This window comes from Lepidochelys kempii, chromosome 6 (genome assembly GCF_965140265.1).
Source record: "Lepidochelys kempii isolate rLepKem1 chromosome 6, rLepKem1.hap2, whole genome shotgun sequence".
NCBI lineage: Eukaryota > Metazoa > Chordata > Testudines > Cheloniidae > Lepidochelys > Lepidochelys kempii.
In genome coordinates, this window is record NC_133261.1 from 17,036,657 (window position 1) to 17,108,745 (window position 72,089).

The 72,089-nt window shown below is 45.7% G+C and overlaps 1 protein-coding gene across 2 annotated transcripts; it reads right to left on the reverse strand.

The window, feature by feature from the left end:
• Positions 1-13,933: 13,933 nt before the first annotated feature.
• LOC140912487 (acyl-CoA (8-3)-desaturase-like) lies at positions 13,934-44,785 on the reverse strand. Of its 2 annotated transcripts, none has more exons than XM_073346950.1 (12): positions 44,406-44,785; positions 34,315-34,425; positions 33,577-33,774; positions 32,116-32,217; positions 31,761-31,889; positions 26,574-26,634; positions 25,312-25,385; positions 24,648-24,745; positions 23,998-24,094; positions 23,266-23,345; positions 22,905-23,030; positions 13,934-19,529 (listed from the first exon to the last, which is right to left on the reverse strand). In XM_073346950.1, exons 1-12 carry the CDS (start codon positions 44,631-44,633, stop codon positions 19,478-19,480), a joined length of 1,356 nt encoding a protein of 451 aa, XP_073203051.1. In that variant the 5' UTR covers positions 44,634-44,785; the 3' UTR covers positions 13,934-19,477. The 2 variants fall into 2 exon arrangements, with proteins under 2 accessions (XP_073203051.1, XP_073203050.1); XM_073346949.1 differs by lacking the exon at positions 13,934-19,529 and adding an exon at positions 21,217-21,397.
• Positions 44,786-72,089: the final 27,304 nt, after the last annotated feature.

A 72,089-nucleotide genomic window follows, 5' to 3' on the forward strand; every position in this document is an offset into this window, starting at 1 on the left:
TTTCTGCACAGAGATCACTGTGGAAATGGGGGAAATCTATGCTCCCGCAGAGGGAGTCTGTACTTGCCAGGCTGTGCCATACCTAGAGGGAATCTGTGATACTGTGGATATCCAGTGGCTGATGGGTTCGTCCTACCTGCTACCACTATATGGGGAATCACTGCGATGGGGGGGGGAGGAAGTAGGGGAGCTCAGTGAGGGTCAATATTGCACCAAGGTAAAAGCATGGCTGATCAGTATTCCTGTCCATTGGCATTGTGGCTCTATGATGCAGTATGATGTATAATGTGTACTAGGAGCTCTGGCTGCCACTGAGTGAATGAAAAATCTGGTTTTGCATTTTTTTGGGAACAAACTTGACTCCCAGATCCCACCCTACATCCATCTCTTAAGTACACTCACATTTTTGCAGGGCTCAAAGCTGGGTTGACCAGGTGCCAGCTACCCAGTCAGCAGCATGTTCCTGGACTTTCTCACCAGAGTTTTATTAATATGGAAAGCTACAAAGGCATCCTGTAAATGCACAAAGGAATAGGGTGAGAAAACAACACACCAAGGATTGGGAAACACAAACAACATGAAACAGTAAGAAGCAATACAGTTCGGGAAGGCCCCCTCCCTCCTCCTTCTCTGTCTATTCAAGATATTGCTGGGATAAAATTTAATACAACACTGCATGCACTCTATTTTAAGCTTAATTACATTAAAATAAACTGTGGTTGATTGGTATATGTCTGCACATGTCTATAGCAAACTACAAACTGCGCTTTGCTTTGTGATTGTCATTTGGATTGTAAACTGGACTGTCTCTTCAGTTTTGCCCCTTAGCCTCTATTTTGAGCCAAAACACACTGGAGGTTTTGGAGAAATTCCTGCACCTAGCAAAGGGCTAAAAATAGCAATCCAAAATCATTAACCTGATGCTCTTCCAATCAAACAGAAGCACCACAGAACAATGATCTGGCTGCAGACCAGAGGAACCAGTTCCCCCTGGTGAGTGACTCATCTGGCAGAGGGGACTGAAATTTATAAAAGCGATGATCTCTCAGTGGTCATTTTAGAAGAGACTATAAAGAGATGGTAAGAGTGGATAGGAGAAGAGATCTTTTTATTTTCTAAATGAGTACAAGTAGAGATTCAATCTATTGAAACAGCATCCACAAAACATAACATAAACAAAACATGACAGCATCAGCAAAAAGATATGTCTGAATCTAATAAGGTTGTTCAGAAATTACTGGCGTTCTAGCAATAAGAGCTACAAAGAGTGGGAAGGAAAAGTCATTCTACTCAGTAGTTTGTGCAATATTAGATAGGTTCAAAAACATCCTACTGCACATCTTGGGCTATAAAAAACCTTTTAATTCAAATATGCATCAAATAACAGCTTTGTCTCTTTGTGGTTTAAAAAAATTACCTGAATTTGAATATTCAGATTAGGAAGGTAAGGAATGGAAGTTTCCCATCCCTTTAAAATCATTTCTTTCTGCTACTTCATAAACATCCAAAATTAGGATTTGTGTAACCTTAGCCGTGACAGAAAATATGATTCTTACTACAGCTGGTTGGGAATTTTCTGATTGTTGCTGTTCTTGGAAAATTTCAATTAATTGAAGCTGAAATGTTTCACGGGAATGTACCAGTTTTGATGGGAAAAGTTTTTTGGGTTCAGGATGGAATGTCTGAGAGAGACTCACCCCAGAATAGCCAGGTGGTTAAGGCACTGATTTGTGAGACCAAAGTGCAGAAGAAGATCTTGAACTGGGGTTTCCCACAGCCCAAGTGCAGGCCTTAACCACCAGGCTGTTCTCTCTCACATACAAACACACACACATATTTTTACTTTTGAAAGGTCTCAGATGCATTTCGGAAGGCAGAAAAATAGTTTCCCACCCACCTCTATTCTTAATCCCTAAAAACTGTGACCCACATCTTCAAGCTGTGCCACATCTGAAGACATTCATATTATGTGCAGTGGCAGCCAAAAAGGCTAACAGAATGTTAGGAACCATTAGGAAAGGGATAGATAATAAGACAAAATATCATGCCTCTCTATAAATCCATGGTACGCCCACACCTGGAATACTGGGTGCAGTTCTGGTCATCCCATCTCAAAAAAGAGATATTAGAGTTGGAAAAAGTACAGAGAAGGGCAACATAAATGATGACGGGTTTGGAACAGCTTCCACATGAGGAGAGATTGAAAGGCTGGGACTGTTCAGCTTGGAAAAGAGGCGACTAAGGGGGGAGACAAGAGAGGGCTATAAAACCACGACGGGTGTGGAGAAAGTGAATAAGGACGTGTTATTTATCCCTTCACATAACACAAGAACCAGGGGTCACCCAATGAAATTAATAGGTGGCAGGTTTAAAAGAAACAAAAGGAAGTGCTTCTTGACACAACACACAATCAACCTGTGCAGCTAGTTGCCAGGGGCTGTTGTGAAGGCCAAAAGTATAACTGGGTTAAAAAAAAAATTAGATAAATTCATGGAGGATAGGTTCCTCAATGGCTATTAGTCAAGGTGGTCAGGGACACAATCCCATGCCCTGGGTGTCCCTAGCCTCTGATTGCCAGAAGCTGGGAGTGGATGACAAGGAATGGATTACTCAATAATTGCCCTGTTCTGTTCATTCCCTTTGAAGCACCTGGCATTGGCCACTGTTGGAAGACAAGATACTGGGCTATATGGACCACTGGTCTGACCCAGTGTGGCTGTTCTTATGTTCTTAGGTCTTCTCAGGGCAGCTTGGGCTGGGATGGGATGGAGGACAAGGGAGCTGTAAGTCCCTGTATTCCCCTGCACACCTGCACTGTTAAGGGCCAGGCCAGTCCCAGACATAATTTAGACATCCCTTAGGTTGCTCTACATTATGGCTGGCTGCAATAGCCTCAACGAGGCATTCCACGGTGTGCTGAGAAGCAACCCTGTATTCACAAACTACCCACTTTGTAATAATCTTTGTACAAAATATGCTTTGTGAGGTATCATTTTAAAAGTGCTGGTCAATAATATCACGGTGAAATGTATGTAGCAATATTATATGTAAAGTTATGAAATCCCCCTTATGATGTTATTAGCATATGTTCAAAATCACACAGCCCTGCCTGGGAAAAAGTTGTTCAACAGGTCTGTCCTAAACAAAGGAATACGTGTGTACCTCAGTTTACATATATGTAGTACACAGAGTCCTCATGACAGCAAAGTGTGTGTGTGTGCGTGGGGGGGCATAAAGGCAGGAGACCAGGAAAATCTGCATTTCAGAAAACATTGAAGAGGTGAGAAGAAAGAGCATGGAGCCACCTTCACCACCAATTCTTTCTTCACTGTTTGAATAAACGTTGCTTTGAGGGATAATTATCAGAAGAATCCACTTCAAAGGGTGACTGGACTATAAAAGCGATGGGCAAAAATACCCCAAGGCATCTTTCTTTCCATCTCTCTCTCTTTCACAACAAGGGAACCAGCCCTTTGACTTTGGGGGAGAGGGGAGAATCCCGACCAGAGAATTTGGTCAGTCATGTTGCTGGGAACATGTGGTAAGGACTTAACAAGCTAGATTTGGTTCAAAGTAAAGTTTTAGCTATTAGAAAGTGTTTTATCTTTATTTGTCTTGTAACCATTGCTGACTTTAATACCTTTTACTTGTACTCACTTAAAATCCTATCTTCTACTGTTAATAAACTTGTTTTATCTTTTAATCTAAACCAATCCAGTGTTGTCTTTAAACCAAACTGTTTGGTAACTCCGGTTAAAGTAGTAAACTCTTGAATATTGACCCACTTACATGGGCAAGGGACCTCTGTTCTCCAAACTACCCAGGAGAGGGCTGGACAGTGCAGAACACAGTTTTGGGAAAATCCAGGACTGGGAGTGTGTTATTGTCACCCTGCAAGTAGTAATCAAGGCTGGTGGGAGCCAGGGTGTGGCTGGTGTTTGCTGACAGGCTGCTGGAGACGGAGCTGCTGGACCCGGACTGCTGCTATACCCAGACACTTCAGTGTGACCTGCACATGGATGGCTATTTGTGAGCCGCCCAGGTTGGGAGCTACAACAGCAAAGCATTGTGAGGCACCCAAGATTGCAGGGCAGGCAATGACACAACCCCACACTGGTCTGGATTGTACCTTGGCATGTGACACACCGTCAGGGGTCATTGAAGTCCAGTCAGTCCAGCCCTGTCCTATTCCACTTGATTCACTTGCAAATAGCCTTTTAAGGTCTGGGGAAGGGGTGGGGAAGGCATACAGTTGACCATAACATCTCTGTAGTATTTCCCTTGAATTCATTGGACACAAGAAATCCCAGCTGGCTTTTTAAGCCAGTTTTCCAGCCCCTTTGATTGGTTGGTCACACCTTGACAAATCTCCTGGGCCTCACCATGGTATCTTGTCCCACATAGTAGCTGACAAGCAACATGACCCTACTTCTCAGTTCTTACCATGTCATCTTGCCCTGCACAGTGGTACCTTCTGCTATACGCCGCCCCCATCCTGGCTCTTACTGGGGCATCCTGCCCTGCATAGAGACTGATAAGCCGTGCGCCCTCCGGGTGCCACCAATAGAACTGGCTCATGTCATAGACCTTCCTGTCAATCACCAGCCACTGCTCCTGCTGCGGGTGCCCCCAGCCCCGGGTGGAGCCTGATCTCCTCCCAAGTGAAGAGCTGCAGGGGCCTGCCTCCTCCACTATATCCCTCATTTGCACTTTAGGAGGACTTGACTCTGAAGCTATCTCCATCTGCCTCAGCACTGAGCAACTTCACTCTTCTCCCTGCTTCCGTCACGCTCCTGAGCTGGTACTGAGCTAGCTGCCTTCTCTGCATTATCCGTATTGAAAGTGACCCTACCCAGTCTTGCCCACCCAAGAGCCAATTGGCTACTGCACTCCTCTCAGTTCCACCTCTCCCAGGGGCCTGCAAACCCACTGGTTCTGCCAAACTTTTCCTGTTCCACTCCTATTAGAACTCCCTTTGCCATTTACCTCTCTCCCCCGGTAGTTTCATCAGGGAACTACATGATCCACTGAGACCACTTAACTCCAAAAGGGATGATGCAACTGGATAAACATGGATTCTGGCTCAGGTTCCAGGACCAGAACATTCTTGGCAGCATGATCCCAGCTGTCAAGTGCCATTCCAGAACAAATTAGATTAAGAAAAATCCTGACTGCTCTTGCTTTGTCAATAAAGCCTTCCACTGGGATGAAAAACAGAACAGCAACAAATTCTACAACCTTAAGTTTTGGCTGTCCCGCACTACGTGTAAAAACAGAGGTGAACAAATTATTAAGCAATAAATCTGTAAGCACCTAGAGGACAATGGGGCTATAAATAATAACTAACATGGATTTGTCAAAAGAAATCATGCCAAACCAGCCTAATTTCCTTTCTTTGACAGGGTTACTGGCCTAGCGGATGGGGGGAAAGTGTAGATATGTTGTAGCTTGATTCTAGTAAGGTTTTTGACACAGTCCCATATGACATTCCCATAAACAAACTAGGGAAATGAGGCATAGAGGGAGTTATCAAAAGATGGGTGCCCTACTGGTTGAAAGACTGTATTCCAGAAGAGTTAACAATGGTTTGCTGTCAAAGTGGGGGGACACCTGTAATGAGGTCCCCCAGGGGTCTGTCCTGGGTCTGGGTACGATTCAGTATTTTCCTTGGTGACATGGATCATGGGGTGGAGAGTCTGCTTACAAAATGTACAGAGGACACCAAGCTGGGAGGGGTTGCTAGCACTGTGGAGGATAGGATAAGAATTCAAAATGACTTTGACCAGCCGTCCCCACAAGGGAACAACCTGACTTCTTCAATTCCTCTCCCACACACACTTCTGGCAGTCATTGGTTCACACCCTCTCGGGAGCCCTTTGGATGCTGAATACACCAGGTGCTGCCCATGACATGCCTCTTCCCTTACATATGCTTTGCTCCCCCAAGACCACTAGTCTCACCATCAGTGAGTTACTTTGGGGGAGCAGGTCCCACGGCCCCAGTCCATTTTCAAACTTGGCACTTTAACAGGAAGAGGTTTTTAATTATTATTTTTAAATGGCTCCCACCTCTAGCCACAAGGGAGATGGTTTATTTATATTCCCTTTGTTTTTAAACTCCATTGGTCCTTCCCTAATCTCTACAGCTACCCATTGTCTCACTCACTGTTAGAATGGCAAACAATGCTCTCCATAACAAAGAGAAGAAATCAATATCCCAGATCACACCACAGGTCCTAAAGCAAGGAAGGATTACAGAAGGAAAGTGTTATTAGAGCACAGCGAAATACTATTATCAGGGCTTGTCTACACTACACATGCATTGCTGGATTAGCTATCCTGGCTGAGCCCCCTAGTGGAGACACAGCATAAGCCAGCAGGAGTTTTTCTGCAGGCGTAGCTAAACCACCCCCCTGGAAGACATTAGCTTTGCCGAGTTGCACCCGTACTGGGGGTATTGCCAGCATAGCTACATTTGCAAACAGTGTGCTTTCCCCCCCACCCCCACATTCCCAGCTGACATAGCTATGCCAGTGAAACTTTGCAGTCTAGGCAGCAGGTGTATCTACTCTAGCAATGTAGCATAGACATTTAGGCTGGGTCTACACTAGTGAGCTTACAGCGGCACAGCTTGCAGCTGTGCTGCTGTAAGATTCCTTGTGTAGCCGCTCTATGCTAATGAGAGAGAGCTCGCCTGTCGACATAATAAAACCACCTCAAGGAGGGGCAGAACCTATGTCGGCGGGAGAGGCTCTCCTGCTGACATAGCGCTGTGCACACTGGTGCTTATGCCGGTGAAACTTATATCGCTCAGGAGGGGTGTTTTTCTTCACACCCCTGAGTGACATAAGCTTTGCCGGCATAAGCGGTAGTATAGCCATGGCCTCACACAGCAACAGAAGGAGTTCTTCCATCGCTGTAGTAAATCCACCCTCAGTTCCTTCTCTGCCATGAAGTTCTATAGCAGAGCAGAGCAGAGGGGAAGGAGGGAGGGTAGTGGAGCACCCATAAGGACACACTTTTCGAAGAACCGCAGATACTGCACAGGGCAAGTAACCTCTTTTTCTTCGAGTAGTGACACTATGGATGCTTCACTCTGGGTGACTACCGAGCAGTTTCCACTGAGGAGGAGGGAGCTTTGGAGTCGAGTCCAAAACTGAAGATAACACAGCAGAGCCAAACGTAGCACTGGAAGCTGAGATCTGGGTTACTGCATAATGTTCAGAAAAAGATACATATAGAGGTCCAAGTCCTGGACCTATACATTTCAGTAACGGGAACATTTTTCAGAAAGGCTATTCAAGTAGAAAGATCTCGTTGAGTGCATTTGTACACCTGAAGGAAGTTGGAGACCCTGAGATTGATAGCAACAATTAATGCAGCCCTATATCTGCCTAGAGTCTCTGCTTGGAGATGGCCGACCCTTTAGATCTGTCCACAATAGAGAAAGAATTTGAAAGACTTTCTAAAAGATTTAGTCCTCTCAAGTTAAAAGGCCAAAGCCCTCCTAACACCATGCCTCAGTGGGTCACAGCTGAGGATGCCAAATTCAGGATAAACTGCTGAGAAATAGGGCAAACACACCCAACTGGTTGTGTTTAGATTTAGTTTAGACTCATTAGATTATATGAAGCCAGTAACAAAAGTAAACTTCTGTCTCACCACATTGGTTAACAAGAAGTCAAAAATGCACTGTCCTTAGGCATTCCAGCCCTTCCTTCACCGCCCAGACACTGGACTCTATGATGAGTGATTACTGAAAACCAATTTCATCAAACAAATGGTCCTTCTGATCTCAAGAGATCAGCCACGTAGCCAGAACGCAGAGACTGCGGGGGAAGGGTTTGCCTGGCTTCTTGAGAGAGAAGATGAGGGATGGTCTGGAAAGTGATCAGAGGGCAAACAGCCAGCTAAATGAGGTAAGGGAACTATGTCTGTCTTGGCCACATCGGGACTAGTAGGATAGCCCTGGCCTTGCCTTTCCTTATCTTGATCAGAACCAGGAGTGGCAGAAGTGCCCTGAAAGTGCGGGAGAGGGGCCACAAGTGCCCCCCTAGGGTTCCCAACTTTGCTTGGATGTATTCCTGAAGGTTTCATCACATGACATAATCTTTAATTAAGGATTAATCTTTAATTCCTGGAGACGCCAAGGCAATCCAGGAGGGTTGGCCATCCTACCTCCCAAGGTCCTGCTCCTGCCCCGCTCCTTCTCCCCAAGCACCAGCCCTCGTGTTGCCCATCCCCCTCTGAGCCTCCACCCCCACACCGCTTCTTCCCCTGCAGCCCCACTACTGTGTCACCTCTACCCCTCAAGATCCCACCCCCAATTCGCTCTTCTCTGCCCCCTCCTCCCCATTGCTCACCCTTATGGCCAGTAAAAAGGGGGGCATGGTCTTCTGGCCCCCCTATTCTGGTGCCCCGGATCAGAACTTTGGATATTAAATGCTTTCAATCTCTTAGGAAACTCGCAATTATATAAACAATGTTTTTGTTATAGATCTAGTGTGGAAGCCTCTCTCTGCCACTTGCAAAGATTACGTTTCCATTGAGATGAATAGTCTTTTTATTTGGCTTTAATCTTGCTGTTTATATAATGTTGTTATATAAATCAACGGATCACCCTTCTTGGAATACTGTGTTCCATTCTGGCACCGTATCTCAAAAACGATATAACAGAAATAGGAGTTCAGAAACAGGGGATGAGAATATTTGGAAGAGTGGAGAGATTTCCATATGAGGGGACATGAAAAGATTGGATCCATTTAGTTGAGAGAGGAGTTCAGTAAGAGAAAACATAATAGAGATATGCAAAATAATGTATAGCATACGGACAGTAAAGGGGATGCTCCTGTTTATCCTTTTCAATAATACAAGAACAATAGGACTGTCCCAGCTTGCCTGAGCCTTACAAAGTGTCTTACAAAATGGGCTCACCTAGCTTTCAATAGTCCAGCTGATGTCTAACTTGCACAAAATAAATCTAAAAGGGGTCTCCATAACCTAAAACATAAAGTGTGGTCAGTAGTAGCCCCTGACTTGACCTGATTTCTTGGGTTGTGGTAGAGGGAAGATCCATCCTCCCTCCCCTGGCTTCTATATCTGTAATCACCTCAGAGAACAAGCACTGGTGAATATTTTCTTTTCTATTTTGTGCTATTTCTGATTTATCCAGGCTGGTTCTGATCTAATACTAATGCAAGAAATAGCATGGACTATTCAGAAACAATCATAGAGGGATGGGGCTGGATAGAGATTGACTGGAAGGCTGTTCTAACCATAAGGGGCAGAGTTAAAGAAGGCACAGAGTTAGGAGTAAGGGAAAGTTAGGTGTAGGCATGAGCACTGGGGGCTGAGGGAGACTTCTTGCCTGCCACCCCTAAATTTTTACTCTCCTGTTGATTGAATCCCTCCATATGGCTGTACAGCTCAAGAATTCTCAAACTGGTCTCCCTAAGTATTCTTAGGTAGTTGAGTCTAGGACCCCAACCTTCCCTTCCTTCTCCAGGAGAGTGGCTGCAGGAGGTAGGAGCAATGACTTACCAGCAGGAGGAGGGGCCATTTTTTCAAACTTGCTGTCCCAGCAATTGCCTTATTACTGACATTTACATGGGATTCACTATCGAGTTAATCTCTGTCTTTGCATTATGCAGCTGGTGATGCAATGTCTCGTGGGCCAGGAAGAGAAGAAACTAAAAAGGGGATGGGAAGATTAAAGCCAGGGACATGGCAGGAAGTTACATTTGGTCAAAATGGAAAATAAAAGGGGTGGGCTCAAAATAAGAAGGGGAAAGGATCAAATGGAAAAGGTTTCAAACTAAAAATGGAGCAAATAGGTTAAAAAAAATCCCTCATGTTTAATCCCTGTCCCTAATCGTCTATCCTTTCTCTATGTAGCCCTTCTGCCAGGTGGCGTTGGCAGCAACAGGGCTGGGTTCAGTATCTACTTAGCAATACAATACAGAACCGGCTCAAGCCACCACCCCATAACCTGGGAAAACTAACCACCACCTCTGGGCACCTCTAAGAAGCAATGCTTCCCCTCTCGCAAGCACTGCGGCCCTGTATAGCAAAGAAAACTTTTAATAAAAAAGGGAAAATAACCTGACTTGGGAAAACACCACAACCATGATTCAAAAGCATATGACCATGTGTAAAACACCTACCCCAGAGTACGTTGGGCAGTGTCCTTTGCCTCAGTTTCTCACCTTGTGGTGTGAAAGTCTGACAAACAAATGTTCCTTTAACATGCCACTCCCTGCTCCTCCACTGCAACCCCACTCACACTTGCTGTCCTTGGTCAGCCAAGACCCAGAATTCAGAAGTGCATTCATGTGTGTTCACATCCCATTGAGGAGCAGAAGGAGTGGGGAAGGGGAGCAAGGCATCAAGCAATGCCTCAGATGCTGCTGCCACGCCGTTTACTCTGCGTCGCTGCCTGTTGCCATGCAATCATTCACTCTGCCGCCGGCCACTGTGCCATTGTTCACTCTGCTGCCAGTGGCTGCTTGTGCCGTCACTTTTTCTGCTGCCACCAGCCTCTCTACTGCAACCTCTGCAATGTCTTGAGGTCCCACCACTTAATATAGCTCTCAGGGATTTCAGCAGTTATTGGGGGAATCTCACTGCTCGTGCAGGCTGAGTTGGCGCTTTCACTGAAAATGCTGTCACAAAGCAGATCCAAGGCTTAGTATTTAGACCTTGTTTTCAGCAATTTCAGTTCTAGGGATCACTGAATGGGGCAGAACTGTGAAGCCCTTATTTCCCTGAGGGACAAATTCCGACTACACTTCCACATCTGTATAAATTCTCTGTTTCACCCAAATCGTGCTTTCAGCCCTGAGGCTTTGGAGGATATTTCTTGTAGTTCCTGTTGCAAAATGATTTTATGGCTAAAGAACAGATTTATTTCATTGCTAAACTTATTCACCATAAGGCTGGTTACACCACTGTAACCTCTCACTGCCCAGTGAAGTTGAGCTTTTGCCAACAACTCCACCAACTTGTACTGCGCCAGCCATGCAGGTTTTCATTATTGGTGGCTGGGTAACAGTTTCTGTTTTGTCTGGCATTTATTTCACTGCCTTGAGTTTGAGGTTATATCAGAAGTGAAAGAATTAATTTTAAAGTACCATGCATACCTTAATCTGCAATTTAGCCATTTAGGTGAGCTGTCAAGTCTTGAATGGTGGCTTGGTCTGAATTAAAAACAAGAGTAAAAGCTTCTAGTTGTCCATGGAGGGGTGATTTAATAAAGGATCACTGATGCAGAACTGTGCAAAACAACCCTTGTTATGTACTTTAAAGTCACTGGAAGCTGTTAAAATTTCAGTGTGGGAGGCATGGCTAGCTAGTTTGGTATTGTTTATTTGGAGTTTAAATGTCTGCAACTAGTGTGATCCAAGAACCACCCAGCTGGGACTAGTAATGCCATGAAAGGAAATGCAAGTCTCTGCCTGGAAGGAGGTGGGGGCAGGGGGGAGAGAGAGAGAGAGAGAGAGAGAGAGAGAATTTGAATGAATAAACCAGAATGTTTTTCATATTGTTGGCCAGCAGATACTTCATGTATATGGAAGTAAATCTGAAACAGACAAGCCTGGGCCTGTGGCAAGTATGTGACGGTGCACCCCATAAGCTTTATGGAAATATGCTTATGAATGTATATATGACACAACTGGAATATTTTTATGCTACATATGCCACGTAACATATCTCTGTAAAGGTTATGATCTACTGAATCTATTCATCTTATTTGTATGCATGTATCATTTTTGTACCCGAAGTTATGAATATTGGCTGTGTACTTGCTTGAATTTTAAGTAGCCTTAGTAAAGCATTTGGTCAGCTTCTTGAGAAAGGAATGTGCAAATTAAGTGCCCAATCAAGAAACACTTAATGAACAATGGATCTTGGAAGGCTCCAATCCACATAAGAAGTCTTCCTGCAGACATTCAAGATAGCATGTGGGCAATGGCTGCTGCCTGTAAAAACCTGAGTCGTGCATGGACATGTGACTTGCCCAGGTGACTCCCAAGCTCCATCTTGGAGCTGGACTTTGCATAGGAGAGAGGAGGGGGTCTCCACCCACAAGAGAAAGTCTATTTAAGCCTGAGGGAGACCCCTCCATTTTGTCTTCAGCTGGCTTAAGAGACAGCCTCTCCACCCCAAAGGATACCTGAAAGAAACTGGAACAAAGGACAGTAAACACAGGGGGTGTAAGTGATTGCTGGACCCAGACTAGAAGGAGACTAGTCTGTAAAAGGAAGCTTACTGGAATACCTCTGAGGGTAAGGTTTTATCTGTTTTCAGTTTTCTTACTGTATTAGGCATAGACTTGTGTGTTTTATTTTATTTTGTAATTTACTTTGTTCTGCCTGCTATTACTTGGAACCACTTAAATCCTACTTTCTGTATTTAATAAAATCACTTTTTACTTATTATTTAACCCACAGTATGTATTAATACCGGGGGGGGGGGGGGGGGGGACAGCTGTGCATATCTCTCTATCAGTGTTATAGAGGGTGAATAATTTATGAGTTTACCCTGTATAAGCTTTATACAGGGTAAAACAGATTTATTTGGGATTTGGACCCCACTGGGAGTTGGGCATCTGCTTTTTTCAGTTAAGCTTGCAGGTTGTGGGACTGGGTTCAGACCTGGATCTGTGTTTCTGGCCATCAAGCATGTCTGGCACAACAAGGTAGGGCTCTGGAGTCCCAAGCTGACAGGGAAAGCAGGGGCAGTAGTAGTCTTGGCACATCAGTTGGCAGCCCCAAGGGAGTTTCTGTGATCGAATCCGTCACAGTGTATATGGGGCAAAGGAATGTTTTAAAGACACTGTCGCTTTAAGTGTAATTATTTTCTGTCTCTGGGAAAGGGAAGATTGTTAAAAGGCTGATTGTACAATTATGCAGGCCAAAGAGGGCTGCACAAAACTTGGCAGCTGTGTAGGTGCTCAAAAATGTCTGGCAAAGCTAATTTTGTGGGATTGTCTGGACAGAAACTAGAAGGCTGGGTAGGTGGAAGTGGCAGGGGGAAGCTGGGGGTGAGCTACGAGAAGTTGGGTTTGTGAGGTTGGAGGTTTGGAAAAGCTGAGGGTGTACTTAGATTTGTGGGGGGAGAATTTGAGGGAGATGCGTGTGTGTGTAAGGGAACACTGGGTGACTGGAGGGGGGATATTGAGGAAGCTGGAGGGGGTCTGGGGTGGCTGGGTCCCCTGGACCTCCCTTCACTTGCTGCGGCTTGCTTGGTTCTCCCCACTGCTCTACCCCTGCACAGATCCAGCAGAGGGAGCAGTGAGACAGATGCTGTAGGACTGCAGGCACCACAGTGGCCTCTGGTGGCTCTGAGCTGTATATGCAGGCTATTCAACCTGAATGTGGGACAATCAGATAGGTCTATGCAAATTAAGAGGCTGGGTTGGAGTGACAGTGCTAGGCATAAGAAGACTAACTAAGCAATTTCTTAAGGCCCCCACACAGCTCAAGAGGGCCCCACATTGTGGAGATACTGCAATTAGGACCACTGATCCCCCATTATTCCTGCTTAGGGTTCCCAATGGACTAGTACCAGCTCTGGTGGCTTGCATGTATCAGTGCAAGGTTCATACGAGGTGCATGAAATTGAGTAGATCTGCTCTTCTGCTAGATTTCAGTTTCTGCTAGAGTTAATAGGGGTGCAATATAAAAGCCTGATTGTAGTAGGCCAGAAATATTAACGCTTGTTTGATGTTGTAGCTTAACAGACTAGGGTAGCCCTTTAAAGTAGGGATAGGTGATAGCTTATAATATTTTGCTATTTTTTTTCCATTATAAATTCTGAAATAAAAAGCTACAAGCCCATTTTCCCCACGTCATGGCATCCTTAACTAGTTCAGTTGTTTTCAGTATATAATTACCCTGCAATCATTATAGATTCAAAACAGTATCAAACTAACACACAGCAAAGAATGGTTATTTATTGCTACTACAAGTTACATACACTACGAATTACAATTTTATGCAATATATTGTATGCTTGTCCTCCACAAACACGTCAATTTAGATCCATCATATGTCTTTGGTGGTGGTGGTGGTGGTATATTTCCTTGTATATTGCAATACAATATTAAAAGTGTGTGTGGGAGAGGGGGTAAGAATTCTCATTTTCTGCCTGAAGAGAAGGTTATTCACTCTGTGCAGTAACTGAAGTTCTTTGAGATGTGTGTCCCTGTGGGTGCTTCGCTTCAGGCGTTGTGTCCCAGGACCCAGATTGGAGATTTTTGGTAGCCGTGCCTGGTCAGGGTGTGAATGCACAACAGCCGTCTCGTAGTGCCACTGGCACGTCATCTAGTGCTTGTGCATCCTGACCCCCTCAGTTCCTTCTCTACTGTAGAGTCCTTAAAGCAAACTCCAAAGTAGAGGGGAGGAGGGTGGGTAATGGAGCACCCACAAGGACACACATCTCAAAGAACCTCAGTTACTGCACAGGGTAAGTAATTGTCTCTTCTTCAAGTGCTGTCCCTATGGGTGCTCCACTTCAGGTGAATGTAGAGCAGTGCCCTCACAAGGATGGAAGGGACTTCGGATTGAGGTTCATCGCTGAGGCTAGTACCATGAGGCCTCGTCTTGTGTCTGAGCTTGAACCGAGATTAACACATAGTGGTTTGTGAATGTGTGTTTGGAGGCCCAGGTGGCCGCCCTGCATACGTCTAGAATGGAAATGTTGTGTAGGAATGCTATGGAGGTAAATAAAGCTCTTGTTGACTGGGTTCTGATGCCTGGCAGGGCTTCAGGGTTGTATAGTGAATAGCACATGTGGATACAGCTAGATATTCATTTAGGTAATCTTTGCATGGATATGGTAGAGCCCTTAGACCATTCTGTTGTTGACACAAAGGGCGGGGTGATTTTCAGAAGGGTTTTGTTCTGTCCAGGTGAAAAGCTAAGACACAGCGCGCATCCAACATGTGCAGGGTCGCCTCATACGTGTTAGTGTGTGGGTCTGGATGAAACGCACATACATGGATTGGTTGGTTTAGGTGGAATGAATACGGAAATTTTGGCAAAATTTAGGGTGTGTTCTAAGTATTACTTTATCCTTGAAGAATATGGCGTATGGGGAGTGAGACATGAGAACCTCTATCTTGCTGACTGTCCATGCTGATGTAATAGCAACCAGAAATGCCACTTTCATAGATAAATGAAGTAATAGGTATGTGGCTAAAGGTTTGAATGGGGCTCTGGTTAGCCTTTGGAGCACAAGGTTTAAGTCCCATGCTGGTGTGAGTTCTTAGATGTCTGGGTACATGTTCTGTATGTCTGTTACAAATAGTTTAGAAATGAGAAAATATTGAGGTCCCGTCTACCTCTTGATGGAAAGCTGTGATGGCAATCTCATAGCAAGTCCTGAGATCTTTAGGGATAATAAGTATTCCAGTATTAGTGGAAGCGGTGCCTGTCTTGCAGATATTTGTTTGGTCTGGCACCATAAGAAGAATCTTTTCCATTTTTGGAGGTAAGTAGTATGTGTGCTATGTTTCCTGCGGTTTATTAACACTTGTTTTACTTGTTCTGAGCAGGTTAGTTCATTGCATTGGAGCCATGCCTTCAGCTGAAGTCTCTCTGGGTCCGGATGGAGGACTTGAGTGTCATTCTGAGAGACAAGATTCTGTAGACGAGGGAGAGTGAATGGTGTGCAGATCACTATGCGTGACAGGTAAGGGAACCAAGTCTGTCTAGGTCATGTCGATACTAGGAGGATTATTTTGGCCCTCTTGGTTCATATTTTGTGTATTACCCTGGAGATCAGAGGTATCAGTGGGTATGCATATAGGAGGGGAGCATTCCATTTGATGAGAAAGGCATCTCCTAGGACTCATGCTCCCAGTCCTGCTTGTGAGCAAAACTTTGGGCACTTTGTGTTTACTAATGTCGGGAACAGATCTATGTGTGGGGATCCCACACATGAAATGTGTTGTAATATTTCGTTGTTCATTTCCCATTTGTGTTCTTGGGGAAACAAACAGTCTGTTTAATGTGTCCACCATTATGTTCAGGTGACCTGGGAAGTATGCTGCGGTAATAGTGGTGGTTTTTTTTATGAACTAGTTCCATAGTTTTAAGGCCTTGGTGCATAAGGAGTGGAATCGTGCTCCACCATGTCAGTTTATATATAACATACATGCAATGTTGTCCATCAGGACGCTTGTCGTTTTTCCATGTATAATAGGGAGAAAATGTAGGCAGGTGTTGCGGACCATGTGTGATTCAAGCAGATTGATGTGTAAGTGTGTTTCTGTGGGGGACCATTTACCTTGGATTGTATGTTGGTTCAGGTGAGCTCCTCATCAGATCAGTGAAGCAGCTGTTGTGATTTGTAGGGGTGGTGGGTCTTATTGAAACGGGATGCCTGAGCAAAGGTTTATTGGGTTTGTCCACCATCGTAGTGACCTCTGGGGTCGGTGTGAGTCTTTTGTTTAGAATGTGCTTCTGTGGGATGTATACCAAGCTCAGCTGTCCTTGGAGGCAGCACATGTGTAGTCTGGTGTGTGTTACAATGAAAGTGGTGGCTGCCATACATCCCAAGAGTTGTAGGCAGGTGCATGTAGATACCCACAGGCTGTCTGAGACCACTGATATGAGGGAGGTCATTGCTGTGAATCGAAGCATTGGCAATGATGCTTTGGCCTCCACTGAGTCCAGGTGCGCTCCTATGAAGTCAATTGTTGTACTGGAGTTAGAGTAGATGGATGGTAATGTGAAAATATGCATTTTGTAGATCCAGAGCTGAGAACCAGTCCCCCTTGTCCAGCGTAGGGATGACAGTGTACAGGGTGACCATTTTGAATCTGTGGGTACAGATACCTTTGTTGTGTTTCCTGAGATCAAGAACGGGTCTCCATCCTCCATTTTTCTTTTGGGTCAAGTAGTAATGGGAGCAGAGCCCCTTCCCACTGTGTCCTGGAATGTGTTCCACAGCACCTAGCTGTACAAGATGGATTACCTCTTGCTGAAAAAGATGCTCGTGAGAAGGGTCCCTGAAGAGGGATGAGTAGGTGGGATGGAGACGAAAGAGATGGTGTAATCAGATCGTACTCTCTCTAGTACCCAGTGATCTGTGGTGACGGATGCCCACGCTCGATAAAATGGCCGTAGTCAGAGGCCAAACCTCTGGATAGGTTGTGTAATATGTGCTGACTGCCGTGGGAGGTCGATCAGACCCTGGATCAAATCTTCAAAATTGCATCTTGGCCGGTGGTGCGTATGATGCAGTTGACTGGGACTGAGGTGGTCAGCATCTCTGGGGACGATGTCTTTGGCGTGAATTCTCGAAAGGTCTCCGTTGCCTGTGAACCAATGTGTCCCTCTTTCGGTTATAAGGTTGGTATCTCCTGGGTCTATTGGGGGTATGTCTATGCCCACGGTTCGGAGCGTTGTTCGAGAGTCCTTCACTGAGTGTAGGACTTCGACAGTCTTTGTGGAAAATAATTTTTCTCTGTCAAAGGGAAGGTCTTTAATCTGGAGGTACTTGGGGATTCCGGAAGATTGTAACCAGGATGCCAGTCTCACGACTATAGCTGTAGCCGTCGTGTGAGCGGCCACGACCATGACATCAAGGGATGCTTGTACTGCAGTCCTCGGAGATAGGCATAGCGTCCTTACATGAAGTGCAGTGTTTAAAACCAGGGGAGCCTGGCATTTTCATTGTCCAATTTTGTCATAGTACAAGGAGATAGAAACTGAGAGGAGAGCTTTCAGAGTGTAAAAAAAAACCAAACCAAAAAAAAACCACGCAGGAAAGTCTAAGTGGTTAACTGGAAACCTAAGATTAACTATGAACTAACTGCTGGGAATTAAACTTAGCAATAACTATTTCTAAATATTTTCTAGGTAAATTTCTGACACTGCTGTTGGAGCTCTCTCTGCAGCCGAGGACAGTTGAGAAGGAACTGAGTGGGTTGGGACACAAGATGGCTACTGCGCACATGTGCCCTGACCAGGCACTGCTACTAAAAATCTCCAATCAGTGGTGCTGGGGCGCACCGACACCTGTTGGAGCACCAATAGGGACAGCACTCGAAGAACTGTATTTATGAGGACCCCTTCAGAAGCACGTAACACAAGAAACAACTAGGTGTAATACACTGTAGGCAGCATATGTGCATCATTGGCTCAACTTGATGGAAAGTCAGGTATGTATCATAAGCCTTAATACTGCTACATTTAATAAAGATTCTCTAAATGCTAGGGGCTTGTGATTGTGGAGTAGAATGATGCAAGTTCCATTTCTACTGACAGCTGTTAAGTCTGGGGGAACTTGGATCTGTTATACAGTCCATTACAGACAGAAATGATTCAGCTCTATTCATTGGCCAAACACCCATGTTCAAATTAGCAACCCTTTTTTTACTTTCTAAGAGAAGCCAGGGAGACAGCACCACTCAGCTGCAACTTTGGGAGTCCCTTAAAGCTTCAGGTAGCACCATATAGGTAAGCACTAAAAGCCACAGTATTGATGTGTCTGTGACATCTTTTACACCTTATGATACAACAAAAATGAAATCACTCTACCATATATCTTCCTCTGAGTCTTACAAGACTCTTTCTCCTAAAATACCTCTAGAGGTTTAGCTTAACAGCCTAACTAATGGACTGGGGATTCCCCTGGACTAATGTATATCCTTATCACACATGTAATATCAGTATTTGCTCAATTAACCCTTTTATTCAACTGAATTTGCCTCAGGCAGGGGAGAAACTGCTTATACTCTTTTCACTGGAAATTGCAAATGGACAACTAACCTGAGATCGAAGTTCTCTACTTGTTTTACACACACATATATGTGGTCCACTGAACATGCCATATCAGCTCTAGTCTCATGTCTATGCTCTTGTATACTGCCTCTGGTTTCATGGCTAATCCTGCTTGGTGTTTTCACCTCTATGGTCTTGCATCCATCCCCACCCTGAGTTTTGGCCCCTCTAATCTCATGTCCACGCTATTCGGTCTCGCATCCACTTTGTGGTTACATACTTAGTTTATAGATTTTAAATGTATACTGTAGTCTTTAAAGGCTCTTCCTTCTTTTTCTCAGCACTGGTTTTGCTCCTTATTTCTCCACATTCTCCCTCACCCCAGAAAGTTTTACACTGTCCCCATTTTCACTTTGACTCTGTCACACTAGGAAGAAGCTGGATAGGATTCACTGCCACATTCACTGCAAGGAAAATGTCAGCAGAGAAGGGCTGCGGTTCCCATTGCTAAAGCCACCTTTCCCCTTGTAAGGTTAACCCCTAGTGGTCCCCATATACCCATACCACACCTTATAGAGGTAGAATAGGAGAAAAAGTGTACTATAAAACCCCACACTCACACTGGAACTAAGTCCACCAGCCCTCCCACTGCAGCAGCTAGGCCCACTCATCTCCCTGAATCTGCTTTCCCTCCTCTGCTGTGTACTACATCTTCATGGCAATCAATCCCATGGGAGTTGCTGCTGCTTATCCATGCAGATAGGCATCAAGCCAGAGTTCCCCCGAATCCTTCAGAGAGCTGCAGAGGGGAGAGAGTTAGAGCCCAATTAGTCAGCAAAGGAGACTGAACATAAAATCAAGAAAAAAAAAAATACAGGGGTGAGACAGAACGCAATAATCTAGTGTGAAGCCCCATCTCCCCTGTTGAACTCTGGAAGGACAAGAGGTGATGGGCTCAGAGCATGCGTGACAGCATTCAGCCACTGGACTACCTGAGAATGCTTCCTCACAATATGAAGCTCTTTCTGAGGTTTCTACAGAGCTTTCTAGGCCATTTTGCCACTGCTGACTGAGAAGTACTGATGAGGGAAGCACATATACCAAAGTGCCCAGAGGAAACAAAGCATCAGAGCTCTGACACTCTCCAGTGAGAGAGAGATGGGGCAGGAAGAAGAAATAAATTTTCACTACTGCTTAGAAACAAACCCAAACATGTAAAATAAAGTTGAAATCAATACAGGCAAAAGAAGCCTGAATCTCAGCTTTTTCCACTGGGAGAAAGAACTCTGTTGAGCTGTTTTGAATACCCACACCGACCAAAGTGCAGCCCAACAGTGATAGGGGCTGATATCAAGATCCAGAGAAATCACACACTTCCTCCAAGGGATTAGGTGAATGCTAATAGAGAGCCCATATACAAACCAAACCAAAGTAAATTTAAAAGACCAGTGATAAATCGAGTACAAACTTACTCAATAGTAGCACATTATTGTACATCTAAATGGTTTGCCTAAGACCAAGTCCTTGTGTACTAATCATGAAACCAAAATTATGTGGCAGGACCCCTTAATTCTGCCCCTTTGTTTGTCCATTTTAGGCATTGAATGAGGCAAGGGTCTGGGGCAGGGGGGACTGTATGTGATCATGCAATTAAAGACATCATCATAATGCATATGGAAAAGATTACAGAACTATGGTTGTACATTCAACTGCAAATTTGGTATTTCCTAACTTTCAGGTTCTTGACTTTGCAAACTAACTAATCTTTTCATGAGGTTGTGTGTGTGTGTGTAATTTCCTAGGTTTTTCTTAAAAAGAAAGGTAAAAAACAAATTCCATTATGTGCAACTCTAATAACCTACATCCCTCCTCCAAAACCCATCATGAATGATCAAGAGTGTTTGAGCCCTAAACCTTCACAGGGCATCACAGGATATTATTACTCAAGTTACCGAACTAACAACATTAACTGGCAGCAGGAGAACGTAGTTTTCCCAGAAGAGGGAATAGGGGGACAACCCTGTCCCTCTCCCCTTCTTCCGCAAAGCTGGAGTAGCTCTTGACCCATGTGTTCCCACACAGGAGGGACTGGCCACTGTTACCCTGCGCTGGGTGAAGGATAGTGCTTGGAGAGAGCCCAGCCTCTGCCTTCCTTCCTGTAGGGCGGAGTTGGGGGAGCTTCTGGCCCATGTGAGGCCTCAGTAAGTGTAAATGGGCCACTGGGGTGGGGGGGTGAGAAGCTTTAGGAGAGAGACAGCTGCTGGCTGGCTGGCCATACCATGCCACCCTTACTTCTGTGCTGCTGCCTTCAGAGCTGGGCACCCGGCCAGCAGCTGCCACTCTCTGCTCTGGCTTCAGAGCTGGTTAGCAGTATATGTACTTGTGTGGTGGGAGCCATGGGGGAGGGAAGGCAGAGCGTAAACGACTACAGACACAAAGAAGCGGGGCACGATAAAATAAGTTTGAGAACCACTGCTTTATAATGGAACATGCTGGGCAATGTAAGAAGAGGGATTACTACCAGCTCCCCCGCATAATTATTCACATGCAGTACACACACACAGAGCTTTTATATAGAATGCTTCTAACAGGAGGTGTTTGTCCTCACTGTCTCTTGATGTTCTTTTAAGGGTAGCAGTATGGAACCAGGAAACCCACTGAACTCCCCTTATGGAGAAACAAACACAGAGAAGAAAAATTCAAAGACAGGTGGAAAGAGCTGGAGGAGGGTAAAACAATGGACATTCTGTAGATTTATGCAATGTGAACACACAAGGGGACTTGCATAATATCATTTGCTGCTATTTGCACAGCCACCTAGTTGTATCATACGGACCTAGGCCTAGACTGGAAGCTATGATCTAGAAGTGAAAGACTCAGTATCCCATTCTAAGGCAGCGGTTCCCAAACTTTTTGCCGTCGTGACCCCATTTTAATTAATTATTTCCTTCCAGGACCCCAGACAACATGGAGGATACTATTTTGAAAAGCAAAATGGGTGTCCTCTGCACAGTACGACCTTGCATAAATGGTACTTGTGAGGTCACGCCATATGGGGAGTGCCATTTTGTTCTACCAAATTGCATTTTCTGCATTGCATGATCCTGTATGTATTATGCATGCACAGTCACAATGTGCAGACCAAAATGGTGTCCTCCACACACTAGGATCGCTGCAACTGATGGAAGAATCCCATGCACTGCTACAGCCTAGGGACCGAATGGTGAGGCAGCAGTTCTGCAGAAAAGGACCTAGGGGTTACAGTGGACGAGAAGCTGGATATGAGTCAACAGCGTGCCCTTGTTGCCAAGAAGGCCAATGGCATTTTGGGCTGTATAAGTAGGGGCATTGCCAGCAGATCGAGGGACATGATCGTTCCCCTCTATTCAACATTGAGGAGGCCTCATCTGGAGTACTGTGTCCAGTTTTGGGCCCCACACTATAAGAAGGATGTAGAAAAATTAGAAAGTGTCCAGCAGAGGACAACAAAAATGATTAGGGGACTTGAACACATGATTTATGAGGAGAGGCTGAGGGAACTGGGATTGTTTAGTCTGCGGAAAAGAAGAATAGGAGTAATGGTCTCAAGTTGCAGTGGGGGAGGTTTAGGTTGGATATTAGGAAAAACTTTTTCATTAGGAGGGTGGTGAAGCACTAGAATGCGTTACCTAGGTAGGTGGTGGAATCTCCTTCCTTCAAGGTTTTTAAGGTCAGGCTTGACAAAGCCCTGGCTGGGATGATTTAGTTGGGGATTGGTCCTGCTTTGAGCAGGGGGTTGGACTAGATGACGTCCTGAGGTCCCTTCCAACCCTGATAGTCTGTGATTCTATGAACCCTGTCTGCTGATGGTGTGATCGACTCACAATCTTTAATGTATTTGTTCTCAATATACCCCTGAGAGCCCTATTAGCCTATTTTACAAATGGGGAACCGAGGCACAGAAAGGCAAAGTGACTTGCCCAAAGTCACTGAGGAAGTCTGGCAAAATAAAAATTGAATCTGGGTCTCCCAAGTCTTAGGCTAGTGCCCTAACCACTGGACCATCTTTACTGTGAGTCATTCACAATCTTGAGTCATCCAGTCCCAACCCACCTATATCCTGCATCCCTCTGTCTCAACACCTGACCCCATCTTGCCAGCAATTATTGCACCAACTCTTTCTGTTCATACTTACCGCAAAATGTCTGCAAAGCCAGTGAGCAGAGGCTTGCTCTGGTACTCGATGTCATGTTTGGCACATAGTGACTTCACCAGGGGGGCCACCTTCCAGTAGTTGTGTCGTGGCATCCTAGGGAAAAGACTGTGGAGAGATAATGAGGCTGTTTCAATAGGATCTAAACTATTCAGTGCTCTGCAGAAATCCCATCCCTCCCGCAGGGGCCAGTACTCACTGGTGCTCCATTGAGAATTCCTGCCTTTTTTGCTGGATGCATTACCTAGTGGTGCCCCTGGGAGTTCCTTCCCCCTCCTGCTGAGACCCATTGCCACTCGTGCCCCCTGGGAATTTCCTCTCCTCCTGAGGTGCCTATACTCACTGATGCTCGATTTGGAAGTTCAGGTGCCCAGTTAACCAGTCGTTGAACAGGGACTGATCCACGTTGCATGTCGCCAGGAGCTAGGGGAGAAAAAGAGAGAAATGAGCATAGATCTATGGAAGTGGATTAATTGGTACCAACCCCTGACCTCCACTTTCCTCTAACTTGAGCAGGGTTGCCTGGGGGTGGTGTGGAGATTACAGTTCCTTGTTCATTAGAACAGGGAGACCAGGCCTAGGTGAGAATGGCATGCTAGGATATGGAATAGTTACTGCATTAATCAGGTCCTCACTCAGTAGGAGTGACATGACCTCGACAGTTGGACCGGCATAGACCTGTCCTCCCACTCCTTATCTCATATCTTCTATTGGGGAAAAATGGCCACAGGATCAAGGAAGCAGAAGGGAGAAAACTATCAGAGCCTCTTATGCAGGGAGAACTGTATGTGAGTACTCTGGATCAGGCAGCTTCTACCTGCCAATCTCTTTGCTTCCATGTCTATATGTTCTCATTCTGGTTTTTACATCAATGCAGTCTCATCTAACCCCCAGTCAGTCCAGGCTTCATTCCCACACCTTCCCACACAGATGATCACAAGTCTCCTCTCCCAATATCTCATCATCCATGGGCTCCTTGTTGACCTTTATCCCGACTGCAAAATTTCATGTATGCTCCCTGTGTCCCTGACCTGGGATTCACACCCACAGACCCTGGTAAAAGATTGTCTCTTACCTGTGTAGAGAACCAGTCCATATTGTTATCATAATCAATGTGCATAGGGATGTGGTTCAATTGTGATATCCAGGTAAACAAGATACTCTCTAGGACGCTGTGCAGATACAGACAAAGCAGTCATTGCCACATACAGTCACAGCAGATAGAGACTCACATCAAGCCAACCCAAGAACTGCGACCCAAGCCAAATGTTGCCAGATAAGACCCCAGTCCAAACCGGCAACAGATAAGTAACTGGCCACCTCATCCAAAGCACTGACTGCTCAGTAAAATGCCCATGCAAACTCGCAATGGCCAGTAACATGCCTGCAATCTCAAACCAATGTCTGCCTGGTAAAGCACTTTCTGGTTAGTAAAAGGCCCCCTCAGACCCACCAGAATGAGTGGCTACCAAGTATAACTTCTCTCTTATGTTCCAACCAGTGAGTTGTCAGTAAAAGGCCCCCACAAAAGTGAGGGCAATGTATGGAAAACATAATTTGTACGCTTATAAGAGAGAAAGCAATGATAGGGAAAGGGAGAAAAGCAGAGTGGCCAGAGGCAATCACAGATGGGAAGGAATGCACTATGAGGGCAGAGAAGAGGGGTCAGTCAGTCAGGTGTGAGTACCAGTAGGCAGAGGGAGTCATGGCTAGAATGAGGATTACTTGAGCAGCAGGAGGAAACCCAGGACACCTGTCACTCCCAGTAAGGGCTCGAAGAAAAGAAAGAATCGGATGAAGTAGGTCAGAGTCCAAGCTAGTTCCTGTGAGACAGAAGGAGAGAAACCTTCATCAGGACAGCAGTTTACAGCAGAACAGTACCTCACCACCATCCCGCAATGGGAGGAATAGAAGCCCCAAATCCCCCCATGTAAGGCTCACTCTGTGTCTATCCTTTGCAGCTCTCCTCAAATTCTCCCATATCAGTGAGGATACAGCTTGGGAAGTTTCCTTGTAACCTGCACGAATGGTCTATGTATTGTGGATTTCCCCCATTACCTCACACCAGAGAGAGTGCCCAGCCTGAGAAACCTCACCCAGAAAGGCCCACTCACTGTTCCTGCACTATAGCTTCCCTCAACTTCCGTGGAGTAGCAGGAATCCAGCTCAAGAAATCAATCCTCTAAGCCTCACTGGCTGCCCCTGCATTCTAGTTCCCTTTCACCACCTCAGAGCAACATGAATCCAGCCCCAGAAAATGCCTTGGATCCATATGCTGTAATTCCCCTCCACCATTCTAGACAAACAAGGGCCTGGTCCTAAAACCTCCTCAGTTAGAAGAGCAGCTGCCTGTTTGCAAAGGTTTGTGGGAAATGCTGAGTGCACTTACCCTCCATAGTTTGCGCTGGAATATGAAGTACAAGGAGTAAAACTGGAACACTGGAACCACAAGCAGGGGCATAGCTGGAGAAGAAAACAAGAAGAGTAGAGACATTAACAGTCTCACCTAGTTAATGAACACCCTGGAAACCAGAATGAAAGGAGAGCTCTGTGCAGTGCTCATCACCAAACTATGCTTCCAAGAGATTTCGCTCCTCATCTTCCTTCCTTACTCTTCTCCTCACTCCCCTTCCTTTCTCCCTCCGTTTTATACATTCAGAGGCCAACAATCTGTAGACAACTCTCAACTTGTGCCTGCTTCCAACTGAATGCAAATCGTACCATCTCCCTGCACCTGAGAGTCAACAGGTGAACCTGATGCTACACACCATCTTTCTGAACTCATCAGTGCTTCTGAATACCCAAATAGCTACAGCAGTGAAATTGCACTCTTCTATCCACTGGTAGCCTGGAGAGTGCACTCCTTTTGGTCAGATTTGGACTTGGTCATGATGATCCACATTTTCATGACCTCCAGGCTTGACTTCTGTAATGCAATATATCAGAATGAGCGCAATATCCTGTAAAGTGTTCCAGCTGGCTCGATATGTGTGTGGGTTGCTGCATTTTAACACAGACCATGGACAGTGCATGATTCTGGCACTACACTGTATGCCAGCTCCCTGTCAAATACTGAATGAAGTTCAAGGTTTTGATCCTGATCTTTAAAGCCCTCCATTGTATTGTTCCTATCTCCCTGACAGCCCATCTCACTCTCCATAATCTCCACCTTGCATTAGAGCTATATTTGTCTGTAATAATGGAATTGTCAATCACCTCAGCAGCACCTCTCCACCTCTGGACAGAGACAAAGACTCTTCTGAGTAATAACATTTGTATCTATAAGGTGCTTAGATAGCATAGTGACGGTAGGGAATAGATGGATTCTCCCTCCATCCCCTCCCCCCCCCCATCTCCTCTCCTCCATGACTACTCCTTAGTTTCCTTTAATCTGTCCCTCTCATTTTATCTACTTCTTCTCAATTACCCTCATCTCTCCTCTCTTTGCTTTCACCTTTTTGCCATTGCTGTGTGTCAGTTGCTTTAGCACATTAGGTGACAATTTCAGCCATAGATTGTGTACCCCAAGCACTGTAATCTCCTATAAGGCTGTCGTGGGAGAGAAGTCCTCTCAACCCCTGGGATTATTTAATGTAGGAGTTGGTAGTGATCGTTAGACAAGGACCTATTGGGCAAAGCAGGTGTACTCACTGATGATGAAATAATTGTGCTGATGATTGTAAGGCAGAAACTTCTTCTTCTTCTTGCCGAGCTGTAAAAAAGAAGGGATCATGGCAGGTCAGCTGAGCAAGAGAAACACCCACTCAAATTTCATTGCCTCCTCCTCCTCGAGATACACCTGCTCAGAGATCTAAATCCATTGAATTACAACAGCATAAGGAAGATCAGAAGAGGCCTCATTACATACTATTTCACACACAGAAAAGGAGTACTTGTGGCACCTTAGAGACTAACCAATTTATTTGAGCATAAGCTTTCGTGAGCTACAGCTCACTTCATCGGATGAAGCTCACGAAAGCTTAAGCTCAAATAAATTGGTTAGTCTCTAAGGTGCCACAAGTACTCCTTTTCTTTTTGTGAATACAGACTAACATGGCTGTTACTCTGAAACCTGTTATTTCACAAACAATGCAATATAATAAACATGTTCCCTACAATCTCAAATACATACATGTAGCATCTTGTAATTTTTTTTCCCACTCTTGCATACTTAATGTCAGTGACATACTGGTCCAGAAACTTTACACCCAAAATTGTCTTCTGTCTAAGGAGCATATTCTAGAAGAAGATATAAGACCAGATGGCCTTATAGAAAAACCTGAAGGAAGGCGCCAATTGGGAGGAATACTTCACAAGATTCCAGTTGAGGAGTTTTCTCCAAATTCTTCCTTTATGATGCAGGGTTCACCATCCCTCCAGAAGAAACTGGAGGTTCATAAATTGTGGATATTGGAGATCTGCTGGCAGCCATTGTCACAACCCAATGGCCCCCATCCTCAGGGTGTCCCCTGGGGAAGCAAATCAGAATTGTACGTTGCTAACATGGTTAAAGGCATTGAAAAGTATTCTGGGAAAGGTTAAAGGTGTGAGTTCCTTTGCAGATTGCAAAAGGCTGAAGAGAGAGGAAAAGAGAAAAGAATGGATTAACTTGACAATTCAGCTAGGCTCGAAGATAAGGGGCGAAACTGCCGCTCAAGGCCAACGCACACACAAACAAGCTCCCTGCTGCTAAACAACCAAAAGCCAGTGGGAAAGGAGAACTGAACCAAACAGACCTGAAAGGGGGGTGCAAAACTAATAAGAATGTGAAGCTCAGCAAATGGTAACATAACTGTCTCGCGACCCTGAAGCCAATGTGTTTTGAGGAAACCAAGAAAGTCTCAGAAGGCCAGTTTGGACTGGTACAGAGAGCACGGGAGACAAAGGTCCCTGAACAGAATGCCCCCAAAAGACCCCAGGACTTAAAACCCTCCTGAGAGCTAAAGCAAATTGGAAATCAACAGAGGACCCTAAATGACCCGTGCACGGAACAAGAACTCCTGTCCACCCTTCCCCCTCTTCTTCTTATGTTACACCCAGGCTTGGCCAGCCTCGGGTAGTGCGGGTGTGAGTATGAAAGTGGGTTAGAGCTTGGGGCACGAATGCTTTCTTCCTTCCTCTGAGTGACATGGGGAACATCCCCCCCACCAGCACTCTCTGCTGTTATTTTATTATTTTATCAATAACACTTTAAAACTCAGTTACTTGGTGTGCTCCATCATCTCCTCCCCTAAGAATCCTGTGGCCTCAGCCTAATCACCTGACACCTCAGGCAGATTGCGAACAAAAATCTGTCACACCATCACCATTTGTGCTAAGGCCCTGCGCCTCCACACTAGCTCTGCTGCCCCTGCTCCAACTCCACCCAAGTTTTCTAGAAGAAAGGCCACCAATTTTTGCACAGAGGGGGTCTATGAATAGGTTAATGCAGTATCTGTCCACCACTTTCCCTGCAAAGTTGCTAGCACAATGCCATACCTGACCTCACCTACTGATCTCAGGACCCATGTGGAGGGGCATGTAGCTGCAGAGGTGGCTGATTTCCCCACTCTTCCATGTGAAGTGGGTGAGAATCAAATGTGAAGGGGACCCTCCATGTGCAGGTCTCAGATGCCTCATCATGATTAATGGCAATAGTGGGTATTGGCAGATCTCTCCTCCTGCTGCTAAGGATAGACTCTTGATATTCATTTGGGTTAATATGGATACCTCTATGCTGCGGCTGGGAGCGAGCTTCTCAGTGCAGTAAGACAGACATGCACTAGCTCTGCTCAAGCAGCAAGCTAAAAATAGCAATGTTGCTGTGCGCAGGTTGGGCAGTGGCTTGGGCTAGCTGCCCGAGTACTCAGGGGGGTCAGGTGGGTTTGTATTCCTGCTGCCTATGCTACCCTGACTACACTGCTATTTTTCATGCACTAGTTCAAGCAGAGTTAACGCACATCTGTCAGCCCATGCTGGGAAGCACGTAGATGTACCCTTTGCCTCTAGAAAGGTCAGTGATATACACATACACACATTTGTTATAGGAAATAGAGCTTAGCTCTGTCACAGTTAAGTGATGTCACTCCAGCAGTTAATGAAGTTAGGTTGTGTGTCAAAGTTCCTCCTCTGCCTTCGTGGGTCCTGCGCTTATTGGCAGATTTGCTCGCCTCAGAGATTCACGGCAGCCCTCAGTTTAGCCACTTTTGCCAGTGGGTCAAACCTGCCGTTCACTCAGTTAACCTCATCACTGGCCAGTATGGGGAAAAGGAAGGAGAACAATCCCTGCAGTCTCTGCTGGTCCACCTAGTGGATAGGGGAACAGGCCAGGGACCTTCCCCTCTGGTGGGACCCACAGTCCAGGTCAACTTCTCCTGTATCCAATAGGAAGTTGGGGGGGGGGGGAACCCACGCCCACCCTCTACTCTGGATTCCAGCCCAGGGCCCTGTGGATCACAGCTGTCCACAGTGTTTCACGTAACACCTGTGTGATAGCTACAACTCCCTGGGCTACTTCCCCATGGCCTCCTCCCAACATCTTCAGTATCCTCACCACAGGACCTTCCTCCTGATGCCAGATAGCGTTTGTACTCCTCAGTCCTCCAGCAGCAGCATGCCCTCTCACTCTCAGCTCCTTGAGTGCCCCACACTGACTGAAGTGAGGTCCTTTTTAAACCAGGTGCCCTGATTAGCCTGTCTGCCTTAATTGGTTCCAGCAAGTTCCTGATTGTTCTGGAACTGCCCCTGTTACCTTACCCAGGGAAAAGGGACCTGCTTAACCTGGGGCTAATATATCTGCTTTCTATCACTCTCCTATAGCCAACTGGCCTGACCCTGTCACAGTTGGAACTGTTAGATTGGTCTATAAGGGGGAGAGGTACCACTAAGTAGCATTGTGCAAAGCTCTAATACAGTGGGTGTTAGATTGTGGCGCATGGAACACAACCAGGTGATCCACAGAGCTGCTTTTGTCACAGTGGTGAAGCACCAGGAGGCATCACCGCTTGAATACTATCTGTCTTGATTTTTATACTAAGCCCATATTTTTATGGACTTTTTTATTGCGGGGAGGCTAAGCCATATAACTGAGTGTTGCTCTTTGTCCTGAAGATAGTGAGATTTCTCATTCTCACATGTTCCACGGGTGAGAGTTCTGTCTCCAATGGTCAATAATCTCATCCTTCAAGTTGACGGTTCCATGGTACCACAGGAACATAGCAGTGAGTAGTCAGTCTCAGAAAGAAAAGATTCTCAGGTAACTGGGCTAATCCCTGGACAGTTTTGAATATTGGGACCAAAACTCTGCAAATCATTCTGTATTGCCTGGAGAGCCAATGCAGAGAGAGGAGCACAGAGACAATGTGCTCTCAGAGGCCTTGGCTGATGAGTAGGCAGCTTGTGCATCCTGAACCAACTGGAGCTTTTTGCGGGGTCTGTGGTTCATTCATAGATATGATGAATTGCAATAATCAAGCGTGAAGTTCACAAATGTATGGATTACTATGAACAAATCAGTGTATGACAGGACTGGATACACATTCTGACCAGTCATATATATAGATGAGGGCATTTTTAGCAGTCAGTTATTTGAGTATCTCAAAGTAGTGGGTGGGTCATTGCTTGCTAGGTAGCTGTTCATTGGCAGGAAGGGAACATGTGCAAGGGTCAACAAAGTTAGCAAAATTAATTAGCAAAGAAACAACAAAGTTCCTGTCCAGGGAGAGTGCCTGATACCCTGCTCCCAGGTGGAGAAGCTTCTCAAAGGAGGGAGAGGACTACAAAAAGAAAAGCAGGATGCCCCAAATGATCTTTCCCCTTGCTCTGCCCATGGCATTCACGACATCTGAAGAACAAAGGAAGCAGCATTGGACTATGGGAGCGATCCTAATGGAAAGTTCAGCCAGTAGAACTGCTGAAGCATGTGGGGAGAGAGACTTTGCTTTGGATTTACTCATTTGTTAAATTAGGCATTAGTTGCATTTTACCTTTATTTTACTTGTAACCAACTCTGACTTTTATGCCTTGTTACTTGTGTTCACTTAAAATCTCTTTGTATTTAAGAAACTTGTTTTATCTAAACCAGTGTGTTTGGACTGAAGTGTTTGGGAAACTGCATTTCAGGATTTGTGCACATCATTTTCTATTAATAAAATGATAGACTTTCTATGAGCTTGTATTGTCCAGGAGAAAGCTGGGCAGTACATGACGTACATTTCTGGAAAAAGCCTGGGATTGGGAGGGTGCTAATGTCACCCTGCAGTGTGGGTCCCACTCTAAAGCCACTCTAATGTCACCCTGCAGTGTGGTTCAAGAGTAGCTGGCTGCAGCACTCACACTCTATAGCTCAACGTGACTTACATTCTGAAGGCTGTGTGAGAGCAGATCAGGAGTGGTAACTACTGCAGCAAAACAGTCTGAAGGGCACCCTAGGTAAGAGGGCTGAGGTGACACAGCTGTTCATCAGTCTAGATTGTATCCTGGGCATGTCACAGAGAGGAAGTAGGAAAGGGAAATTAATCTGGCGTCTTAAGGAGACAGAGGTGAGAATCAGCCCATCCTGGTGTGTGGTACACCTATCTGATATAGGCAAATGTAGGCCACAACAAAAGCTCTCCCTCATTTGCTAGTTGCCTTTTGCCCTGTTTTCCTTTCATCTTCTATTCTCTGTTTCTCTCTTCCTTTTTCTGTTTCTGATAGAACCCAAAGAGATTTCAGGCAGCAGATCTGTATCCCATCCTTGCCCCTTGCAAGATCCAGTGATTAGCTTGTTCCCAAACATACACCCTCCTGATTTCAGATGCTTTTAGCATCATATCTTTTCAGTGGTCTAAATAATTCCTAACTCACCCCCACACTCACCTCCACAGAGAGAATCTTTCCCAAAGCAAACAAGGAGGGATGCATTGCAATATCAGGGTCCTTTTGGAAGCAGTTGGGCTTGGCATGGTGCTGGGAATGATGGAGAGACCACCACTGTGCTGAAAGCCCCTACAGGAAAGGAGGAGACCACAGGAATCAGACTACAACACTACCAAAAATTAAATCACCTCATCTGTCACATATTAACCATCTTCCCAGTGTTGCACCACATTCTTCTAATTACATGTACAGTGCAGAATGTCAGTGTAATGCCATCTAAACTGAAAGGGAACCACCCCCAATGGTTGATCAGTTTTGCAAAGCAGGGTGAACACCCCCAGTATCAGGCACTTACCTTCAGATGGCTCATCACAAACTCATGAACCAAGTGGTTCCATTTGGTACTGCTGAAAACTGAAAGGTGCCCCAAATCGTGCTGCAGAAAACCAGCCTGAGACTGAAAAAGAATAGGATTCATTCAACAAACAGGGCCAGGTTTTAGTACACGGCTGCATCAGGGCCAGGGTGGTGGTATGCTCAGTCCTACCAATTCCTTGAAAACTGGGAGATCAGTGCTCCCCAACTCAGTGAGACCTTCTCTTCCTAGTACCAGGGAGATGTCCGTTCTCTCGAGTGATGTTCTCTCCCTGTACAGTCAGTGCAAGCCAACCCGATGAGAATGCCCTCTGCTGATAATGAAGGAAACCTTTTGTATTGTCAATATACTCTGTCCTAAGGTACCCCTCTGTGTGCAGTGTCCCCTGCCTGAAATCTGTTGAGACTCCATTCAGTGAACTCAAAGGCACTTGCTCCATTTTCACTATCAGAGCATTCAACCCCAGATTGGTAAAAACGTGTTCCTGGTACCAGTAAAGCATTTTTTTCACACTACCAGCTACTTTGGTGGGACGAGAGTAGTGGGTGAAGGGAGGGTTGTGAACTAAGACTGGAGCTAACTCTACAGAAGTAGTTTGAACTCTGTAGAAGAGTACCCTTCCTTTAAGAAGAACCCTCCTCTGGCCTCCTGCCATCTCCTCTGAGCATTAGTAATGCCAAAGGACCAACCAGGCAACTGTGTCTTTCAGTGCTTCTGTGTCCTCAGCTCCAGGGCACCTCATGCTCCCATTTGGGACTCAAGAAAAAGCTTGGTTCATACACAGAATGTGTCTCGAAGTTCAGACTCAAAAGATCAAAGACCAGAAACAACCTTTTTGTTATAAGAAGATTGTGTGGAGTGAGGTTGTCTAGCAGACTATGGGAAGGAGATGTACTGATAGTTCTGACTTCATTCACTCAGTCAGAATAAAACAAAAGAAATATTCCACAGGGTTGAGTTCACTACATGCAGCATCTCTGCCTTAGGCTAACTTCTTTACACAGACTCCTGGGAGAAGCTGTGACTAGAGCTGCTGTGAGCCCCTTAGAAACTGCATTTCTGCATCATTGCCTACTGTACTTCCACCAGCTGGATAAGGCTGAGGACTTGAGAAATTGTGAGCTCCCCACATCCATCACTCCTATGACATTTTCTAAGGTGCCTCTGACAAGAACAAGACCAAGACAAGAACTCCAGTAACTGTGAACTCCCCCAAATCAGGATTCCAACAGCATTTGCAGTCCTCTGAGTACCTCTACCTGAACCTTTTATCTTTGGTATTGATACAACCTGAGGTGAAGAAAGAGCATCCTGCTAGTCAGGTGACTAGTCACAGGAAAGATAAGGGGGATGGCCATGTAATAGGAATATGTAACTGGCCCCGAGTGTAAGGAAGGGTAAGCTGGTCCCAAACTACATTCTGTGGGTTGAGGACTTTACCTGAGAAATGGTCAGCAGTACTGTAGAGATGAGGAAAGGCACTAAAGATGTCCCAAAATACCAAAGAACAAACCATCCAGCAACATCCAGCATCAGAATGTGCAGGAGAAGCAGGAAGAAGAAGAGGTGGTTGGGGTTGAGGAGTCCCATCCTCTCGACGGTGGTGTGCAGCTCCCGGAAATCCTCTACAAGCAATTTCTGTGGAGAGACCCAAAGTTACAGCACTCTTCACTCTGGGTTGGCAAAACAACAGCTTAAGGAGCCGGCAGGTTTACCCTGCTTCTGCTCTGCAGAGAAGCCAACATGGCAATGAAGGAAACATTTTACCAACCGGTTCTATACCCTCTGAAAGGAGACACTGCAACACTACGGAACAGCTGACAGGCTCTGTCAAGCCCATTGCCAGTCTTTGTACCACTGGGGAGATCCTGTGGCTGACGCATTCTTCCCCACTGTCGCTGCTATGTGGGATTCACTGTGGGAATTGCGTATTGGGCAGAAGTCTGTGAGAGACTGGACCGGCCATTCCCAGTGTGAGTCACTATGACACCAGGGGAAGCTCTCAGCCAATGTTTCTTCAGCCTTCCTCCAGCAGACACTCTGGTTTCTATATGCAATGTGAAGTCTATTGGGGGTTCTGACAGACTGCACATGAATGGAAATGTGGATTTGCATTTTTCTAGAGCATCCTCCCAATTCCAGATCCAGTTGTGTTTCTGGCCTTTTGTACAAACTCACATTTTTGGTGGGCTCAAAGCTTGGTTGATCCAGGGCCAGCTCCCCGATCTGCAGTGAGCTCATGTACTTTCTCACCAGCCCCTTATCAATGTGAAATGCCTCAAAGGGATCCTGAAAAAACATACAAGTGAATGGAGTGAGAAAAATCCCAGAAGATATTACGCTAACATCTTATTAAGAAGATATTAAGCTAGCCGAAGAAAATTATGTTCCATCTCAGCAGGAAGCAACTCTGGATTAAAATTCAGTAAAATACTGTATGTTTTCTGTTCTATTCTGCATCTGAAATCAATACATTAAAATACTCATTAAAAAAAAAGTTTAACTTTTATAATACCCTAAACTGAGTATGCCTCCAACATTTAATTACAAATGTATACTTTCATATAAAACTCAATTTATTTCAACATATTAAATCATGTTAGATCTGTTTCAAACATGAAAAAAAAAATCACAAAAAATATCAAAATTGTTCCCCTTTCACTGGGTTCAAAACAGACCCCTTTTCCTTCCTTCCTTCCTTCAATTATTTGTGAATTTTTAAATCAAAACATTTATCCAAAACATTTTTAAAACGGTTATCAGTGTTTCAGAAATTTTGTAAATAAAAAATTAAATTTACAATAATGATTTGTATGAAATAAAAGTTTTGATAACCATTTCCATCATGTTTTTGGTAACCCTTTTAATAAAAAAAAATGAAAAAAAATCAAAACATTCTGCAAAAAATGAAAAGTTTCAAAAACGTGAAGTTTTTTGGGACAAATTTCATTTTCACAAGGTAATATTTTCCATGAAAGTCTTTTTGTTCAAAAAAATTTCAGTCAGGACTATGTGTTGTATTTAAAAATAGCTTCAAGAAAAAAATCCATATGATAAATCTGCGCTCATACATTTACTCTTAAGATTACTGGAGATGTGGCATTAAAGGGGTATAAAAATTGGTAAGAAAGAGTCATTCTTGGTAGTTTGGACAATGTTCGATGGATTCAAAACATCTTGCTTCATATCTGGGTCATCTGAAAGAGATGCTCCTATTACAGAAAAAATAATCCTTGAAAATTTGAAAGACCTCCTCCGGTCTCTTTCAACCCTAATATAATATAACAAAATATTTTGAGAGAAATGTTCATTTTGTCTCATTTTAAAAGTATCTTTAGTATCTAGAGCTTTAGTATAATCTATTTGAAAATATTGGTAAAACGTTTCCGTTAATTTATTCAACGGACATTGTAAGCACCTTAAGGCAGGAACTGTCTGTTTGTACAGTACATAGCACAATGAGGTCCTGGTCTATAACTGGGACTCTTAGGCACTACTGCAATATAAATTAATTGTTAATGTTATCAGTAATAACACTATCTGACAAACTCTAATGGGACTTGATCCTACTCCCATTCAAGTCAATGGAAAAAACTCCCATTCATTTTGAATGGTGAAGGATTACGCCTTTAGTATGCATCAACTGTCTTATAATGAAGCTTTAGACAACTCATTAACTGACACAGAGAGAAGATGGGTGGGGTATTAGACCAACTTCTTAGAAGATCTCTGTGTAGCTCAAATGCTTGTCTCTTCTGCCAACAGAAGTTGGCCCAATAAAAGGTATTACCTCACCCACCTTGTCTCTCTCATATCCTGGGACCAACACCACTACAACAACACTGCAAACAACTTGTTAATTGCCAGTTTTACAATATTTCAGTTGGCAAAATGTTGTTAGAACCACATGCCCTCCAGATCCAGCCACAAATAATTTGAACAAACCCAGTCGCGAGCTCCCATGCTCTTTGACCTTCACAACATTTTGCTTTGTGATCCATTACAAAATACAGAGGAACAAAGAAGTAGGATAGCAGAATATTTTTTTAAATGAACCTGCTCCTTTGTTTTTTGTATTTTCATGACACATTTTCTTCTCCAAAGAGCAACAAATTCTCTCTCTCATGTCCTGAACCTCACAAATATAGATAGATATTAATGAATGAATGCAACAAACTAACAAACCAAAGTTCAGGAACAATATTTAGCTAGGCTGTGCCCTTCTGGCCCTGATCTCCAAGTCAATACTCCCAGACATTGAAATTCTGCCCGGCTTTAGGTAGCCACTGACAAAGAGGCACCTGCTGATCCTCAAGAAAGAGTCAAATTCCTAGCATCACTTGAGTGGAAGCCACCACGTAGCACAACCTCCAGAAGATGCTGTGATAGTTGGAAACTGCGGGTGGTGTTTTGAATCAAAGATGCCATTAGCATCACAGCATATAGGCACATTTATTAACCATAAATCTATGCTAGTGGTGCTGGAGTCAGGACTTGTGGTTGCACATTAACCAGCTGAGTGCTTTGAGAGAGAGGGTATGCTCAGAGCCAGAAATATGTCCTCTCACTTTGCCAACATCATCCAAGCCAAAGTCAATACCATCTGTGAAGTGCTCTCCATTTCTTCATTCTCCTCTCCCTCCCCTCCTGAATTTCTGTCTTGGAATCCAGTTTCTTTTATTATGTCCATCTCCAGCCTCCAATCCCATAACGTATTTCCTCAACCTTGTCCACTCCCAGTCATTCTCTTATCCTAAATCTCTCCTCTGGTTTTCTCCCCTCTACCTCCAAACATGCAATTATAGCTCCAATCCCAAAATATCCTTTTGACACCACTTGTCTCTTTAATACCCATATCCCTCCTCTCCTTCACCTCTAACCTCATGTGAGCAGTTTACTTCTGTGCCCTCCATTTCCTTTCCTCCAGTTCTCTCTTTGACCCTCTACAGTATGAGCTTCACTCACTTCAGAGTAACCTCTGTCACCTATATCCCTAATTACTCTCTCCTTTAGCCGTTTCAAATGGGTCTCTTCTCCATCATCCTTATCCTTGACCCCCGCCATTTCAGACACAGTAGAACAAAGACAGAAAAAGTTCCAGTGGCAGAAGATGAGGCTAGACAAATTTGGACTAGCAGTAAGGCACATGTTTTTAATGGTGAGGGTAGTTTACCATTGGAACGACTTACTAAGGGCTCTGGTGGATTTTCTATCAATGGAAATGTTTAAATCAAGATTGGATGTTTTTCAAAAAGATATCGTTTAATTCAAACAGGAATTAATTCAAGGAAGTCTTATTGCCTGTGATGTACAGGAGATCAGACTAGTTGATCACAGTGGTCCCTTCTGCCTTTAGACATTACAAATCTCTGAAACAGATACTTCTCTGCCCAAGGCTTCCATTGTTCTCCACTTTCTTGGTATCCTCTTATGTTTTTGACTTATCCTTCTAGGACCTTCACATACTCCTTTCTCTATCAGAGTCCTCCAGGTCTCTCTTCTTTTCCTTTACATTCTCTCCTTTGGATAACTATATTCAATGACTCTCCCGGGTTCGGGTATCACCTCCACGCTGTTGTTTCCCAAATTTACCTCTCAACCCCAAACTATTACCATCAGTCCAGTTCCACTTCTCCACCTGTTGCCTATATTCTCCCCTTGGAAATCTCATAGCTACTGAAAAGTCAATGGGCCAAACACATTTCTGATCTAAGATCACTGACTTGGTGGGGTTTCACCAGAACTAATTTGCTCCAGTTTCCTATCTTCCAAGTTGACATCATGGGCATCATCTTTGACTCTTCTTTTTGCCTTTCCTCACAGACAGATTCTGCAAACCCAGCCACTTATTTCTCTACAACAAACTAAGATTTCTGAGTAAAGGAAAGATTAGGGAAAAAGTACTTTCCCTCCTTGTGACCTTTTCTTGAACCACTTTACAGCCAAAATGGCACAGGCTTGAAAGCTGAAATTAGCAGGGAAACAACCCATATCGAAGGGCCTTTGAGACTATATCTACACTGCAGCAGGGTGGTGTAATTCTCAGCTCAGGCAGACAGACACACGTGAGCTCCGCTCAAGATAGTGCACTAAATATAGCAGTGTAGCCATGGCAACATAGGCAGTGGCTTGGGCTAGCCAGTGAGGGGCTGTGTCACCACTTGCCCTGCAACCTGGGGTGCCTCCAAACCTAAGCTCCTCACAATCAGCCTGCAGGTCCCACCCGGAGTGTCTGTGTATAGTCACAGCCCTGGTCCACCAGCTCTGACTCTAGCAGACTGCCAGCAAATACTAGCCACACTCTGGCTCCCACCAGCTTTGGTTACTACTTGCAGGGTGACCCCAACAGGCTTCCAGTCCCAGTTTTTGCCCCCACAAAATGTGTTCTGCACAGTCCAGCCCTCTCCTGGACAGTCCGCTGGTCTGGATTGCACCCCATACTGTCCTACTTACCCCCTTACCAGCTGGGGCGGGTGGTGTGTCTCATTCTCTCCCTCTCATGTTCACGACCCTGCTCCCCAGCAGCTCACTCCCCCATCCCTCTGCTTGTTCCCATCTCTCCAGGTAGCTCCTAGCCCCTCCAACTGCCCATCCCAATGCCATAGAACCTGCTGGACCCAATATTCTGCCCCATCCCTGCTAATGGGGCATCACCCAGAAGATTCTGGTGCCTGTTTGAGCAGCTGGAGGGAGGGTGCATCCCCCATCCCAGGCGACACAGACTGACCAGTGCCCAGTATTGGTAACTGTCCCAATGTTTGTGGGACAGAGCCTGAGTTCAAAGGACTGCCCCACGTCTCTCTGTGCTGTAAAGTGGTTCTGTTAACAGCCCAGTTTTTTCCTACTGGGTCCATGTATGGTGCTGGGCTTGAGGCACAGCTGATGCATACTTCAGGTGGCAGTCAGGTGGCCATATCTCCCCACAAGAGGTCTGGAGCCTCTGCTATCGCACTGCAGAGCTGACAGCAGAGGCAGCACTTTGTGGGTCACCTACAAGCAGCCAGGAGACCAGACAGCCCTGCAGTGCCTCATATCTATCCACAGAAGGGACTGTGCAGGCCCCAGACCCAGCCAGACATAGAGATCAGAACAGAGCAACAGAAAGATCCCTGAGCACACGTAGCCCTGTTGCCTGCATGCACCAAGCAGTGGAGCTGAAGGTAAGAGAGACCTGGAGAAGGGGTCTGGTGTCTGCACTGGCCTGGACCTGCCACCACATTCCTTCCAACCCCCTGTATAGCAGATGATAGTGCCAACTTGGCCCACTCATCCCTGCCCAAGTCATTACTCAGGGTTAACGCCAGCCCAGGCCAAGGAGTTGAATGTGCAAGTGACCATTGATGCTGGTGTTTGGACAGGGTGGGGGATCCTCTTTATGTATATTAGGGATTATTTTTTCCAACATGTATTACTTTGAACATTGAATTTAATCTACCGTATTGTTGCCCAATCAGCCAGTTTTGTAAGAGCCCTCTGCAACTCTTTTGTAAGAGCCCTCTTGCAATCAGCTTTGGATTTATCTATCTTGCAAAGTTGGAAAATAATACAACTTCACTGTTCACCCCCTTTTCCTGATCATTAATGAATATGTTAAACAGCACAGGTCTCAGAAACCAAGGATCTGTACTGTTCACCTCCCTCCATTGTGAAAACTGACCATTTATTCCTATCCTTCGTTTCCTATCTTTCAATGAGTTACTGATCCATGAGAGGACCTTCCCTCTTATCCCATTTCTACTTATTTCCCTCAGAGCTGTTGGTGCCAAATATCACAAGACTCATGATAAAAATCACTAGAATTGGCAACACTATTGTAGGCCTGCGACTAGTCTTAATTTTGTCAGCCAACACGTTTAGTCAGTACAATACAGGACTGGGAGTTAGGAGAACCCAGGCTCTAGTACCCGTGTTTGTCACAGTCTTGCTATGTGTTCTTGCACATGTCACTTAAGTAGTCTGTACTCAGCTTCTTTGCCTAAAAATATGGATAATAATCCTTACCCACACTTGTAAAATGCGGTGAGATCTTCAGATGAAAGGTAATGTGTTAACCTAGAGTATACTTATCTCAGGGCTAGATTTTTACTTTAGGCACAGTCCTGACCAAGCTGCACCACTCCAACTGTATGTTGGGATGCCTTGTGACTCTGAGCCACACTTCTGAACCACAATTCTTTCCTCCATGCTCAGGAGACCTATACCAACAGTAAACTACTTCCTCCTCATGCTGGCTCAGCTACTCTGGCCCATTCACTTGCTTGGGGTGGTAGTAAGCAGGTGAGTAACCCCACTTACTCCTTTATAAATGAACCAAATGTCAAGGTAGCTTACTCATGGATGTAGGGAATTTGTTACTCCCTTTTAGAAGTACGCAGTGCAGGTAACAATCTAACCCTATGTATATAAAGCACGATATATAGGCAAACTGTGTATTTCTTAATAATTGTTTTGGTGTATAAGTACTGTGGCGACAGACATGTTACAGATAGCTATAGTATGATACACTTTAATGCTACCCACACCTTATCTGGGTACAAGGAGCACAACAATAAAGCAGGATGGAAAGTGAAAGCAGGTGATGGCTAGCTTTTGATAATGGGCTGATCAGGGAAGGAAGAGAGAAGCTAAGATGGGGCCATAGAGCAGAAAGGGCATGGAGAACATCAGCAGTTCTGTTACTGGAGCTGACAGCTGTTTGGCATTATGGCATGAGGTAGCAAGACACCTTATGTAACTGAGTAGGTTGGATACGCCTAAGGCTACTAGTTTCTCCATTTGCGTGTTCCTGTTGGACGGCCTGGATACATAGACAAAGCAGGAATGACGACATTATCATTTAGACTAGTCATTGTATCTTTCAAGGTGCTTCTATAGCCATGACCATAGTATCAGAGTGTCTCAATCTTTTATTATATGGATCTGTACAACACCCCAGTAAGTTAAGGAAGTGCTATTATCTCCATTTAACAGATGGGAAACTTCAGCACAGAGAGATTAAGTGACTTGCCCCATATCTCACAGGGAGGCTGAGACAGCAGGTACTTGAACTACTGTTCTCAAGTCCAGTCTACCGCCCTAGCCCCTGGGATATCTCCTTTCATTCACCTGATGGCTGTAGAGTGGCAGTAACATCTAATGGAGGCAAAGTCTCTAATGCACCTTTTGGAAAGGATAGTACTAACAAAGAAGAATCATGAGCCACATTCTTAAAAGGACCATGCACTTTTTTTGTGAAAGAATTTTATTTTAGATTTCCTTATTACCTCTGGCCAGCAATCCTGGGGTTACTGTAGAGAAAGTAATTGTGCTATTAAGGAAGTACATTCAGATCAGTCTCCTTTTGTAATAAAACAAAAACCCACACATAAGCACACAATCTGATCATGAGGAGAAAAAACAGCTTCCTCATGAATTCCTAGCTCCACTACATCCCTTGGAGAAAACCCACCCTCTGAGAATAAGGCAGTCAGCATATCAGAGCCACCCAACTTCCTCACAAGCTGATTAGCTAACTGGTGGTTACCTCTTTCCTCTTGATTCCACTTCCCCTATCTGAAAGTAGTCAGGGAGCTCCCTGCACACTTCCCTCCATGGTGAGAGCTTCAAGACCTTGTATGAGATGGACAAGGGAAGGAAACACACATGATTCCTTCCATCCCCTCATCCTTCTACAGTGAACCCCAGTCCCTTTTATTTCCTGCTTCTATTCCCACAGGCAAAAATCAGACCAACACACACAGGATTGGTGATAAGGAGGTGACATCCAGTTCTGAAGTAAGGCTGATATTTACCAGTATGTCTTGACTTGTATTTCATCACCTTTTCTAAGGAATATTTCTTTAAATCAATAGTGCCCCTCTTCCTTCTTATATTTCTCATGCTGCCCTCAATGCAACTCCAGGGATGCTGGAGCAGTTTTTAATAGTGGGGTGCTGAGAGCCATTTAACCAAACTGTAAACCCTGTATATAATGGAAACCACTTCAAGCCAGGGGGTGCTGCCACACGCCCAGTTCCAGCACCTATGTGCTATTCCCACCCACCCAGTCAGCTTTTTGGTGTGAAACCAGCTAGGAGTAGTGCACAGCTGATAAGATCAAGGTGTATGGATCAGCTTTCAGGGTAGGAAGGTACAAACAGTGTTCTAAAATGCTTCAAAATTGGAGGTTTACATTTTGAAATTTACTACCAAAAATGATATCCCAGCCCTATGGATTGGCTAACATATCCCAAACACCAGATGTGACTTATATGCGGGAGCTGAAAGTGCAAGTGCAGTTATTTTTTTTTAATATATATATTTTTAGGAAGATTGGAAAGGGAAGCAAGAAGAACACCATTTTTACCTGTTAATTTTGTTTCCCAAAACACAGTTAAGAAGCAGGAGAACCGATGAAATTGCAGACATCTTTAGCCCCTTTCTAAACACCACCTTTTCTTTCTCAAGTCCCCCAGCATCTGATACTGTATCACTTAGCAACAAAAATGAATTATTAGCCATTTAAGGAAAGGGTGAGAGAGGAGTTCTTGCTATTAAAAAGCCAAAAGGAGAAAGCGAATAAAAGAAGTGATAGCCACTCCAAAGGGGAGCAAGAAATTAACTTTTATGTGAAGAAAACTGAGCAGTAATACAAAGAAGAATTTAAATGCAATACAGCCATAATGTAGCCCAATGATTTCATTGGGACTGTAGGTTGTAAGATGCAGCTGTATTTTCAGTCACAGACCAACCGTCATAAAAACTCCTAGGTGAAGAAGGTGGATGAATCAGAAACAATTTAGAAAAATACCTTTTGCTAGTAAAAACTGTCTCTCTCTGATTGTTTCAGGTTGGGCCATAGCCAGCTGCCCAAGTCACAGAGGGTGGCATAAGACTGGAGGCCCCTGAAACAGGGGGTTACAAGGGTATGTTTATGGTCTGCCAGCATACACTGATAATAGGATGTCAGATAATTGAATTTCTGAGACTGATTTTAAAGAGGCATATAAAGGGACATCTACAGTTGGGCACTAGGGACTGAGAGCAGGAAGCATGGCCTATGGAATATTGGGTTTTGGCTTTGTTTGTCTGCTCAGGGATATCCTTTCACATCTACATAATGTGCCAAGAGTTAACAGATTCTTTTCCACCCACAGAAACAGGAAACTCATCTCTTAGGAACCTGTGACTCCTAGTTCCTCAAAACGGCAGAGTGTTTTACCAGCCAGTTATTATTTCTCCCACAAGAATCCCTCTGTCACGGAGGAGGGAGGGATCTGAGCAAACAGAACATTTGTTTCTATCTATGGGCATTAGGGGAGGCAGTTTCTTCTGCCTCTCAACTCCCAGCATAAACCACCTCAAGTGACACATCTGTCTATGGGCACCACACTCCAACACAGATTGAATAGGGAAGTTCCGTTGGCTAGAAGTCACCTGAAGTCACCAGCCTAGTGATATCAGTGATATAAAGGATCAGATAAACACTGTGCAGTTTAGGGTGATCGCAGGCACAAATCTCTCTCATATGACAAGTACCTTTCTCCTCAGCCTGCAGTTCTGAGACCTTGCCCCTTCTGTTGTCTTGATAAATCAATCATTGTCTATAGCTCTCCAGTGCAGCTGTCTTAACCCTACAGGTTTCAGAGTAACAGCCGTGTTAGTCTGTATTCGCAAAAAGAAAAAGAGGACTTGTGGCACCTTAGAGACTAACCAATTTATTTGAGCATAAGCTTTCCTGAGCTACAGCTCACTTCATGGGATGCATACTGTGGAAAGTGTAGAAGATCTTTTTATACACACAAAGCATGAAAAAATACCTGCCCCCACCCCACTCTCCTTCTGGTAATAGCTTATCTAAAGTGATCACTCTCCTTACAATGTGTATGATGGGCCATTTCCAGCACAAATCCAGGTTATCATACACATTGTAAGGAGAGTGATCACTTTAGATAAGCTATTACCAGAAGGAGAGTGGGGGGGGGGGAGGTATTTTTTCATGCTTTGTGTGTATAAAAAGATCTTCTACACTTTCCACAGTATGCATCCCATGAAGTGAGCTGTAGCTCAGGAAAGCTTATGCTCAAATATTGGTTAGTCTCTAAGGTGCCACAAGTCCTCCTTTTCTTTTAACCCTACAGAGGCCAATTACTTGGGCCCTCCCCTCTGCTGCCACCAGCATGGCATCCTGCCCCACACAATAATTGATAACCCAACTAACCCACCCCCTGCGCCCCAGTTCAGTTCCCCGCCCTGCGCTCGCTAATAAACCGGACGCCTCTGCCGCTCACCGTGGCGTCCTGCCCCGCGTAGCTGCTGATGACTCGGGCGCCCCCCGGGTGCCGCCGGTAGAACTGGCTGATGTCATAGACCTTCCTGTCGATCACCAGCCACCGCTCCTGCTGCGGGTGCCCCTGGCCCGTGCGGAGCCCGATCTCCTCCCAGGTGAAGCGCCGCGGAGAGGAGCCCGCCAGCTCCGGCTCCTCCATCCCCGCCTTAGGACCCCGCAGCGGAGCCATTCCCCGCCTGCTGTCTCACCACTGAGACCCACTAAGCCAGCTGCTCCCCTCTATCATAACCAAACTGCGCACTGTGAGCGAACCGACCCGCCTCTGCCGCGCCCGTCCCTAATCTGTCCGCCTAGACATGCCCTGGGGAACCCATTGGCTCACGAAGGCCCACCCACAACTTCACTTCCCTAAAGCTGCATCCCATCCCATCCCTCAAGAGCCCATTGGTTGCCCCGCTCTCTTCAGTCCTAAGCCAACTCACTGGCTATCCCGGCAATCAATCGAGCAGGACAAATCCCAGCCGGGCACTTTACTACTTTATTTTTAAGGGGGCCCACGTTGCTAAAATCACTCCCATTCGCCTTTTCCCGCTGAGTCTGTGGGAGCAGGGGAGAAGAGCTGGATTCCCTAGCCTGAAGCTGCTTGTGGAGGGACAGGCTCAGGCTGTCAAGTGAGACTATCCTGCTGCCACCAGCTGTGGCACCTGGTAGATTCCCCTCTGAGCTTCAATAGCTAGGACAATACATAATGAAGGAGACAAGGTGGGGGAGGCTGCAGAGGTGCAACAAATGATTTGACTAGCCTGCAGAACTTTTACTTCTAGTGATGATGCACAAAATAGAAAAGAGCCCCGACATGGCTGTCACAGCCTAGACTGAGTTTTCAGGGCTGGCAATTAAAAATGTAGTGTAACTTATGTTACATTTGATACAAAGGTCATTGAAAGACAATAAACATGAAACCCCACGGTGCTATCTTTACAGACCCTTTTCAGAGTAGAACTACACTTTACATTACTTTGACCCAGACCATGACAAATTTTAAAGATTGTCATTAACACTTTGAATTGTACCTGAAGTGAACGATGACCAGTAGAGTGCATGGAGCACGGTGTACAATATCATATAAACATATAGTCTAATATACAGTAAATGTAGTATGTAGGTCCTAGTCCCAAGATGCAGGCAGGGATGGGTGTTTTGAAATATTTAATAGACATTTTTAAATGGCAATCGGCAAGTTAATATTGAAAAGCCATACAAAAGAAGTATATGTTTTAAGGGAGCATCTGAATGAGAACAGGGCACTTGGCTGCCACACAAGAAGAGGAAGGGTGCTCTAAACTTAAGGAGCAGCATGGAAGAAGGGGCAAATACAAGAATGGATGGAGAATGTAACAAGGAGAACACTAAGGAAGATAGTATTGATTGAATGTCAGCAATGAGAAAGGAGCTCATCAAACAAAATGTATGACAAATGCTATGTTATAGGACAATGGCTTTCAACCTGTGGTCCTTGAACCCCTGGGGGTTCACAGACTATGTTGAAGGGGTCAGCGAAAGGTGACTATGAAAACAGAAAGAAAAGGAGTACTTGTGGCACCTTAGAGACTAACCAATTTATTTGAGCATGAGCTTTCGTGAGCTACAGCTCACTTCATCGGATGCATACCGTGGAAACTGCAGCAGACTTTATATACACACAGAGATCATAAAACAATACCTCCTCCCACCCCACTGTCCTGCTGGTAATAGCTTATCTAAAGTGATCATCAAGTTGGGCCATTTCCAGCACAAATCCAGGTTTTCTCACCCTCCATCGCCCCACACACAAACTCACTCTCCTGCTGGTAATAGCTCATCCAAAGTGACCACTCTCCCTACAATGTGGTAGGGAGAGTGGTCACTTTGGATGAGCTATTACCAGCAGGAGAGTGAGTTTGTGTGTGTGTTTTTTGGAGGGGGGTGAGGGGGTGAGAGAACCTGGATTTGTGCAGGAAATGGCTCACCTTGATTATCATGCACATTGTGTAGAGAGTTGTCACTTTGGATGGGCTATTACCAGCAGGAGAGTGAGTTTGTGTGTGGGGGGGTGGAGGGTGAGAAAACCTGGATTTGTGCTGGAAATGGCCCAACTTGATGATCACTTTAGATAAGCTATTACCAGCAGGACAGTGGGGTGGGAGGAGGTATTGTTTTATGATCTCTGTGTGTATATAAAGTCTGCTGCAGTTTCCACGGTATGCATCCGATGAAGTGAGCTGTAGCTCACGAAAGCTCATGCTCAAATAAATTGGTTAGTCTCTAAGGTGCCACAAGTACTCCTTTTCTTTTTGCGAATACAGACTAACACGGCTGTTACTCTGAAACCTATGAAAACAGAGTTTCAGATCCTAGAAAAGGCATTCCATTTTTCTGACTAATCAAAAGTATGTGAATACTCCCACCTACAGGTCAAAAGCCAGAAATGTTGTTACCATAGAAGCCCACAGTTTAGCACTCTCTCTCACACTGCATCAAATACCATGCCAAGCATATGCAACATTTATAGTTTAATTCTGTTCAGTCAGTTTTCAGTCTAAGACTTCTATGGTAGGGGTTCATGGACCACAGGCAGAATTTCCAAAGGTGGCCACACCTCCCTCTGAAATTTTTTGGTGGTCTGCAAATGAAAAAAGGTTGAAAACCATTGTTATAGGACAGATATCTATAGTGTTGGTGGTTGTGAGCAGTCAGACAAAGAAAACCACAGAGTGGTGGGATAATCCATCACATAGAGTAGTGTTTCTTAACCTTTCTGATTCCAGGGTTTGCTGCCTTCCTAAACTGTTATGGACTGCTTGAGAGAGCGGGGGGTGGGGGGGTGGGGGGGTGGGGAGGAGAGGGAGGCGGGGGGGGGGGGAACCAAAACAAAAAACAAAAGTGTTTCACTGGTATTTCTTGCTGTTTTCTTAGTATTGCCAGGAGTTTCCTTTTTGTACTATCTGCATGTAAGACACTTCTTACTTGCTTACCAACACAGGGCCACTACTCCAATTCCGTTTATTTGTTAAAATAAAGTCCAGTTCAACTAGTTATATGATATGAAAAATCTTATCCTTCATTTGAAATAATGTATAAAAATCAGGTTACCAATAATTTTGTAAAAAGAAAGGAGTACTTGTGGCACCTTAGAGACTAATAAATTTATTTGAGCATAAGATTTCGTGAGCTACAGCTCACTTCATCAATGACCATTGATAACTGGAGATAATTTTTAAGTCTTCTGAAGCTGTAGAATAAGCATTCTGCAGTTCAGGAGGATACAGGCACAGTGAGAAGGATTCTTATAAATTTACAGTGCTCTGGAAGGGTTAGGGTTCCAATGCCAGCTACAAAAGTGCCATGCAAATGCCTGTTCTCACTCTCTGATGACACTGTAAATAAGAAAAGGGCAGCATTATCCCCTGTAAATGTAAACAAATTTGTTTGTCTTAACAACTGGCTGAACAAGAAGTAGGACTGAGTGGACTTGTAGGCTCTGAAGTTTTACATTGTTTTGTTTTTGAGCGCAGTTAAGTAACCAAAAAAAATCTACATTTGTAAATTGCACTTTCATGACAAAGAGATTGCACTACAGTACATGTACGAGGTGACTTGAAAATACTATTTCTTTTGTTTATCATTTTTACAGTGCAAATATTTGTAATCAAAAATAATATACACTTTGATTTCAATTACAACACAGAATACAATATATATGAAAATGTAGAAAAACTTCCAAAATATTTAATACATTTCAATTGGTATTCTATTGTTTAACAGTGCAATTAAAACTGCGATTAATTACAATTAATTTTTGAGTTTATTGCATGAGTTAACTGCGATTAAACGACAGCCCTATTTGCAACAAACCCATACTTAATGTATGACTAATTGCATTTTTGATTGAAGGCCGAACATTTCCTTTTCTTTTCTAATCCTTCTTCCTTATTATGTTCAGAGACACTCACATCTCTATTCTGTTTTTCTGAACTTTTGTTAGTTCTGAAAAATAGATTCAGAGGTAACTGCTTTGACAATGACATTGTCTGATTTAGCTAAGTAAAAGCTTTTCTAGAACTTAAATTTTGCTTGCTGCTTTCTGTTAACTACTTTCTTTCAACAAATGTGACCTAATGTGCTTTGCATATCAGCATCATGGCAACTGATGTCAGCCCAGTCAGTTTATTTTTCAGTGTTCAGAAATAATTGAATGAATATAGTCATGTAAAATGCAGTACAAAAAACCTTTACATTTTAAGAATTAATATTCTGTGTCAGAGAAATCTCAGGCACTGGCAAGGAGGCTGCACAGACTGGCCACAGACCAGTCGTTAAGAAAATGACAGAATATAGTGTGCCAATGATCACCCACAATATCAGAATAACATGTTTCTGTTACTGTCACGCACACAGGTCACTATGATATACAGTCTAAGAGCCATAAACACAACCCATCCCAAGAAGCAAATAAAATAGATGGCAAATACCCTGATTGGAAACCAGAAGAGAACACAAGCTGAGGCAATCCACATTTGTTTATACAAAATGACTGCATAAGTAACTGTCTACAATGGAAAACTTGCCCACATACAAATACAAAAAAATACTAGCATCAGCAGCCTGTAGGTTTTCTAAAGGTATTCTTGTTTTGCAAACTAGAATACGATTTCACATCCATGGGGTTGCCAGAACAGAGCATTCAGACTCTGGGCGTGTCTACACCTTTAACTTGGCACACATTTTGTTTTTCTGTGTTGTGATCTGCAACAACCATCGCGCAATCAGCTCATCACACCACATTGTTATCTTGTGACCAAGTTAATGTTGCACTATATCTATGTGGCCATGCAGCACAGCTGTGTCTCACGAGTGCTCAGCATTCTGGTCAGGTTTCCCATGGTACATTGTTCCGCAGCTCTGCTGCATGTCTTCTGAGATGTTTTGAGCTCCGCATTCTGACATTTTTACTGGAAAGTAATGGTATTATGGATATTGTAGTCAAACAAAATAATTTCCGTGACTCCTTGTTTCACCATGTGGTAAGGCAGATCCCCACACCACCCCAATCAGGAAGGCACCTCTGGGCACAATCTGCCTCAACCCAATGCACTTGTAAGCCTGGAGATGGTACTTTTCCCTTTGGCTTCCTGAAGCTGTAGGACTGTTTTTTTTGCAGGCTTCAGAAGCATATTGACTTTTTTTGTTTGTTTTACTCTGACTGCAAGGGGGCAGACACTCTGAACAGCACAGCTAGAGGGCTGTGCCCTGGATTCTGAGACAGGAGCAGTGCTCCCAAAGGGAGTACTAGAGAGGGATAGCCAGCCTACCTCACCTAATCATCCTTCCTGTTTCTATGATCCAGTGCCATTTTTAAAGCACTGTCAGGCAGCATGGAGGAAATGCTGATGATCACTGTAATCCTCACACACTCATGAATATAAACAGACTACTGGTAGACTATCTAAAGCAGGGGTCAGCAACCTATGGCACACATGCCAAAGACGGTACGCGAGCCCATTTTTAATGGCACTCTGCTGCCTGCTGGGTCCCAGCTGCTGGCCTCGATCAGCCCGCTGCCGAACCCAGGCTGGAACCCCGACAGGCCGCAGTGTGCCATTAAAAATCCTGTCTGCCCTGGCCCATGGGGGCAGGGTGAAGAAGCTTGGTCCTGCCGGCTGCTGCTGCAGGGCAGGCAAGGTCCCTCCTCCCCCGCCTCTTCCCCTGTGCTGGGTTCCTGCCCCTCCTCCTCCGATCAGCTGATGGCCCTTGCGAGGGAGGGGAAGAAGCGGAGCCACAGTGCACTCACTGCTCCAGGGAGGAGGCGGAGAAGAGGTGGGGACGGAGCCTTGGGGAAGGGGGGTGGAATCAGGGCATATCCCCTCCAGCCCCCTGCCGTGAGCCGCTCTGGGCAGGGAGCACCCCCACAACCCTAGCCCACACCCCCAGTGCTCTGTCCTGACCCCTACACCCCCCCCCACATCCCCAGCCCTCTGCCCTGACCCCTGCACCCTGCCACGACCCCAGCCTTGGCTCCAGCACCCCCCACACCCCATGCCCTGACTCCTGCACCCCCCCACATACCCAGCCCTCTGCCCTGACCCCTGAACCCCCCCACAATCCCAGCCTTGACTCCAGCACCCCCCACACATACCCAGCTCCCCCACCCCATGCCCTGACTCCTGCACCCTCCTCACACACCCCAGCCCCCTGACCTGACTCTTGCACCCCTCACATTCTCACCCCCACCCTGAGCACCAAATGGGAGCTCCTGCACACCGCACCCCCACATTCCCACCTGCACCCCTCACACCAAATGGGAGCTGCCCAGGTAAGCACTCCACACCCAAACCTCCTGACCAAACCCTGAGCCCCCTCCATCATTCTAGCTCCTGGCCAGACCCTACACCCCAACCCCCAGCCTGCTTCTTCACTCCCAGCCCTGTGCTCAGTGCACCCCCACCATCAGCTCAGTGCAGAGAGAGAGGAAAAGAATGGGCTAGAACCAGGGAGAAGGTAGGTACCCACTCTATGTGGGCAGGGCTGGAATCCCAGATTGGCAGCGGGCTGAGCGGGGCAGGCAGCCGGGACCCTGGCTGGCAGGAGCTGGTGGACGGAACCCCAGACCGGCAGCAGGCTGAGTGGCAGCCACTGCTGATCTGGAGTACCGGCCGCCGGCCCCGCTCAGCCCACTGCTGGTCTGCGGTCCTGGCCACCAGCCCTGCTCAGCCCACTGCCAGTCTGGGGTTCTGGCTGCCGGCCCCTTGCCAGCGGGGGTCCTGGCCACAGGCCCCGCTTAGCCTGCTGCTGGCCTAGGTGAATGGAACCCCAGGCTGGCAGCAGGCTGAGCGGGCCGGTGGCGTAAGATCAACATTTTCATTTAATTTTAAATGAAGCTTCTTAAACACTTTGAAAACCTTGTTTACTTTACATACGACAATAGTTTAGTTATATAATATATAGACTTATAGCGAGAGACCTTCTAAAAAACGTTAAAATGTATTACTGGCACGCAAAACCTTAAATTAAAGTGAATAAATGAAGACTTGGCACACCACTGCTGAAAGGTTGCCGACCTCTGATCTAAAGACATGCAGTGACTGTAGAACCAGGGTGATAAGGGCCCCTAAGGAGGCTGACAACAGACACTTCTCTTATTTACATCTTTTCCTGGAACAGTATCTCATGGTGGAGCACTGCATTTGGCTCAGTCAGCTAATATTGACTGGTGGGACAGGATAGTGCTGCGGACCTGCGATGACCAGCAGTGGGAGGCAAAACTTCAAGATCTTAAAAGCCACTTTCTTAGAACTCTGTGCAGAGCTTGCCCTTAAGCTGCAGCAGCAGACCTCCACACATGACAGCCCTCAGTGTGGAGAAGTGCATGGCTATTGCCATTTGGAAGCTTGCCACTCCTGATTGCTACCAGTCAGTTGCTAACCAGTTTGGTGGCAGTAGAATCAACTGTCTGGGCTGTTGTAATGAAGGTGTATGCTGCTATAAGGAAGATGCTGTCCCCCCGTGTCATAAGACTAAGCAATGTGCAGGCAGCTATTAAGGACTGCATGGTTAGGGTTCCCTTATTGTAGAGGGTTCATTGATGAGATTCATGTGCCTACTCTTTGCCCCGCACCCTCAACACCAGGCCTCGGAGTTCATCCACAGAAATGGGTATTTCTCCATGATACTACAAGGCCTTGTTGATCATCAGAAAAGATTCACCAATATTTATGTGGGGCTGCCTGGAAAAGTCCATGGTGACAGGCTGGATTTTTTTCAGTCATTCTAGGAGGTGCGGCTTACCCTCTGCTCTCCTGGCTTATGAAGCTTTCACTGGACAACTGTATAGGTAAAAATATAAAACAAATGTATTAACTACAGAAAGATAGATTTTAAGTGATTATAAGTAGTGAGTGTACAGATCAAAGCAGATTACCTAAGAAATAAACAGAACTTCCTCCTCCTGGTGTGATGGATGGCCATTTTGGTCAGCACCAGGAGGAGGTTGATGAGAAGGTTCTGTAGGAGTTGGAATAGGGGCTGCAACCTGACACACCCTATATAGATGTGTGCCAAGGTGATCTTCTGAAAAAGGGGGAGGTGTCAGGAGAGTTCGTGAACTATGCTAGGTACACTCCTGTGCTCACAGCTCTATGGAGGAGCCACCAGCTAATATCCCCAGCAAGCCATGGAACCAGAGTGGAGTGCCCCACTCAGGGTGCCCCAATTCGCCTTCTCACCCTCCTCAGGTAGCAACAGGTCCTGCCAGTTGGTGTCGGGATGGGACACAAGGGCGAGCAAGTGAATGGTATGAAGCACAAGCATGTACAGATGTTCTCTGGGTGTGGTTTGGAGGCAGACTGCCTGGATATTGTGCTGCCAACACACGTAGTGCATCAGGGATGGCCAGGCAAGATCACACTGCAGGGGCCCCAAACACAAGTTTCTCAGGAATTGGGGTGAGGGGTGGGTGGAGAGCACTTTCCTGCAGGACCTGTTCAAGGAAAGGAAGAGAAGCAGGAGGCAAGGCTGCCCTCATCTCCTGGAACACATGATAGGGAGCCCGCAGTGTGGACAAATCCATGCATTGGCTGAGCACCACAGGATCCACCCAGTCCCTCTGACTGTAGTCCAGGAGGTCTCAGATTCTGGTGCCATCAGCCAGGACTAACCTCCGGCACACCAAGAGAAATTCTGTCACCTACACACATAGATGGGGTTGTGTAGCAGGGGTTCTTCCAGGAAGTTCTTCCTCTCAGTGGCTGCCATGGACCTGGTTGTTGAAACTAGTTCCAGGTTTGAGGCAGTCCTGGTAAAAGACCATCAGCTCAAAGAAGTCTTGGGAGACTTCTTGGGTGGAGATAAAAGAGCTGCCAGTCATATTGGAGCCCTCAAAGGTGGTGGAGGAAGGTGTGCACCAGCATCCTCCATGCCAGACTACCTGCACTATAAAGGAACCTCTGAAGGAAGTGGAGGTGGAATGAGTGGACCTGGCTGTGGCTGAAGACCAGGTCTTGTTTGCCCTCTGTCAGGGGGAAGCTCAAAATACCTGCAGAGACCCAGTGCAGCCCCGGCCAGAAAAACTCCAGGACCTTCATCGGAGGCTGTCCAGGAGTCCTAGGGATGGGCTCAAGGTGTTGAACAGTTGCCAGAGCATGGACTGGACCAGCTGATTGAGTACCAGTGACTCCCCCTGAAAGGAAGGCAGAGGAGCAGCCCCATCCACCTCTGCAACAGGTCAGGAACCCTGACTTCTACATTGGTCCAACTCTCCAGTGGGGAGGGAGTGGTGGCAGAAAGATTTACACCCAGATAGAGCAATGGATCCACACCCTACAGAATGGTACAAAGCATGGGTGGGAGGGAGTCTGCCTGTCACCCGTCCCAGACCATCAGACCAGAGTTCTTGACCCAGTTGACCTGGGCAAAGGAGGCCACTGAATAGATGGCTTGTCAAGCTTCCACCCATGCGAGGTCCACCACCATGGTGGGAGAGAGAGCCACATTGAGTGGGTGTGGGCTACATAACCTAATCCTGAGACCTACCTTCTTTCTCTCCCCCTGCTGCCACTAGGTAATGACCTGTGTTGTTTTCTCTTTTTCAGTGTATTTTAGCAGTGTTGTCAACTCTAGATATTTTATCATGAGTCTCAGAACATTTTATATTTTTGGTTGCTATTTAATGGAATAATTTGGGCAATAAACCATTACAAATTAATAAATAAGATGCAATGCAAGATACACAAGAAAACCATAATTTTCCATAGGCTTTTACTAAAGTGTAAAAGCATAGCCAAGATAAAATAACGAGTGACACAATTTGCATCCAGTAAAAACAACTGCAATGCTCGCAATCCAATCCACTGCACCCCCACAATAACAGCTGGATATACATTTGCACATTTTCAGGCTTCAGACTCAAAATAAGAACAAAAGGTGTTGTAACGCTGCACCCCATATCCTTCTTAGAAATATTGTTATAATATGATTATAGCATATCTAAGATGTATTTTGATACACAAGATGGGTCTTGTGAGGTATCATTAGAATCATTTCTGTATCTGAAGTTATGAATATTGACTATGTATCAATTACAAGTGAGTTTACACCTGGGGAATGCCCACCAGACAGAATGCAGTCAGTCTGGATGGGCCATTAGGGAGAACAATAGGTCTTTGAAGATGCTACCCTCTCACCTTCCTGAGAAGTTTCCTGGGATGCTACAGACAACTCATGGCTGCTTTGACTCTGCAGAGTCATGTGATCATTTCACCTAGTAATGGATTCCATGATAGAATACCAGTATTTTTCCACTGAGGGGTGGGAAAACAAAGGGTTCCCGCCATATGTAAAACCTATTTAAGGCCAGGGAGTGACTTAATCAGGGTTCATTTTTCACTGAATCCCCACCCAGGATGACTGCTGGAAACATCTAAGAAACAAAGACAAAAGTGGGGAGAAGAGCTGAGCCCAGGTTGGAAAAGGTGTCTGGCTTGTGAAAGAAATGCCTAAAACAACATTTAGGGTGAGAAATTACTACTTGTAACCAGTTTCTTTAGTGTATTAAGCTTAGTTTGAATGTTTGTTTTATTTGTTCAGTAATCTGCTTTGATCTGTTTGGTATTCCTTATAATCCCTTAAAATCTATCTTGTGTAGTTAATAAGCTTGTTTTTGTTTTCTCTAAAATCAGTTTGTGGAATTCATAACTGGGAGGCAAAAAACTGTGCATATCTTCCTCCACATTGAGGGAGGGGATGAATTTCAATAAGCTTGTGCTGTACAGTTCTCTGTTCAGTGCAAGACAATACAGTTTTGGGTTTGCACCCCAGAGGGGGTGTGCACTTGAGTCCTGGGCAATTCCCTAGCTTAGTCTTCCCATCTAGAGCTGATTTCAGTGTCTTTCTGCAGCTGGGTGTGTCCCTACCTGTGTGTGTGCTGGAGGAGGCTTGATGGCCTGGCTCAGCAGGACAGCGTAAGAGAGCACAGACTGGTGGAATAGGTGGGCTCAATGGTACCTCCAAGAGTGGCAGGTAACCCATCATAGGCATACCTGAGAATATTGCTCGTGTGGGCAGGGGGTTTATAGTGGATGACCCCTGAGTCATAGAATATCAGGGCTGGAAGGTACCTCAGGAGGTCATCTAGTCCAGCCCCCTGCTCGAAGCAGGACCAATCCCGAATTTTTGTCCCAGATCCCTAAATGGCCCCCTCAAGAACTGAACTCACAACCCTGGGTTTAGCAGGCCAATGCTCAAACCACTGAGCTATCCCTCTGCACCTCCCACCCATTGTTAAGGCTTTCTCCCTTAGTCATGAATATTGTGCAAAGTACAACATGCAGCTATAATCCCAGGGAAGTTTTCTTCTGCAGCTTTTAAAACATCACCCAGAACACTCAGCCCTAAAACATCACCCTCTTGCTTTCAGAAAGCTAAATGAACACTGCACTGCCATTCTGCAACTACTGAGGTGATAGTTAAACAATTCCTATCTTTTGTCCAAGCGGCCTGTAAATGGCTTCACTGGCCAGGGAATAGAAGATAAGACAGGTCCCCAGGATAACTGGAGCAATGTCCACACCATTATTGATGAGTGGTTGCAGAATGATTTACTGAGGTTATCTGCTAGCTTGTTCTGCACTCCTGGGAGACATGACACCTCCAGGTGAATGGAGTATGCTATGCAGAACTCCCATAGTTGGAGGGCTTCTCGACACAGGAGGGAGGAACGGGCTCCACCCTGTTTGTTGATGTAGAACATAGCAGTGGTGTTGCCCTTCATCACTGCCACGCTTTGGCCTTTTAGCCGGGACTGGAAAGTTTGGCATGCCAGTTGCACTGCTCTGAGCTCCCTGATACTGATATGAAGGGAGAGCTCGTCCCACAATCACAGGCCCTGGGTTCGGAGATCTCCCAGGTGTGCTCCCCAACCCAGATCTGACGCGTCCATTATTAGGGACAAGGAGGGCGGCGGGCTGTTGAAGGGGACACCTACGCATACCATCTGAGGGTTGAGCCACCACTGTAGGGACTCGAGTATTGTCCTGGCACCATAACTACCGAGTCCGGCCTGTTGTGCCCTGGTCAGTATGTCTGGGTGAGCCACGCTTGAAGGGGTCTGAGCCGCATTCTGGCATGCCTGGCTATATATGTGCAGGCTGCCATGTGTCCCAGGAGATTCAGGCATGTCTTTGGCTGTCACCTCTTTGGGGGCAGGGACTCTCTGTGCAGCGCTATACAAACAGTCTAGTTGGGAGAGGGGTTACACTCTCACCGCTGTAAAAGAACTGAAAGGGAAGAGCAGGAATTAAAACTTGTCCCTTGCTGAAAGAAATGTCCATTCACCAGATGGCAGTAATGGTGCGAGCCGCTCCCCCGAGGCGGTAGTGGTTGGGTACTGCCTAAGGCTTTGAATAATGTCCGTCATGGCCTGGAAATGGGTCTCTGGCAGGAACTACCTTGCCTGTACCGAGTCCAGCACCACGCCGATGAATTCAATTCTTTGGGTCAGTGATAAGGTTGACTTGTTCACATTGAGGAGGAGCCCCAATCTCTGGAAAGTGGACCTGACCAATCGTACATGAGACTTTACCTGCTCCCTGGTATGGCCCCTGAGCAACCAGTCATCTAGGTGTGGGTATACCTGCACCTGCCTCCTCTGGAGGAAGGTTGCTACGATTGACAGGTACTTGGTGAATACTCAGGGGGCTGTCGTCAGACCAAATGGGAGGACCGTGAACTGATAGTATTTGTGGTTGAGCGTAAACTGGAGAAAATGTCTGGTTGAATGGCTATGTGAAAGTACTCATCTTCCATGTCGAGGGTGGCATACCAGTCTCCCAGATCCAGGGAAGGGATAATTATGCTCAAGGAGACCATGCAGAATTTCAACTTTACCATGAACTTGTGGAGTCCTCGCAGGTCTAAAATGGGTCTAAGACCCCCCCCCACACACACTTTGCCTTGGGAATTAGGAAATAATGGGAGTAAAACCCCTTACCCCTTAGCTCTTGAGGAACCTCCTCCACTGCCCCTATGGCGAGGAGTGATTGCACCTCCTGGATAAGGAGTTGCTTATGAGAAGGGTCCCTGAAGAGGGACATGTGAGTGAGTTGGGAGGGAGGGGAGGAGCAGAATTGGAGAGAATATCCCACTTCTACTGTGAGAAGAACCCAGCAGTCCAATGTTATTTGGGACCAAGCATGGTAGAAGTGGGAGAGACGATTCAGAAAACATGGGTAAGGAGCCGGTGGTGTGGTGGGTGCGCCGTCCTCATCTTCAAAAGGCCTGTTTACAGCCTGATGAAGGTTAAGACTGGCCATGACCTTACCCTGAAGGGGGGTTGGAAGGTTTCTGCATGCCGTTCTTGCCCCTTTGTCTTTAAAAATCCTGCCTCAGCTAAGAAGGATATGAGCGTTGTTGTGGTTGGGGCTTGCATTGGGTTGCCAGCGATGCATTCCTAACGACTTCTTGGTTGCCCTGGAGTCTTTCAAGCTGTGCAGCTTGGAGTCTGTCTGCTCCGAGAAGAGCCCCATGCCCTCAAAGGGAAGGTCCTGTAGGGTTTTCTGCACTTCCTGGGGTAGCCCGGATGCTTGAAGCCATGATGTTCTCCTCATGGCTATGCCTGACGAGAGGGTACTGCCGGCCGAATCCATCAAGTTTAGGGACACCTGCAGAGAGGTCCATGCTACCACCTTCCCTTCCTCTATAATGATGGAGAATTCAGCCCTAGAGTCTTCAGGGATCAGTTCTTTGAACTTCAGCATGGAGGACTATGAATTGAAGTTATACCTAGTGAGGATAGCTTGCTGGTTAGCTATACTCAGCTGGAGGCCCCCAGTGGCATAAACCTTTCTACCAAATAGATGCATCCTTTTTGCCTCCTTAGATTTGGGGGCTGGTCCTTGCTGTCCCTGACACTCTTTCTCATTAACCGCCAACACGGCCAGAGAGCGTGGCTGTGGGTATGATAATAAGTATTCATAGCCTTGGGAAGGGACAAAGTATTTGCACTCCATACCCCTGGCGGACAGCAGAACTGAGGCTGGGGTCTGCCATAGGGTCTTGAGCAGTTTTGATCAAAGGCAGAGCTACCTGTGATGGACCTTTGGGAGTGAGAATATCCACCATGGGGTCCCTGACCTCGGCCATCTCCTCCGCTTGCAACCCCATGTTGCGGGCAGTCTCCCTAAGGAGGTCCTGATGTGTCCTATGATCAATCGGAGGAAGGCCCAAAGCTGATGCTCCTGCCACAACTTCATCAGGGGAAGAGGACAAGGTGGCCAGACGGGGTACAGGATCCTCCGGCCCTCCGGCTACCTGACCTCCCCTTGGTCAGTGCAAGCCCCTGTGGCAGGTTACAGCCTGGGATGCTGTAGCTCGACTCTGTGGCTGGTCCTGTGTTGGGGTCACCTCTGCTGTGACTGGAGCCTGAAAAAGGTGGTTGGGACAGAGTGACCTCGGATCCCTGAGGTGTAGGACTGTCCCTAGGAGGGTGGGGTGGCCGATGTTCTGATGTTACCGATCTCAACCCCCTTGAAAAGGTACCCTGGGCCTGATGGTAAGTCCAGGGGGTCCAAAAGGGCCACTGCGCTGGGGGCCACCACTGTGGCTGCCAGGCCGGTGGTGCCCTCCTTCATCGCCACTCAGTCCTATGTCGACTGCACCTCCAGTAGTAAGAGTCGGCAGCAGACTCCAAGGAAGCGGATCCCAATCATGAGGACCATGGCGGTGCCAAGGGCCCATGCACTGACGACCAGTGCTGCGATGAGGTGGGGGACCAGTCCCGGGACGTTGTTGCTGGGGACTGGTGCCTGGAATCTGGCAATGCGGACCAGTAGCCAGTAGTCTTTGCCAGCAATTGAGGATAAAGGCCCAGTGCCGCGGGTTGGTGCCGGTCCTCTGATGTCTCCGTGGGTCAGTGCCAGTTCTCTGCTTGTGCCGGGGATTGGTGTCAGTCTGGCCTCAGTGCTAGGGAGGGGCAGCATCGCATCGCCAGTGCCAGAGGTGATCTCGTGGGGCTCGGTGCCAGGGAGTGGTGACACGGCAAAGGCGACAGAGAGTGGTGCTGGCTATGGTGCCAAGCCAGGGACTGCGAGGGTCGCATCATAGCGGGGTTGGCTCTAGACCAGTGGTGGGTAACCTGCGGCCCATGTCACTTCCCGCAGCTCCCATTGGCCGGGAACATTGAACCGTGGCCACTGGGAGCTGCGGGTGATCATGCCAGCAGACGGTCAGTGTAAACAAACTGTCTCGCAGCCTGCCAGTGGATTACCCTGACGGGCCATGTGTGGCCTGCGGGCCGCAGGTTGCCCACTACTGCTCTAGACAGTATCGGTCTTATCGGCACCAGAGGTTTGCCCCTGAGAGCCGGGGGCTGTGCAGCCATCATCTCGATGAGGTCTCTGGCGGTTTCAAAAGTGTCCAAGGTGGAGGGTGGCTCTAACACCTCCGCCTGGCATTGCTCTGCTGGAGAGTCACTACGTGATGGACTCAACGGTCCCCTGTGGGGCACTGAAGTCAACGGCACTGATTCATGCTGACTTGGCACCAGGTCCTTTCTGGTGTGCACCCATGCATCTCCTGACGGTCCTGTAGATATTGGAGCTGGTGAGTGCCCTCTTTCAGCCTTATTGTGTCTCTTGTGCGGCACCGGGGAAGTCAAGTGGTGCCGGATTGCTATCCCTGGGTGCAGTGCGGGGGAGAGCCAGTGCCGAGCGTCTCTTGTGGTAGAGTCCTTCCTCGGCTCTGTGTCGCATATGGATGCCAGAGCACTCCATACGGATGCGCTCGGTGCTGGGTCCTGGCAGTTTGCAGCCGGCTGTGGGCAGAAAGCAGATTCCATTAACAATTGTTTTAGTCAGAAATCACACTCCTTTTTGGTTCTTGGCTGAAAAGCCCTGCAGATTTTGCACCTTTCCATCTGGTGCGCTTCCCCCAGACACTTTAGATAAGAGTTGTGGGGGTCACTGATGGGCATAGATGTATTACAAGCACTGCAGGGCTTAAAGCCTTGGGCTCACGGCTTGCCCCGGAGCCTGAGGAGGGTTAGGGATTGGGAAGACACCCTGCTCCCAACCTACTATCTAAACTAACTATCTATACTAAATGAACTATAACACTAACTATAAACTGTTCTGACTAACAGAAGAACGCTAAGGGAGCACTTGCTGAGCAAGTGAGCACTGTTCCAACAGCTCTCATGGATGGTAAGAAGGAACGGAAGGCGGGTCAGGTCGGCAGGGTCATATATTGAGCAGCACCATGAAGACGTCACTCCAGGGGGCTCTACAGCCGACCCAATGGGCACTACTAAGGGAAATCTTTCCCATGACCGTGCACGCAGCACGTGCACACCTGATTGGAATCGATGTGAACAAGCACTCGAAGAAGAAGTAAAGGTTCATAAAATATCACAATAACCTATAACAATAAATGTTTATCGGAAAAGATGCAAAAGAGAAACAGACTGTATTGGTACAAACAAAAGGCCTACTAATATAATACTGTATTAAGATCATGCCTGGTAAACATGAAAAGTGTGGCAGAGAAAAATCAATGGATCAAAACTGATTTGTCAGAAATTAGGCCTAACTGGTGAACAAAATAATGAGGGAACAGACTATTCCAACCAACACTCCCTTTTGGGGTTCTCATAAAGAAAAGACTTTTGAGGGAAAAGCAGTGGAAGAAGCTGCTGTCTGCCAACAACTGCTGTAGTGAGATTTACCATCAGGGCAGCCACCCCCACCATCTTCTGGAACCCCAGGATCTAACATAAAACCATTGGTCTTTGTCATCCTGTGCCTGAGAGCTATCCTGGCCAGATAGGGCCACAGAGAGGGACCCCGCTGTAATTGTTACCTCCATCAACTCCAGCTAAATCTCAAACACTACCTAGTAGTAAGACTTTGTCTTCCCCTCCATGCATCCTTTTCCTTTCCCAACTTATTTAATCTCTTTCCTATATCTCTTTTTCCTTCTGTCTAATCAGAGTCTGGCTTACCCAGCCAAAAACTGTATTTTGCCATACCACTGTAAGCCTGTGATCAGAAAGAGACAGCTAACGTCAATGCCCTAACTACCCTAATGCTAGCACAAGTTTGCCAGCTCTCAGAATGTTGGATAAGACCATGTGCATTCCTTCCTGTGTTTCTCCAGCAGCAAGGTTGCAACTAAAAGGCAAAAACAGAAACAGAAGCTGTGTTTTCTACCTTTGCTGGTCTTTTCCCTCCCTTTTTGTATGGGTTTGACTTATTTTGTCTTCTAGGAAACAGGATCAGACTTTAACAACAAGACCATTAACAACAGCTTCAACCCATCTCAACAAACTTTTTATCTTTTCCCCCAAAAGTACAGTTATTATTACCATCTAAGAGACTGTAAAACAAAGGGGCTAAAGATCTCTCCAGCTAACGGGAAAGGGAACAAGGGAGGCTGTTAAAATGAACATAAGAACACATAAGAACATAAGAACGGCCATACTGGGTCAGATCAAAGGTCCATCAAGCCCAGTATCCTGTCCTCTGATAGTGGCCAATGGCAGGTGCCCTAAAGGGAATGAACAAACAGGTTATCATCAAGTGATCCATGCCCTGTCACCCAATCCCAGCTTCTGGCAAACAGAGGCTAGGGACACCATTCCTGCCCATCCTGGCTAATAGCCATTGATGGACCTATCTTCCATGAATCTATATAGCTCCCTTTTGAACCCCGTTATAGTATTGGCCTTCACAACACCCTCTGGCAAGGAGTTCCAGAGGTTGACAGTCCATTGCGTGAAAAAATACTTCCTTTTGTTTGTTTTAAACCTGCTACCTATTAATTTCATTTGGTGCCCCTTGTTCTTGTATTATGAGAAGGAGTAAATAACACTTCCTTATTTACTTTCTCTATACCACTCATGATTTTATAGACCTCTATCATATCCCCTCTTAGTCGCCTCTTTTCCAAGCTGAAAAGTCCCAGTCTTATTAATCTCTTCTCATTTGGAAACCGTTCTATACCCTTAATCATTTCTGTTGCCCTTTTCTGAACCTTTTCCAATTCCAATATATCTTTTTTGAGATGGGGCGACCACATCTGCATGCAGTTTTCAAGGTGTGGGTGTACCATGGATTTATATAGAGGCAACATGATATTTTCTGTCTTATTATTTATCCCTTTCTTGATGATTTCCAACATTCTGTTTGCTTTTTTGACTGCCGCTGCACATTGACTGGATTTCAGGATTGACTGGATTGACTGGATTTCAGAGAACTATCCACAATGACTCCAAGATCTCTTTCTCTAGTGGTAACAGCTAATTTAGACCCCATCATTGTATATGTATAGTTAGGATTATGTTTTCCAGTGTGCATTTGCATTTATCAACATTAAATTTCATCTGCCATTTTGTTGCCCAGTCACCCAGTTTTGTGAAATCCTTTTATAGCTCTTTGCAATCTGCCTGGGACTTAACTATCTTGAGTAGTTTTGTATCATCTGCAAATTTTGCCACCTCACTGTTTACCCCTTTTTCCAGATCATTTATGAATATGTTAAATAGGACTGGGTCCAGTACAGATCCCTGGGAGCCTTATTTAATTCTTTACATTTCAAATGCCTTAATTGCTTTTCCTTCTCTTCTATATCTCTAATAGAAGGTTTAAAAGATTTCTAATCATGTGTTTGCCATGGTACTAAGCAGGGTGAGGTTGCTATATACCAAACCCCGAACATTGTACAACACAGTTTTATACTGGACAGTGACAGGGTCATATTAACACTTCTGACTCTCTGGGCCCATTTATTCCATCAAATTAATAAAACAGGACAAAGTCTTCATGATTCATTAAAGTAAACAGGCACGCACGAGTTCCAAAAGATCCTAGCATCATGGACCTTTCCAGGACTCCCTGCATTTATGTTTGTGAACCTGCCATGATAGTCCTTTGAGCACCATGGAGAAATACCCCTCTGTTTATAAACTTTGAGCCCTGGTGCAGGGGACAAATGATGGGACAACTGATGGGACCCATAAGCCTAATACAGTTCAGGAACCCCAGGCATGCAGAGCCATAAATAATCTCCCAAGCATTACAGCCCAGCGGAACAATATCTTCTGCAAGGCAGCACATACCTCTATGACAACCCCAACGGTCAATCTCCCCATTCTAAATTGGTTGGCTACCAATCAGTAACATTTGAGGGAGGCCAGCTTCCAAATGCCAATGGCGACCCACTTCTCAACAGGTATGAGACACTGCATGTTGGTACACTGCAGCTGCAGCTCCAAGGCTAGTTTAGAACAGATCTGAAAAAAAAAGTAACATCATCTTTGTCAATGATTTTCGCTTCAGCATTTATTTCCCAAGCTGCATGCTGCTGCTCCAGCTGCTGCCTGTTTAGTTTGGAGTAAGATTCTTGCTTACTCATTGTACGCTGCTCTGTTTTATTTCCTTTATCCAAAATAAAAAACAGAAAACAACAGACCATAACCTTTTTCTTTATTTGTTTCCAGCCTTCTCACTTGTGAATCTCTCGGTAATTATATTATCTGGTATATAAGTGCCTGAAATGTGATCTTTAGCTGAACAGCAAACTGGTGTAGCTACTGCCATCTACGCCACTGTGACCCTTTCTGGGGATATTGTGAGACACCTCACTACCACCTGCCCTTAGTGTGAGGGAGCCTTGTCTGTGCCTGCCAGAGGTCAGCGTCCCAACAGTCCCTGCCATAGTACTCTCCTCTCAGTCCATGTGGGCTCCACTATCCCTCATGCAGGTTAGCAATAGATACTCTCCAATCCCAAGAGTCCTCCAAGTGTCCTCCTGAAGTGTCCAACCCCTTTTCCACTGGGCAGTCACAGAATTACCAAATCCTCTATTCCCAAAGGAACAATACACCACAGTTTACTAGCTACACCTTAGAACAACTCTGCTTAACACTAGACCACTGTGACACAGGCTTTCAGTAGAAACCACACATGACACTCTTTGGTGAACTAGAATGTAAACACCAGACCCAGGGGATCCGTCTTATACACTCCTGTACCCTCTGCCATCTGGCATCAAGAGGTCCTTGGGTCACATTTGAATTCAAATCCCTGTTCTACATCAGGTAGAGGGGGATTTGAATCTGACTTTCCCACCTCTCAGGTGAGTGCTCTAAACAGTGGTCTAAATGTTACAAGGAAAAGAGGGGTAACACCTTCTCATTTTTTTGTGAGTGGGAGTTAGGTGCCTAACTCCAGGAGTGGGTTCCTCGCTGTGAATCCCAAACAGAGGGAAGTGCCAGACATTGGAAACCTGCCTGACAGGTGACGTTCTGTCAGAAGCCTGCATGGGTTCCCTCAGAACTTTATCAAAATCAAACTGTCTCCACAAAACATTTAGACAAATCAGTAAAATTCTGATGGAAAAAAAAATGTTTTGTCATAATTTTTCCAACCAGCTCTACTCAAGAGCTCTTCTGCTATCAGCAAACAGCTGCGAAACCCACTGACAAAGTGCATCTCGTCCCTCCTGTAGTACATGATCCACATGGAAGATAACAGTTTAGTACTACCAGTTCCTCTGTTAGCTCTGGTAGAGAACTGTGCTGTGGATCTCCATGTCTCAGCCCAGACAATGACCCAAGTGGAATCCCAGAATGGAATTTTTCTTTTTTCCAGTTTCATTTAAAAAATCCATTAAAAGAAAGATAAGGTTGCAAAGTCAAGTTAGAAAACATCAGAATTCAGATTACCGGTGCAATTCCAATTTCTTCAAGTTGAATCAAAACTGCCCTTGGGACACATGCTTGGAAGTCTTGAATGTACAACAAATCAGTCATGTGATGCATCAGTCCTGAACAAGCTTCTAAGGAAATCTAATTTAAAGTAGATTTTGTAATGCATGTGTTTGTGCATGCTCACAATAGCCTCCCAGTTGGCACAGATGTGCACAATAAGCGATTGCAGCTGATACTCTGAGGGCAGAAGCTGCTGTATCTATGTTTAGTCTGAGTGGTGATCTCCTGGCTGTGGGTTTGCCAGGCATACACCTTCAGCTAATTTCATTATACCTTTACTAAGGAGACTGCAGCAGTAGGCTTAATTTTAGGCAGATTAATGAAGAGCTTTTTGTCCCTAGGTACAAATATGTCTTAATAGAAATTTCCATTTCACCATAATCACAACCTGATAAACCAGGTCAGGAAAAGTTACAGAGCTCTTTAAACTTTGCAAGATTAGTTTTATCTGGGGTTTTGCTGAGGCAGGTGGTTGTTTCATTTTCTAAAAACATAAGAATCCATGAAGTTAGAGCTGCATTCGTGCTTACTCACTTAATTCTGGGAAGCTTAGCAGCGAGTCTGAGGAATATCACTGAAACTCCCAGTTTCAGAGGTTTCTGCTCTTTAGGAGATGTAGAGGAGAGACACTCTCACCAGAGAGTAAGACTTTGCTCACATGCTGCTTTTAAAGGAGCCTGCACAAACTCCTTCACCCGTCTCTGGGCCATACCTTAAAGAAGAGTGGGGTGGAGCCCTGTAAGAGGGAAGAACATGTTGCCAGGAAGATGTATAGAACGGTCTACACATACATATCCTATATGTCTCAGTGAGGAAAACAGCAATCATGCCATGACCTCCTGAAAAGGGAGGGGAGGTAGATCCATGCTCCCTGATGTTGTGTCCAGGCTGAGTAAGGACCAACCGCACAGAATGAGCAGTGAGACAGAGTCACTGGAGACAAATGACTCGTGTATCAGAGAAATTGTAGGAGCGTGGAGAATTCTGCACCGCTGCATGTGCACCGAATTCATGTGCCCTGCATTCTTTGCTTCCCCACAGAAAAATGTAAGCAGCACAGGCATGTCATTTCGGGTGCCTAGAGCAGCAGGTGGAGAGGTAAGTCACCACAGGAGGGTTTGGGGGAGAGGCTGGGGATACCCTGGCTGGTGGCTCCTACCCTGAGCTGAGCTGGGAAGGATGGGGCATCCTCTTCCCCTGCAAGGAGCAGCCTGGGCCAGGGCTAGCCCATCCTGAGAAACCTCCCCCAGCTGCAAGAAGCTCCCCCCGCTCCTCCCCCCTGCTTCCTGCCCTCATTGTTCCGTAGCCATGGGGGGACAAGTCACTGTACAGGGAGCTGTTACCCCATCTGCCCAACCTTGTGCATCCGGAGCCCCCCTGCACCGAGATCCCCTCACTGAGCCCCACCCCCCTATAGCTGGAGAACCCCGATTAGACCACCCCAAAGCTGGACCTCCACCCCACCATGTCCCACTCCCCCAGCATCCCCTGCTGAGCCCCAAACAACTTCACCTGGACCCCCCTGCAGAATCCCATTCCCCCTGCACCTGTATCCCCCATAAAAGCTCCTGTGCATCCAGATCCCCCCCTGCACCTGTATCCCCCCACGAGCCACCTACACCCAGATTGCCCCACACAGAATCCTCTCACTGCACACTAAGCCCCTCTATACTTGGCTCCTACTGGGCTGAGCCTGCCTGCTCCACACCTGGATTAGGGGATAAGGCTAGTTGTGTGTGTGAGATGCTGATCCTCTTGCTTGCTTTCTTGGTGCATCTGGAATGGAGGGGCAGGGCCCCAGGGTTATTTCTGGGGCAGACCCAGCCCTTACACTGTGTCAGGGTTGGGTGCAGGCACACTGCCAAGCCTGTGTCCCAGGAAGTGGGGGCGGGGGGCTGCAGGGTGATTTCAGACCTCTTTGCAGCCAGTGGCCTGTGCTCCCCACTACCATGCTGGAGCCTCCATATTTATTTATTGACAAACAAAATATGCAGAATTTTAAAATATTGTGCACAGAATGTTTACTTTTTTGGTGCAGAATTCCCTCAGGAGTAATAACACTGATTCTGGCCTGGTCACAGTGAAGGAAGCTTCCATTTGGCCTCCTGAGCTGTATCAGTGTGTACCTCGCCCTCATGCTGGCAAAAGCCATGTTTCCCTGCAGGCTGTGCAACTTTCTTGGCGTGAACCTCGCCATGTGCTGGCAACAGCCAGGTTTCCCTGAAAGCTGGTTGACTCTTTCATTCACAAGCCGGCTGGGAGCTGGGTTCCTGCATCCTGCTGTCTGTCTTGTATTCCTGACCGGGGAGGGGAAGATAGGGGCTGTCCTTCAAAGCTTCCCCATAAAGACAAAAAGGTTTTTTTTATTTTTTGTTTAGTGGTTTTGAGAAGGGAGAGCCTACAAGCCAACGAAGAAACAGAGAAATGTAATTTAAAATATTTTTTAAATCTTGTGAAAGCTCTGCTACAAAAGGACACCTGGACTCTGCCCAGTGCTGCTTGGAGGCAGAGAATTCTGCAGAGTTCATCCTGGTCTACACTACACAGTCAGGTTGACACAAGGCAACTTATGCTGACATAACTGTAGATATATCTTCACTTAAATTTGGCTCCTGCCATTGTAAGTGCCCTGCTATGCCGACTTAATAACACTACCTTCCCAAGCACTGTAGAGTCACGATTGATGTAGTTACGTTGACGCAGTGAGAGTGTAGACACTGTGTTACTTACTTTGATCGTTAATGACCTCCAGCTTGGGTTGCTAACCCTCTAGGATTTGTCCTGAACTCTCCAGGAATTAAAGATTAATCTTTAATAAAGGATTATGTCATGTGATGAAACCTCCAGGAATATGTCCAACCAAAATTGGCAACCCTACCTCCAGCAGCAGTCCAACAATGTCCCACACTGACCGCTCTGGTCACCATTGTGAACTCCACTGCCCAGGATTCAGGTAGACAGGAAGCCCCCACTCCCATTTAGAGCCCCATGAATTTTTAAAATTCCTTGTCCTGGTTGCCCAGGTTGATGAACACACCTGGCAGCTCTCCATTGCTGAGTGTAATGCCTAGCTGACTGTGCCAGCTACAGGCTCCTGCCTGGAGTAGACAGTAGATATTGGATCTCCTATGCTTGTGGGGAGAAGAGGCTGTGCAGGCATAGTCTGATGCAGTTGAAGAAACAGACATCTATGAGCAACTGTTTGGGGGATGCAGAAGAAAGGCTACAACAGAGACTACCAGCAGTGCTGCATGAAAGCCAAGGAGTTGCGGCAGGCATACCAGAAGGCCAGGGAGGCCAACAATAGATCCGGTGCTGAGCTGCAGACCTGCCACTTTTACATAGAGCTACACGCCATCCTTGGCAGAGATACCACCACCTCTCCCAACACCACCATGGATACTTCTGAGGAGCCCGAGTGACAGGCCCCTGCCATGAACAGCTAGGAGGAAGAATATGGGGGACAGGCGACTGAGGGACCTAGCTCCAAAGCAAGCCAAGATCTGTTTTTGACTCCACCATAGTCCCACCAGTCAAGCCTGGGCAGGGCTGAGGCAGGGGCAGGAACCGCTGGTAAGTATACAGTTTACTTTGAAATTACAGAGATGGCACTCCCAAAGTAGCAGGACACATCTTTTGATTTACTCATTTTTATTTATGCTAGAAGAGGTAGAGGAACAACCAAGAGAGGTAGAGTTGCTATCTGCTTTTCATTTCCTTCTAGAGTTAGGTGGGACAGCCACACAGAGTAGTTTGTTTATGTGCACCAGGTTGTCTGTGAATCTTCTGTAGAGATCTCCATGAAAATTTCATGGAGGTACTCTGCAATCCTCTGCCAAAGGTTTCTGGGTAAGGCTGCCTTATTTCTTCTGCCACAGTAGGACACTTTCCCACGCCGCTCAAAGATTACATCAGCAGACATCATTGCAGTACAAAGGCTAGCAGCATACAGGCCCGGGTGGCATTGGGATGCCAGGACCAGCTGTGCTCTGTTACCATCAGGAAATAAAGAAGGAAAGGAAAACAGCTGACAAAAAAAATTTAATCTCCTTTGCTCTTTGGACTCTCATGGGGCCGGAGTTACAAAACTGAAGCAGAGATCTCAAGGGTCGACCTAGGTTGACCTAATGCCATAAAAGACATTCAGAGCTGATAGATTACTACAATTCTGTCACTTTTTAAAACCATAGACTGTAACTCATTTATGTATGCTTGCCTGTTTTAACCTTGTAATAAACTCATTTCTTTTCTTAGTTAATAAATCCTTGGACAGTTTACTTTAGGATTGGCTACAAGCATTGTCTTTGGTGTGAGATCTAAGGTGCAAATTGACCTGGGGGAAGTGACTAGTCCTTTGGGACTGGGAGAAACCTGAGTACTATTGCAATTTTGGTGTAAAGTAAACCATCTCTCACTAAGTCCAGCTTGCCTGGGTGGCAAGATTGGCCCCATGGGTACTCCAGTCTTGCTGTGACTCCATAGTAAGATTTTTACAGCTTTTGGAGTTCACACTTGTTACTGGGTTGGTGATATCTAATTATAGAAGACAACCAATTTGGGGTCTCTGCCCTGCTTATTGACAGTCTGTCCTGAGGTTGTGAGCCACCCAGAAAGTTGCATAAATAGCTCATATTGTTCCTTCCAATGTGCATTACACTATCATTGACACTGAATTTTATCTGTGATTGTGTTATCCATTCAAACTTTGTTACATTGCTCTGTGGTTCCTCATACTCTTCTCCAGTCTTGACGAATACATTTTTTGTGTCACCTGAAAATTATGCCATCTCACAGCTCTCCTGCTTTTCCAGATCACTACTAAATATTGTTATGGCAGGCATCACCAGGTGCCACTTTAAACAGTTTCCAAGTGTTTTTTCTTAGCTTGTAAGCAAGTTTTGATTCTTGGGAAGACATGCTTGGTTAGTTTTTGATTATGCAAATTTGCATGCAGAGGCAGCTTCAGGAGAGAGGGAACTGTGCAATATGTAGAAGAGTTTGCTATCTGACTTGGGCTCTGATTAAAATCAATTCTTGAGGCAGAGTTGCTGTCTGGAAACCAGGCATTAGTGTTGGACTGAGATTCAGAAGAGGTTGCAACTTACCTTATTTACATATATACACACACCAGTCCTGACAATAGGCAGGTAGACTATACCCTCCCTCCCCAGCACTGATTTCTCCTTTAGTGAGACACTAACATTGCATGGCAGTGGGGAAACAATAGTGTCAGAACAGGACACTGGTGTCAGAAACAGGAGCAATAATGTTTTAAACAATGCCAATTCTAGTACAGATCCTTTTAGTAACCTTTTATCACAATGAAACTTTACCATTTATTACTGCTTTTTGGTTTCTATCTCTTAGCCACTTTTTGATCCTTGGCAGTATTTTGCCTCTCATCCCACAATTAGTATCTTTAGTAGCCTATTATGGTGACCTTTTGGAACTTTAAATTACGTCATCTAGTTATCCTTTATCCAGTAGTTTACATATTTGAAAAATTCTAATTGATCAGTGAGGCACAAGTTTCCTTTGCAAAAACCACGCTGGTCAGAGCTTCTTATAGTTTGATTTTCTAGGTGTTTTTCATTTCTATTTTTTATTATTGTTTTGTTCAGAGGTAAGTCTTACTGGTCTGTAATTCCCTGAATAACCCCCTCTAGAGCATTTTTAACTATAATGACTGGCAATGAAAAAGAGCCAAGACAGAATAGGAATGTGTAAAACATGATGGGATGACAGTCAATGGGACACAAGAACACCAGACTAAACACTATATAGGAAAGGTAGATTAGGTGGTGGAGGTGAGGGAATAGCACTAGATGTAAAAGATTCCATGGATTCTAATGCAACTGGATTTCTGAGCGTATTTTTGAGAAACTTCTGTTGGTCTTCTATGGACAGAGCTCAGGGTTCAGAACCCAAACAGCACAAAGCTGCAACAACAACTATACATCAGTGGATACGGTTACATTTTTCTTTTGTTGGACCAGTACTTCTGTGATCAAGACCTAAGTCTTGTCTACACAGGAAAGTGATTCCGGAAAGCTAGGATGTGAATGTAACATACAGTAGCTATTCTGCAGTAATTCCTTATGTGGATACTCTTATTCTGCAATGAGTGTGCCTTTTTGTGGTTTAGTTTAATCCACTTCCAAAGCTTAACTCCACAATATCTGTTCCAGTCTATTTCCCCACATAGACAAGCCCTTAGATCTGGAGTCCCACCCAGAGAACATTGTTAATGCAGGCAATACCAAATTAAGTTTAAGCCACAGTTTTTCTTCCATAGGAAAGCTTTGTGGGCATTTACCAAACCATACTGCTCCTGAGAAAGAACTTCATAGGTCTTTGAAGGTTCTTTGAGGCCAATGGGTCTCATGGGTACCACCACGTATGTGGTAAATTATGCTAGACTCTGGATGACACCACTACAGCATTAGCTGCCAATGATTTAAGCTCCAAATATAGACGGGGAAAGCAGTGAATGTGATATATCTTGACTTTAGCAAAGCTTTTGATACAGTCTCCCACAGTATTCTTGCCAGCAAGTTAAAGAAATATGAATTGGATGAATGGACTACAAGGTGGATAGAAAGCTGGCTAGATCATTGGGCTCAACGGTTAGTGACCAATGGCTCAATGTCTAGTTGGCAGCTGGTATCAAGCAGAGTGCCCCAGTGGTCGGTCCTGGGACTGGTTTTCTTCAACATCTTTATTAATGATCTGGATGATGGGATGGATTGCACCCGCAGCAAGTTCTCAGATGACATTAAGCTGGGGGGAGAGGTAGATATCCTGGAGGGTAGGGATAGGGTCCAGAGTGACCTAGACAAATTGGAGGATTGGGCCAAAAGAAATCTGATGAGGTTCAACAAGGACAAGTGC

Excerpts from the sequence above, each read along its gene's own strand:
- LOC140912487 (XM_073346949.1), bottom strand. The coding sequence starts at position 44,633 with ATGGCTCCGCTGCGGGGTCCTAAGGCGGGGATGGAGGAGCCGGAGCTG. Across the intron at positions 34,426-44,405 it reads ACGCGGGGCAGGACGCCACG|GATCCCTTTGAGGCATTTCA; the intron begins GTGAGCGGCAGA and ends ATGTTTTTTCAG. Across the intron at positions 33,775-34,314 it reads GCTTTGAGCCCACCAAAAAT|AAATTGCTTGTAGAGGATTT; the intron begins GTGAGTTTGTAC and ends GTCTCTCCACAG.